Source organism: Engystomops pustulosus, chromosome 1, assembly GCF_040894005.1.
Source record: "Engystomops pustulosus chromosome 1, aEngPut4.maternal, whole genome shotgun sequence".
Classification (NCBI taxonomy): Eukaryota; Metazoa; Chordata; class Amphibia; order Anura; family Leptodactylidae; genus Engystomops; species Engystomops pustulosus.
In genome coordinates, this window is record NC_092411.1 from 100,116,064 (window position 1) to 100,188,152 (window position 72,089).

General features: G+C 40.8%; 1 protein-coding gene and 1 gene segment (V, D, J or C); both read right to left on the bottom strand.

The window, feature by feature from the left end:
- Positions 1-369: 369 nt before the first annotated feature.
- SALL2 (spalt like transcription factor 2) lies at positions 370-24,690 on the bottom strand. Of its 3 annotated transcripts, none has more exons than XM_072150097.1 (3): positions 24,220-24,690; positions 4,727-7,608; positions 370-4,122 (listed from the first exon to the last, which is right to left on the bottom strand). In XM_072150097.1, exons 1-3 carry the CDS (start codon positions 24,290-24,292, stop codon positions 3,763-3,765), a joined length of 3,315 nt encoding a protein of 1,104 aa, XP_072006198.1. In that variant the 5' UTR covers positions 24,293-24,690; the 3' UTR covers positions 370-3,762. The 3 variants fall into 3 exon arrangements, with proteins under 3 accessions (XP_072006198.1, XP_072006208.1, XP_072006216.1); XM_072150107.1 differs by having other exon boundaries at positions 5,063-7,608; positions 24,220-24,688; XM_072150115.1 differs by having other exon boundaries at positions 4,079-4,212; positions 5,063-7,608.
- A 45,705-nt stretch (positions 24,691-70,395) lies between these two features.
- Positions 70,396-72,089, bottom strand: part of LOC140117709 (T cell receptor delta constant-like) — a 5,356-nt gene continuing 3,662 nt past the window's right edge. Inside the window, 1 exon segment of the C gene segment in view lies at positions 70,396-70,511. Within this exon segment, the coding sequence occupies positions 70,396-70,511 (116 nt within the window).

Here is a 72,089-nt window from a genome sequence, read left to right on the forward strand (position 1 = left end):
CTGAATTTTTGTTAATAACAGTGAATTAGAGACTAACAGTATTTAGAGAATAACAGTGAATTATTTTGTTATCCTGAGTACATTTAAGAATCTTGTCTTTGTGGGAATACCCTTTTAAGGTTTGGGTCTGCTAATCCATATTCATAACCCAAATGTCTGTGCTATATTGAAATATATAATTGTGAAATAAAAATAAACAATCTTTATATTGAACAGATTATTTTTATTAAACACATTTAATATGGAAACTATGATAAAAAAAACTAGGTTCTCATCATTTGTCTTTTGTCCTAACAAAACCATCTTCCTACATATGCTAAAGTTTACAGTATGTGCCCAACTTTAAACACCATGAAATCTGGGTTCAAATGTCTGACGTCCAGTATCCTGTTCAAATACTGACTGGCTCCCTGTGTGCAGGTTTTTTTTTTTTGTAAGGGTATAGAAATTAGGCGAGGTCTCAGAATGCCAAAAGTTTTCATCAGTTGGTTTGGGCAGATGCAGAAAACTTCTAGCAGGAGCCAATTGATGGATGTGAACCCAACCTAAAAGTGTACAGATAGATTTATCTACATAAGCTATAAATACATTGCTGTACTTATCTTACGCTAGTCCTGGGATACAACCTTTTTAAATGTCCGTCCACAGCTCTATTTGTAATTCTTTTGGCTATTCAGGTGAAATATTCCTTCACTTGTGTATTGCAGCTTTTTGAGAATATAATATGCAGTATAAGGTTACACAAACATGGTTGGTCCATGAAACATGGATTGTGTAGTAGCCACATTTCAAGGACAGAACTGAGGACAACAGTCTAAGCATCATTATTGTATGTGATGTAATCCCCATGGGGCCACTGGGCCATACTAAAAACAAGATAACAATACCACATAGTGGTCCTGTGGGATTGTCGAAACTCCTAGCATCATGTACAACTATGATTCTTGAATTTTCGGCCCTGGAGTAATGTATGTACAATGTGGCCACTAAACAATTCATGTTTTACAGACCTAGCGTGTTCATATAAGCTGAGTCTCTCAGACTACCGGACATGAACATTACATTTACAGTTGCCTGATCACATTAGGAATTTACAAGTTTGAACTTTTTGGTCGAAAATAACTTAGACGCAATAGACAAACATCCATTCATGACTGATTTTTTTGGCTATTGTAGTCTGAGACTGCAAGTACAAGTACATGACTTAAATGTCCAAGAACATCTGATCCTTTTCCAGTTGTTATTTTTAGCCTCCTTGATCTTTCAGTTTAATCATGTTGATGGTCAGATTGTTCATACAAATGCTTGGCAATACTTATCAGCCACATTGCAGCTGATACTTATCTTATGGGTATGGCCTTTTAGGGCTGGGTTTCCATTGCATCATGTGGTTGCAAATTCACCCACCTGTACTGGACAAAATTTGCAAAAATTGTTCACTACTTCACAGTTTACTGCAAATTATGAAGTAAATGACTGCTGTGGTTGGGTTTCACCTGCCCTTGGTTATCCTACCATGAAACCCAAACTTGTTGTCAGTAAGCTCTATTAGCCAAAAAGACCTATAAATTCACCTCTGAACTGAAATACAGACTGTAACTCCAGACCAGTGATGTAGAACAATGTAGAACTAAACATATTTACATAGTCATTCAATGCTTACATAGCTTATTTTCATATATAAACTATAACATGGTGTCTAAATGTGAAGCAGATACAGTTCTTCATATACCGCTGGAAACTATGACTAAGTAAAAGGTTTTTCTGGTGTTATGTCACTGAATAATGAAGAATCTGCACATTCCTAATATTGCTATAAAGGGAACCTGTCAGCAGAAATTGACCTAATAAACCACTACCAGTATGTTGTCAAGCAGCTAAACACCTTCCATGTTTCTTTCATGATCCAGCGCGGTGGAATCATTGAGAAAATCTACTTTGAAGTGAGATGTAAATTGGTTGTATAAAGTCAAGGAGGCAGAGATTTCAACATTGAAGTCAAGCTCTTCCTCAGAAAGCCCTCTTCACTGTAATTGATGGTCTTGCTTCAAGAAACATCCCTAACCAGATCTCCTGAAGTCTGATGCATTATATCAATCCCATATGAGGAGGCGTTCAGAGCTCGCAACCATGACTTTAAGGTTAAACTCTCCTCCTCCTTGACTTCACACAACAAATTTACAGTTCACTTCAAAGATGATTTTCTGGATGATGCCATCACATTGGGACATGACGGAAACAATAACTAGAAGGTGTTACACTTGACAATATTTTGGCACTGGTTTATAAGGTCAATTGGTGATTAAAGGTCCCTTTAAGAAGTTCTAGATCACTACTTACTCTGAAGGCTCTACGACAAACTACTTCTGTGTCAGAGTCAGACCACCCTCTGGATACCAGCAAGCATGTTTCCATTCACTAACAGTAAGTATAAATATTAGAAAGATGTGTAACTATTCAATATACAACGATACAACTTATTTCCCAAAGAAAATTGTGGCTGAAAATCAGGATATGTAATAAATGCAGTTATGATTTTATGGATACAATAATGAGGAGCACAACAAAAGATTTCATATGTCTATATCACCTCTAACAAAATCATTTATGTAAGTTGTGTGAAATGAAGGAAAATGACGTGGTCTATATAATTTCCTCCAGTGGTTGAGGATGATTGGAAATGATCAATGGATCTAGAAGAGAATGTACATCTAAAATGCTAAAAATGGCAACAGTAGGTACTGAAAGCATATGTTCTGTTTATCAGCTAAGGCATTTCTTGAGACTTCTTGTGGTATCCAAATCTGGTGTATTCCCATTCCAGCAATGTTACCTGTATGGCTTGTTAGCTAGAGCTTATGACATATACAGGTCCACAGTCAGATCTGTCTTTTTCATAAATGGAATAAGCAGATCAGACATAATCTACAGTTTGCTCCTCTTTCATACATTGTATTAGATCCTTTTTCCAACAGTGGCCAAAACCTCCTCAGAAGTATTTTAGATAAATCTGCCTCAATGTTGGTGAAGATGTGCCGCCTTCTTGTTGTTGGTCTCTATGGCTACAATGTCTGATTTATAGCACTTGTTTCGTGATATGGGGTAACAAGGCCTTTTTTGCCTTCTCCGGCAGCCGGGCTCAGGTGGGACTTGTACTACTGCATTTTCTTTAGCTTTACCCCTGGAATTCATATTATTTGTACAATATTCATAGTTCTTTTTCTTATATAACTACATTTTTGTAAAAGGCACCTTTAATTTATTTAAGACTTAACAGAGTGGAGGTACCAGGATAGCAGTGGCTGCTTCTACTGTTCATCTGATAAATGGATGACTTTGCAGAGATCGTTTACTTTACTTGTCTTTGTAGACTAGTAGGCTTCTTCTATCCACATGGACAAGTTGTTTACCTCAAAGTTCACCAAATAGATTTCACCCTATGATAGTATCCTTGTTTTATGATGATTCTAGTTCAATTGATGATTCTCAATAAGTAAGCCAAGTGATTTTTAGGGAGTGTAAATGTTTTCTGAAAGCATTATGGTCTTCAATCATTTGCCACCTTTGTTTTCATATCGTCTTTGAAAAGTCATCTTTGTAGCTTCCTACCGATGAAGCTAATTGAGATCCCATCAACGATTTTAGTCAAACAGTGTCAGTACATTAACAGATCTCTAGTCTAAGTGACTCCTTACACTCACTGATTGCTGGTTGACCAAATCTCTACAACACTACATGACCATCTAATTTCAGACTGGCCTACTATTTCTCCTCTTTTCCTGAGCTTTCTCCTGGATTTTTTTCTTTTACTTCCATTACTCCTCCAGTAGGTATGTGTCCAATTTTAGCGGCTCGCAAACCAATCAAAGCTGGTGGTGCGATGACAGCAGTTGGAGAGGTAATGCTACCATTTGATGATGGAGGACCACTAGTAAGAAATGCAGTATATTGGTTCCAAAATGATAACGGGCTAACTCCAACCAGCTGTGTAGGAACATCTCTGGACAAGAAGTCTTGTAGCTTTACGGGGGTTCCTGAGAACAAAGGGCCAAGATTATCCAGAGAGAGACGCCTTCCTCTCCTGGATGTGCTGCTGTTCCATACATGTGTACTCATATGGACCTGAAGAAGAAGGGTGAATAATATTTAAAAATATTACAAATATAATGAATTTCATATAGAAACATTCATGGCGTTTATTTTGAAGCACATCTGAAATAAAAATGGAAATATAAAAGGTTACATATGCATATTACTCTTGCACAGCACATAGAGACATCTATTTGCATCATTATGTTTAGCTTTGTAACATTCTGTAACTTGGTGTCACTCAGGTTGAGAAGGTCAGAAAGGAGGTCTAGCACAAATGAACTCACGCTATGAACCTGCTTTAGGGCCAATGCCCTATATATATAAAAACATACATATCTATATATATTGTAGCTGGTAGAAGACTTCTAGAAAATGTATTATTAGCAACCCTCTAGACTTTCCTGTAGTACATACTAATATAAAAAATATTTGCTGTGCTTTATGGCTCATGTTTTACCAAATACAATGTAGATGTTACATTTAGGACGTTGCTGTTTGCTTCCATAAATATTATACATTATAACTCTAGCGTGTCACGTGTCATGTGCTGTATATTTTATTTCCGGTTTGTGTCATTCAGTGATTGTTACAAATTTGAATTTCACTGAATAGTTAATTTACATGGAGAGCCTACCTTTAGGTTCCCCCGTGTGGTGAACGCCCTTCCACACATATTGCAGGAAAAAGGCTTCTCTCCTGTATGTATCCTCTCATGTATCTGCAAAGCACTGGCCGAGGAGAAGGTCTTCTTACATACTATGCACAGATGCTGCTTAGGGCTGCGTCTCAAAGGAGGGGACAGGGAAGAGGGCACCGTCAGCCGTGGAAGCTGGACCAATGCCAATGTCTGGGTTGGGCTTAATACTTCACTCTTCACTGCGCTCACCAGAAATGTTTGGGCTGAAGTTGGTAAATCTGCACTTGGGTGTGTAGGGCTGCCGACTGGCTGAGGAGGGAAGTTTTGGCTCACCTGGTGTGCTTGGAGCATATGCTTCGTCAATATGGATGCCTCCAGGAAGCTCTGCTTGCAAACTAAGCAATGGAACAGCCCATCTTTGGTGTGGCAGTTCATATGGTCTTCCAGTGACTCCTTGCTTGACAGTTTTTCTGAACAAAGATTACATATGTTCATGTTGTTCTTTTTTGGACTTTCTTCTGACATATTGCTTGTAACTTCTAAATCTTGTTTTATTTCATCTGTGCTTCTATCAACTTCAGACTTTTCATTGGCATCTTCCACCATTTTCTCCACCTCAGGTTTCTCTTCTACATCATTTATCTGGTCACAACTTATGTTGTCCTTGGTTTCTTCAGAAGCTGACCCTGTGATTGTGCACTGTTCTGATTCTACAACCGTTTCAGAATTGTTGGGTGATGTGTCATTCTCCTCATTCTTCTTAACAACAGAGGCTGCAGCATCATCATCCATACTTGATATTTCAGACTCTACTAATGTTGCCTTTTCACTTTCTGATTCACTAGCATCCAAAGAGTCTTCATCGGTAGTCATTTCATCGGAAAACTCTGGTGTACTTTTGTCCTCGATTGATTCTGTTTTGTTTCCATCTCCATGGGCGATGTCTCCATTAGGAATCTGCCCGTCAAGATGCATCCTTATATGCTGTTGGAGAGTTACTGCATTAGTAAACTTTTTCTGGCAAATTGGACATGAATTTTGAAGTTTTGAAGATAAACTTGATTTATGCCCTACATAATGGGCTTTTAGATTTCCTTTAGTTGAGAAAGCTCGGCCACAGATTTTACATTTGAAAGGCCTCTCCCCTCCATGTTGATTATAATGAAGTCTAAGTGCCCTGGGGCAACTTAATACTCTTAAGCAGATGATGCACTGATTTGGGGCTGTTACCTGCTTATCGATTTTTTCTACCAATTGTTGCAATTTTGATGTCTCTGAATATCCTAATGGATTCACAGCATATGAAAATGGGAAGCTTCCAGACTTAAAATGACTAGCAAGCAATGCCCAACTAGGAAGGGAGGTGACCAACTTACTAATTTGCATTCTTCCTGTGGCATCGTTTCCTCCTGTAACTGTTCTTTCAGCTGGAGGTGTGTTTTCATCAGACTTTGCCTTTGGACAAACATTGGGACCTTTTAGAGCAGTAGAAACATCTCCAGATTTCATGAGTACTAATTTGTTAACTGAAGGCAGTCCTTGGGTTCCCGAGCTAGAATACAGATTTAAGCCCTCGGTGGCCATTATTGGAGGTATTACTGGCTTCTTTTCTATTGTTTCCTCTTCTGCTTTCTCTGGTGGTACTGACATGCCATATGGTAGTCCATTACTGGTCAAAACATAATCTAAATGCTCAGGAACTGGATGTGGGTTCATTTGTATATGAGGGTACTTTTCCTTATGCCTATGAAAGTGTACTTTCAGATTCCCTCTGGTAGTAAAGCGATTTCCACATATGTTGCATTTGTATGGTCTTTCACCGGTATGGGACCGCAAGTGAATTTGAAGTGCACTGTCACTGCCAAAAACTTTTGCGCAAAAACGACATTTATGTTTTCCTGATGCTCTTTCTTGTTGACTTTCACTTCGTAGCGATTCATTGTTCTTCTGTTTTAAGAGGCTTGGTGTATTGTCCAGCACTCTTGTCCCTAAATATAGTCCAGTTGGTAAATTGGGCAGACCTGCTGGAAATATTGTATGAGGTGCAATGAGATGGCTGGGCAGAGAGTTGGAAATAGTTGTCTGACCTGCAATACATTTGTCAGAGAACCCATCCATGAACTTGTCTTTTAAGTTTGCAATACTCCTGGCTCCAAACGACTGTCCTATGGGATTGTAGAGATGAAGAAAAGATTGTTTTGGTGTTTCATTGCTACAAAATGTTTTTGTTGAGTCAGGCACCGATTCAGATTGTTTTGTTGGACTGAAAATAGGTAAAGATTTTGTAGCAGTATTTTTTTCTGGTGGAGATGTTGGTGGATTGGATGGAGTCATAGAAAGAGATCCAAGCATCAGAACCTGTTGGCATATTTGCTCTGTTATTTGCATTTGATGTATTTGTCTCTGCTGTAAAACTCTCAATTCTTCCAAAATCATAGGAATGTTTATGGGAGCTGCAGCAGTTTGACCTCCAGGGACAGCTTCTTGGCTCAACGGTGCTAGACCAGCCTTTGGTCCAGAGAAACCTTCCATAATCAGTCCTCCATTGGGAATAAGAAATCGTTGGGATGGGCCAACACCTTTTTTGTCCATTTCTGGTTTCATAGAGTCCATCACTTGAGAACACACTTCCCTTTCATCTTGTTCAGCCACCATTGTTTGTTTGCTTGACCCAACACTTTCTGGAGAGCTAGGTCCAGAAAGAGGCTCCTCATTGATGCTGGTTTGTTGCTTTTTACTATTGGATTCCCCTTGATTCTCAACAATCACCACAACATGGTTGTTAAGTGTGCAGCATTCCCTGTGCCTGGCAAATTCTGAAGGTTCATCAAACTGGGCACAACATTTCCTGCATACTTGAACTTCTTCACCTGTGTCCCCTGTAAAAAAGATGACATGAAAAAATAAGTTTGGCTAAATCCAACAATTGATATACACTATATGGATTCTAAAATAATGTTTTTTTTTTTTAATTCCAAAAAGCAAATATACTTGGTATCCTTGTACACCTGTCTATTCAAAATCCACAACTGTTATCCAGATGTTGACTGGGGACTACAAAATGCTAACCTATATTAAGGATTTGAGTTTTAGACAATAAGATTAATAAAATAATGTCTAACCTAGAACATTAGTGGCCTTTATTTTTCATGAAGCCCCCATTTCATTTTTCCTCCGCCCCCACACAAACACACACACTCTCTCTTCATTTAACAGGGCTCTCTTTGTATCCCAGCTTTTGTCAAGCATTAATACTCTGGAGAGAAAAGCCAGCTTCACAGCTCCTGGTAATTGATTTGTATTCACACAAGAGCCAAGGGGACCGACTTCCAAGCATTGATATGGTAATCCTTTCATGGTAACTGTCCCTTGTTCTGGCTAATTTACTCCCGGGTTCTTTGAGCTTAATTAAACTTGTTGAATTGGCTGGGGGTACCGGGTCTTTGAGATATAGCTTGGGAAGAGAAAGTACACAGCACCAAGTAACTGCTTCTTGGAATGTGCTTTCATCTTTTATATGGATAAATTTAATGTACATTATAAAAGCTGTACCTATGTTTATGTGCTTATGTGTAAATAAGCCCGCCTCTTATTGCACATCTGGATTTTGGGAAGGCGTTCACTATGTAACTGTGCAACTCTCTCAATGTACTCATATGTGCACATGTTTTAATATTCTATATTATCCAATTTGCTCCAATTCATAAAATTTACCTGTATTAAACACGTTAGAACATTACCATTCAAACAAATGTTAATCTAACGTGTAAAAAAAAATTGGCAAAATGATTACGATCCAAAAGTCCTCCAGTATAACAGAAAAGTTAAGGGCACATACAACTTTTTTTTAAGAGCACTGTTTGATAACCCTTATACCATGTCAGAAAATAATGTTATTTACTGCCTCCACAATTCTGATTACATACAATTTATACATCAAGGATTTGCCACTGGATCATAGTTAATAATAATAGTTCTAACGTTTTAGTCCCAGAAAACCCATTTGGGCTCCGGACACATGCTGCATACACACAGTTGGTGGGTAACTGCCTGGGTAATCCTCAATAGTGTCTCCAGTGGCTAACTTGTTGCAATGTACAAAGGAAGCATGGCAGGTGAGAAAATGGCATAAAAAGACACCCAAAGAAAACTGCATATAAAAAATGTTTTTTCTATTATAGACTGTAATATAACATCAAAGAACAGCATTGTGGTCATAAACCAGCCTTAAAGGGGTGAGGATCATCTGGAGCATGAAAAACTTGGCTCCTTTCTTACAAAAACTGCTCCACACCTGACCATGGTTACTAAGCAGCATTCATTTCTATACTCATTGCTGAGTTGCAATACCAGTACAAGTTGTGGTCTGGTGCGGTGCTGTTTTTGGATGAAAGCAGCCATATTTTTTAACCATCTGACCACCCCTTTAATGCTATGTTTAAGGTTTTTAAAAAGTCTATGGAGAAAAAAGCTGCGAAAAAAGCAATTCCTAGGTCATGGTATGTTCTGCAACTGTGCCAATGACCTCAAACACTCCTAAATTAAGTCCCAAACTAAAACTCCACGCGTGAACTCATACTGACATGGGTGTATTGCAGTGGAAATACCATAATACATATGCTACACGCATGTCTGTGTGAATACCTGTGCAAGCAGAGTGCACTAAAAAGAATGTGCAAAGTCTGACCGAAAACTGGTGCACGTCCCTTAGTATATGTGCCCCATTGTGCAAGTGAGAGTACTATGCACAGATCAGCTAATTTGCATACATATTAAAACTGAATTGTCTCTAAAATGACAAATGGTAAACAAGAAATACATGTGCAAAAAGCTTATTACAATGCTGGTTTTACTTATGGGTGAGTTGGCTTGGCTAGACTTTCCTTAAAGGACATCTATCACCAGATCAAAGACTGTAAAACAAGCATACAGACATACTGATATGTGCCCCCTCTGGCAGGATCTGCTGTTCTTTTAGCTTCTTATGGCCTTGTTTTTAAGAAAGAAGGCCTTTAAAAATTATGCAAATGAACCTGAGGGGCTCCAGACTCCATTAACTCCTATGGAGCCTGGAGTCCCTCAAACTCATTTGCATAATTTTTAAAGCCTTTCTTTGGAAAAACACGGGCATAAGAAGCTAAAAGAAGAGCAGGTCCTGCCAGAGGGGGCACATATCAGTATGTCTGTATGTTTTTTTTTTACAATCCTTGATGTGGTGAAAGATGAAAAGAGGACATTTCATCCCCTCACACATGTGGAGATTAACATACCAAAATGGAGTTAGTGCCTGCTTCATAGATTAAGGGAATAAGGGTATGTTCGCACATTGCATTGACCTTCTGTTGATATTCAGTTAACCCCTTATCGCTCCTTGACTTACTATCACTGCATAGAGCGCTTACACTTAGCGCAGCAAGAGTATATCAAAGAGCTGATGACAATTCAGCTTATCAGCGGAGCTGAACCGGCATCAGTAAACAAAGGGTGTCAGCTGTAATTTACAACTGACATCCCTGTGTATCACCTGTGGTCGGAGCAACCTCCAACAGCTCTGGCACTCCTGGGTAGCATGCAGCTGGTTGCTATGCAAGACAAGTGTGCATGCGCTCCAGTTCCCGAAAGCTTGTGACTTCACCCTCTTTCGGGAAGGGTTATGGAAGTGCAGAACGAGATATCCTTATGCACACTGGAGGCGTGCATAGCTAGGGTAAAAGGGCAGAGACAGGTGCCCTGTGTAACGTTTCTTAGTTTAATTTGTCTTAGGTGGATTCTCCTGGTGTTGCACCTGTGCCTGTTTCTTCACATCACTGCCTGGTGCGGATGATGCAACTGTAAAAAAAAAAAAAGTCAAATTTTTTTGCTCAAAAAAGTCTCACAGCCAGCTGTCTAATAAATCTCCTCTTTTTTCATGTAATGCTTTTGGCTATATTGTCTGCATGTTGCAGCCGAAAGACAGTTCACTGGCATGTTGTTTTTTTGTTTAAAAATAAAAGTGTCTTTATAAAAAAAAAAGGTATTGCAATCAGACGTATTGTCTATTTGGCAACATTTGCAGCTTTTTAGATCCAAAATGATTTTTTTTAAAATACAGTTTTACATTGCTTTCTAAAATGAACTCTTTAGATTTTTCTTAACCTGAAATTTTTTTTAAGTTGGTCAAGTTAGGCCCCTTTCACACTTGCGTTTTTCACGCGCATTTTCTGCGCGTGCTTTTGACGCGCAGAATTTGCATTGCACTCTGACCCATTGTAACCAACGGGTCTTTTCAGACTTGCATTTTTTTTCACGCACACACGCACCTTTTTTTTAACGCGCGTTTAAATCTCGGCATGCTCTATTTTTGCAAGTCATGCGCGTGAAAAACGCACCATACAAGTCTATGGAGACGCAGCAAAAACGCATCGCACTCTGAGACACTTGCAAGTACAATGCAAGTGCAATGCGTTTTTCACGCATCAATTGCCATAGAAAAGATACAGCTCAGTCCTGAGTCCTCTCATGCACATTTTCTGCGCATGAAAAATGCATTGAAATTGCATTGAAAACGCGCGTGAAAAACTGAGACACTGAACAAACTCTGACTGAAAACTGATTGAACTCTGATGCAAAATGTGCGTTTTTCACTGACCAAACCCTGATCGCACCCCGATCAGACAGCAAACGCAGACAAAAGCGCCACGTGTGGCGCCGGCCTTAGACAGGTCACTGGATTTGCGACTTTTTAAAAAGTCGGCGGATAGATCTACCTTTGGTCTAAACAACTGGATTTGTTAGGCCCCTTCCACACTTGCGTTGCAGATCACGTCAGAGTCTGATCAGGGTGCGATCAGGGTTTGGTCAGTGAAAAACGCACGAGTGCAATCAGTTTTCAGTCAGAGTTTGTTCAGTGTCTCAGTTTTTCACGCGCGTTTTCAATACAATTTCAAAGCAATTTCAATGCGTTTTTCACGCGCAGATAATGTGCGTGAAATGGACTCAGGACTGGGCTCTATCTTTTCTATGGCAATTGATGCGAGAAAAAACGCATTGCACTTGCATTGGACTTGCATGTGTCTCAGAGTGCAATGCGTTTTTGATGCGTCTCCATAGACTTGTATGGTGCAATTTTCACGCAAGTGACTTGCTAAAGTAGAGCATGTGTGAAAAAAATGCAATTTTACAATGGGTCAGAGTGCAATGCAAGTTCTGCACGTCAAAAGCACGCGCAGAAAATGCGCGTGAAAAACGCAAGTGTGAAAGGGGCCTTAGATTTGCAATACAAGAAATTCCTTGAAAAACAGTGGATCACAAGTTGTGGGGGAGATGTGAAAACGTCACAAAAACTCTCAACTTTTTTGTTCTAACATTTAGGGTGATGCCACACATGGCGTTTTGAACACGTTTTTGGGTCGTTTTTGAGCAGTCCGTTAAAAAACGCATCCGTTTTTAAAAAATTTTTTTGAAAACACATGCGTTTTTGTCCATTTTTAATTGCGCAAATTCGGAAAACCGGACAAAACACATGCGTTTTCAAAAAACTGATGCGTTTTTTAACGGACTGCTCAAAAACGGCCCAAAAACGTGTTTAAAACGCCATGTGTGGCATCACCCTTAGAAGAAAGGTAGTGCTAAACTTCCCCCATTGTTTCCCTAAATATTAGGGAGATGTAAATACAAACATGATGTAAAAGCAAATGCAATGTTGGGGTGATGCCACACATGGCGTTTTGAACCCGTTTTTGGTCCGTTTTTAGGCAGTCCGTACAAAAACGCATGCTTTACAAAAATGAGTTTTTTTTAACACATGCGTTTTTTAATGTACTGCTTGAAAACGGACCAAAAACAGGTACAAAACGCCATGTGTGGCATGTGTGGCATCACCCTCTCTGAAAATAAAATATGAACACAAAGGTGATGAGAATGCAAACGCAATATGAACACAAACACTATGTTAATGCAAACACAATGTAAACATCATGTAAACACAATGTGAACGCAAATGCAATGTGATAGAAAGCACAATTCAAACACAAATGCAATTTAAAAGTGATGTGAACACAAACGTGATGCTACCATGATGTAAATGAATTAAAATTAAATGTTACCGCAAAATCTATGTAAAGGTAAAGGCTACGTAAAATTGCAATTGCAAAAATTTGTGCATACTTGATGTTTGCATGGCATTTGCGTTCACAACGCTTTTACATGCTGTTTGTGTTTAAATTACCTTTACATTGTGTTAACATAGTCTTAACTTTTGTTTGCATCGAATTTACGGTTACCCTGCTTTGGTGTTTACATAATGTTTGTTTTTACATTGCGTTTACATCATGGCTACATTATGTTTGTACTAACATCACGTTTACATTGCAGTTACACTTACATCACGTTTACAACAGGTTTGCATTTACATTCTGTTTACGTTTACCCTCGGTTTGCGTTTATATCATGTTTGTATTCACATTACGTTTACTCTGTCCTGCCATCACAGTTGCATTTACATCACTTCAACGGTAATATTGCATTTGTGTTTACATACTGTTTACATCTCACTTACCCTAACATTGCATTTACATTCACATCAAATTTGTGCTTCCATCATGCTTACATTGCACTTGCATTCACATTGCGTTTACATCACAATTACATTGCATTTGTAATAACATCACATTTACATTGCAGTTGCGTTTGCATGACTTCTGCCTTTACATCAAGTTTACAGTGCATTTACATTGGATTTGCATTTATATCACCTTTACGTTTACATCATGTGTTTGTTTACATCACGTTTGGTTTACATCCCACTTGCATTTACATCACCTTTGTATTTACATTGGTTTTAGGTTGATATTGGGTTTGCGTTTGAGCTAACACTGCGTCTGCATTGACATCACATTTGTGTTTACATCAAGGTTACATCACACGAGCGTTCACATTGCTATCCAGCCCATTGCGATTGAGAATATGTTAGATTCACACCACATTTACATTGCACTTGTGCTCATAATACATTCACATTGAAATTGCATTTACGTTGCATGTGCATTCACCTCACATTTACATTGTACTTGCGCTAACATTGCGTTTAAACTTTGCTTTTTCTTTTACATGGCTTTTGCATTCACATCACGCTGACATAACATTTGCATTTACATCACTTTACATATACATTGGGGGTCATTTATTAAGGGCCCGATTCGCGTTTTCCCGACGTGTTACCCGAATATTTCCGTTTTGCGCCGCTTGTACTTAAATTGCCCCGGGATTTTGGCGCACGCGATCGGATTGTGGCGCATCGGCGCTGGCATGCGCGCGACGGAAATCGGGGGGCGTGGCCGAACGAAAACCCGACGTATTCGGAAAAACCGCCGCATTTAAAAACCGAAAATGTGTCGCATAAGGACCGCTTACCTTCACCTGGTCCAGCTCGGTGCATTCCGGCGCGATGAGTTTACTTTCAGCGCAGCAGCGCCACCTGGTGGACGGCGGAAGAACTACCTTATTAAATCCCGGCCGGACCCGAATCCAGAGCGGAGAAGCCGCCGCTGGAACGCGAATGGACCGGGTAAGTAAATTTGCCCCATTATGTTTGAGTTTAACATCAGGTTTGGGTTAACATTATGTTTGCAGTTATAACGGGTTTGTGTTCACATTTCATGTGCATACCCTTTGCTTCACTGTTATGTAACATTGCATTTATGTCTAAATACAATGTTAACGGAATATCAGCGGAATGTAAACACAATGGGGGGAATTCATTAAGACTGGCGTTTTGAAACTGGTCTTAAAGGAAACCTACCACCAGGGACCTACCTATAAAGGTAGATCCGGTGGTAGGTGCCTCTAATGTATGTAAGGATAGCCCTTTTTAGTGCTAATCCTTTACTTCCCTTTATCTTTTTTAATCTTTAATTGTGATAATATGCAAATTTACCAAAGAGGCTACTGGGACGTGGAGTAGCTGGAACTGAGGCTACACGGCGCGGCTACTCCACGCCCCAGTAGCCTCCTTGATCTTCCTAAGCTGGAGCTACTGCGATTCTGCAGAATGCCGGCTTCGCAGACGAGGGTGCGCAGCTCCTCGTAGCTGCGCGCTAAAGATATCTGGGTAGGAGGATCAAGGAGGGGCGTGGAGTAGCTCAGCTCCAGCTACTGCACGCCCTAGTAGCCTCTTTGGTAAATTAGCATATTACCACAATTAAAGATTTAAAAAAATAAAAGGGGACTAAAGGATTAGCCCTTAAAAGTTTGATCCGTGGTGGTATGTTTCCTTTAAAATTCCCCTTGCCAGTGCTTCAGCACCCGTATCCACTAAGAGAGTTTTTTGCTATAGTCTCTACCAGTTTTACTTAAGCATCCATATTTTTATTACTTTCCATACTCTATGGGGGTCATTTATTTTTGGTCTTGGTGTCATTTTTGTGTTTTCCTGGTTACTAATATATAACCTACTTGTCCCTTGGCCAAATGCAAGTTATGGTGGCTTCTCTATGTGTTCGACCATTCCTTATTTTGACTTATTTGTTAAATTCATGAAACAACTAAGGTGCAAATTAACAAAATGTTTTTTGCTCCAAATATAAAGAATCAAATCTGAGCACAAGAAAGAAGGGAACGGGTCCATTTGCTTTATGTCACTCACCTTGTAATAAGTGGGATGTAGAGGAACACAGGTATAACAAGTATAATTTAACAAGGAAGAAAGAAAATTCAGCTCACCACTTTTCCTGCCCGTCTTGTGATTCCTGCCGATGCACGGACATTCTGTGCGGGGACCAGAGTAAGTAGAACCAGGAAAGGAGAGTTAGTCCGGCGTCCAGGCAGAGAAAAAATCTTTTAGTGAATCGTTAAAATTTCCACTTTATTTGAAGATAATTCGTTAAAAACAATAGAGGCGTCTCATAACAAAAAGAAATCTGACGCGTTTCGGACTATGTGTAGTCCTTAGTCGTAGCCTTGGACGACTAAGGACTACACATAGTCCGAAACGCGTCAGATTTCTTTTTGTTGTGAGACGTCTCTATTGTTTTTAACGAATTATCTTCAAATAAAGTGGAAATTTTAACGATTCACTAAAAGATTTTTTCTCTGCCTGGACGCCGGACTAACTCTCCTTTCCTGGTTCTAATAACAAGTATAATGTTTATGGACAGATCCTACTGTAACCTAAATGACCCATGCATGAGACTTATGCTGGACCAGTAGAAATAAGGACACTAAGGAAAGCTTCTCATCTAATCTTCCTTTTGATAAATTAGACATCTTATTAACATTCTGCCCAAAATCTTCTCTATGTGAACAAGACCTACAACAACTACATAACAAGCACATTGCAGCTTTTCTGCCAAGAAAATCCCCCCCCCCCCAGCATCATTCCACATTACGTTATTAAACCCCCTGTTCATTGTGATGACATCATATGCAATTTATTGTCTGCAAGCCATTTATCGCTGCTTGGCACACCACACAATTGTACAATGATTGACAGGAGAGCATTGAAGGAAAACTGTGTGAACCAAAAATCTCAGTGTGAACCAAAAGTCAGAAATTCCCAGCTGATGCCACCTGCGAATTACGGACTACAGCACCAGCTAATTAGAACAAATCTCTGATTTCACTGTAATGAGCAAAATATTGTGTACAATTTCACTTTTTTGACTATTTTGGATTTCAGCAGAATTCAGCAGAGAATTATAGTATTGTATTTTGCCTCTGGTCTTGTCACCTTTTTATTAATAACATTTGTTGAATATCTAAAAGAGGGGTTGGCAGGCTATGTCCTGGGGTAAATTTTGGCACATGTCCAAAGGTAGGCCCTCTTGTCCATCCCAACCCTTGGCATGACAAGTCCAAAACCAGTGCTCTGTTGACCACCTCATGTCCTCTGAGCCCTGGCATCTCTCTGGTCTGCTATAATTTAAAGTTTGCAGCTAAAGTTATAAATATATTTATAGTTATATAAATAAATAGTTATAGTTAAATATTTAAAGTTATAGAGCTATGTGTTTTACATGATTTTTAATAGTGATCACCTGATAGTGTCCTTTGTCCAATTTTAATATTTAGATTACTTATTTTAAGTAATATTAATAACCCCCATGTAAAGCTATTTTCTAATTCAGATCCTAAAATGTAATTGAAACTCCGCATTTAATATACTCCGGATATGATTAGGGGTATAGTCATTGACAATTACCACAGTATTTCATCAACTTATTACAGACTCATTGAGGCCGATGTCTTTTTTCCTGTTATTAGATGTGTTTAGCTTTAAGCATTACTGATGCCTTTTCTGCCCCAGAGCAACAGGAACAAGGCTGACCAGAGTGGGGATGAGTTGGCCAGACAAATTTACAAAATACTGGGCCAGAACTTTTGTATAGGCTATTGCCGAAACCTATGCCAGCCCTCTATATCTTATGCAGTTGATTATTAATACCAATGCACATAAATCTGTCCCATTGTATTTTAATTTTCAAAGTCATAAATAAGTAACAATGGGGGATGTATCATTGCATATGACCACATTTGAAACTTTTTGCCACTTCACTTCAATTTTTTTCAGATTCGTTACGTGAAGTCTGATGTGCAAAGTGTAACTTCTCAAAAACTTGAACGTTTAGGCACAAATGCACTCAAGTCCCCAAGTTTCACAGGGAAATTTTGTTCCCTACATTTTAGCCAAAAGGTCAAAAATCCACTACACCATGTCCCCCCCCAGAAAAAAAAAATCTGTTCTGCAAAACACATCCTAGGGGACATTTAAATGCCATTAATTGCAATTATTTTCTCTTTCACGCTACTTCCATGGCAAGAGGGCATGGAAGAGGCGCCGCCGCTGTGGAGTGGGCCGCTGTGGGCTGTTTCTGCTCCACATCTGTGCACTCGCTAAAGCCTGATAAAGTTCAGTGTTGAACTGATCTGATACATCTGATACATTAGGTGGTCTAAAGTTTCTGATGTATCAGACACGCTGGGGGACTGGGACTTCCACAAGCGCCTGTCTATACTATATTCCCCCCCCCCCCCCCCTTGGCTTGCTTCTAAGCAAGATACCTGCCTCATGATAAATCTACACCACAAAGCTTGTAAGAAATTAATAAAAAACTTAGAAATTTGCAGCTTTGTATGTGACTGTGGCCACAAAATGACCGCATCTCAACAGCATCATGACCAATCTGTGTAGGTGTACCTGTTGTGCATAGACTCAGATAACATCTGGCTGAAATGTTTTAGTCTTGTACAAAAATGCGGAGATGTGCGTCTGCCACCTGACCAAATGTGAAATCATAAGTGCCTATGGAATGTTTCACTATGGAAAAAGGCACACAAGAAAAAAATTTGCCTGTTAATCCTATGATCACAAATTTTGTGGTCCCCAATCTGTCCCTAAAGACGGTTTATGAATAAGAATGCCACAACCTTTTTTTTCTGACGTTCTTCTCCAAAAAACTGTAAACCTGACCATAATCAGGTTATGAGATATGATAACTCTATGGAAATATCACCTTTTACACAGTTATATTAGTCTGTCTACACATAGTTAAAGCTGTAATGGTAGATAATTTTTACTTTACTCATACAACACACATCTTCTCATACTTATTAAAAGCTAACCAGGTGAGGCAACCTACCCTTAAGATGAGCTGAGGCAGCCCTGCACTTATATGCTTGCTCTTGTTTCATTCATCCCCCTCTCCTGCTCTTCTCCCCCTCCTCTACTTACACTTTTTCTTCTATTCAGATCCTGGGAAAAAGATTTTGCAGCTGGCTGAACTAAGGTTGTGAGTCACAAAAGCCCCCTCTCATCACAGGGACAATGCAAAGAAAGTGTCCCAACCCAATGAGCTGAGAATGGAGCCAACCCCCCTGAATTCCCATCCCAGCTTTGCTGCTGACTCTACAAGCCAGAAAGGCTTTATCTCATCCACACTGTGTGTGGCCTTGCATTAATATTATGTATTTGTGAGATGCCAACATATTCCACGGTATCTTGTAAGAGGCAATTAACAATAGTGTTTTGGCCACTTTATAGAGCATTATGGAAATATGCCGAGCACATTCAAATCCATTTCTCTTCATGTTCTGTTATAAGTAATATTAATAGAATTGCCAAAAGTCAAGGGGAGTTTGAAGTTTGCACAGGTAGAGTTTGTCCGTTGTATCTATATATCTTTTTACAGCCAGATTAGTTTATCCCCATTGCTTAAGATCTCTGCCTGCTGTTGTTCAGAGTTATTCACTCCAAAGGGGATGTGTTAAAGTTATGCCCTATTCCAGTGGTTTGACCCCCATCGGAAGGTAACTTATTTCCTATCCAGTATCCTTTACAAACTATATACAACTTTAATAGTTCTATTTCTAAAGATTGAGAATCTCTCATGGTCTTGTGGTGACAAGTTCCCAGGTTGTTAGGAGAGATCTCTAATAATTGTCCTGTAGCAAGGCATACACCTGGGTAATCGGCACTCTGAACAGATTGTCAGACTTTGGATGGAAACAGAGATGGCCTCTATTGAGTGACAGCAAGCATAGATTTTGAAAAGTGATGAATTGATCTTTTCATTAAAGGGAATCTCTTACATACCAAACCACCACACAGCAAATAATTTCCTAAAAAATTCCAGATCGTCAAGCAAAACAACATGTATGTGTGGAAACCTGTGATAGTGCTTTAAACATCTAAACAGTTAGTAACATGGGGCTTAGGAGGTGATACCTCTTTTTGAGTGCTTTCACACGTGCAGTTTTTGAATAGGTATGTATTATAAAAGCAAAGAAAATATACAGAACACAAGTACTTTTCTTTTTTGAATTCACATCAGTATGACAATGGAAAAGAGACAGCACCCTTAAAGGGGTTTTCCAGAATCAGAAAAAGTTTATATGTGGCTGGTATTAAAAGAATAGACATAATTATACTTACTTCTCTCTGTATTATCATTTTCCCATTGGTGTCACTGTAGCCTGAATCCCCTGCTGTGGCAGTGCACACTGTGGATGTGACATCACCGGTGGTGTCCATATACGAACAGAAGCTGGCAGTAATGCCCTTCGCCACGGGAGAGCAGTGAGAGGTAAATATACAGTATTTATTATTTTAATATACCATCCAGCCATATACAAACTTTTTTTGGATGAAATTAGAATAAAAAGAGTATCAAAATCAAGCATAATAATCATAGATCCAGCACTGTGATTGTGGTAATCGTATATTTCTTTTCCATGGCCTCCTTCCTTCTTATATCAACTTCTACAATTATAATGAGCCAGAAGGGCTCTTGGAGGTTTCTCCAGAGCTCCTCTGTGCTGTAGCTTCACAGGCTGTTACAATGAAAAGAGTAGGTCTTCCCTCCCCCTGCTATTCCTGCTGCTGATAGATTACACAGGTAGTGGGAGGAGGGAGAGAGCAGGGGTTGGATGAGACACTTTCTGTTCATTGTAACAGCCTTTGAATCTGTAGAAACAGACCCACAGAAGAAGCATAGTAGCGAAACACGTGTTGGGCCTCCAGATTACGATTTTTGGTCTGCATGCATTTATCTTTTCTGCATTTATCCATCAGGTGGTGTGTATTCGCTGTGCCCTATATTATACCATATTGTGATACTGTCATATTTATGAGTGGCCTGTAAAAATACAATATGATTTATTTTGTATAGATGTGGGAGGTACAGTGGTTTTTAAAATTCCCCTGTAATGTTTTCTTTACTGAATTTGTCCTAATTATAGTATATAATAGTATAGTATAAAGTATATATTTTTGATTACTTTAGCAAGTTTATTGATTCATAATCTGGATGTACTTATTGTTGTACCTCTTCTTTTTTGGTACTGAGGGACTCTGGTTATGCTCCCAGAGCCCTTCAGGCTCATTAGCATAAATGTAAAAGTTGATTTTAGAAGGCTGAAGGCCATGGATAACAAATATAAGAAGATTACCACCGGCACAGTGTCTAGACACATGAAGAAGTTTATCATACTTGATTTTACTGGTATATTTTCTAAGGGCAGGTACACACACTGTTAGGTGGCTGAGAGTTAGACACAGCAGTCTCAGAAATTATTTGCTTCAGAGTAAGGCCTTATGGGCAAACTTTGCGTTGCATGGGTACATAATATATGACATGCATAGAGATGTTTTGCAACGTACCATCATCTGATCTATGGGAAAATATAGCTGCCATATTGTACCATGCAGATACACCAACCCTTACAGAGCAATATACAATTATAGATTCAGCTTCCAAACACTTTGAATTACTAAGGATTATATATTCTGAGTTCATATATATGGAATAAATATGATAGTTATATCTGCACCTGAATATTGCATCTTCGTTAGTTGTATCTATCTATCTATCTATCTATCTATCTATCTATCTATCTCACTTTTAAGCTGTATTTCAGAACTTATTAGAAAAATCACCTTTAAAAGATCTAATGTTGCGCAAAGCATTTACAGAAATTACGATTTGGATGGGCAGAGCTGGGTTATGATACCGGCAGTCCAAAATTACATTTAGAATTTTTTCATGCTTTTAAAGCGTGTGGGATAGTTGGTTTGCTTAGCCTGTTTAGCCAGATTTAAAATGAGACATTATCAAAAGATGTGAATTCTCACAATCTCACTCCAGTAAAGTGGTAGTTTCAAAAGTGGAGAAACATCTCAAAACAAACTTAAAAATGATTCAAAGTTTATAATTTTGGCGTATCTCTAGGGCTGTGCAGTTCCGAGCAAAACTATTTTCTAAAGATATCATAATAAATTCCCTCTATTGTCGCTGACTATATAATATAAAATGGTAAAGGTGCTGTGTGAAAGTTTAGTCTGGTAGCATAATTTTCTCCTATAACTCTCAAAATGTATAGTACCTTTACTCATCTTTAGAAAAAAAAATTAATTTACATTGAAACTCTGTGTGACATACATTGTGTTTGACCATTTCAATAGAATCCAGTAAACGGAAAATGGTGTCACTAATAGGGTCAAACATGATCCAGTTAATTTACAATTTGTATTGGGCACAGTCAGATGCATACATTTTTTGACTGTAATGTAAATATACAGAAAATTTAGAAAACATGAGAAATGAAAATATATTTATTCCAGCATAAATACTCCCTAAATAGATACTCAATAAATACTCTACTTTATATGCTATACTGGCAAGTGACTGCTGCGTCCAGTCTCCAGGTTGAGTCCATTATAGTGTGGGACTGGTACAGGAGCAGAAGTGAATTTAGATGATTTCTTTTAAGAGAATCTGTCAGAAGTTTTACCTATGTAATGCTACTGACGGAGATAGGTAGGTATTCTGGAGAGCTGTTTAATTCTACCAGGACTTTTTAAAACAAACCTTTAATCCTGATCCATAGCTCCTGAAAGTGCACTGAGGACAGACAGGACCTACCACTCTCTGCACTGAGCTGCTCCTTAGCCCCTCCCCTCTGTGCGACCATCCTCAGTGCACTTGTAGGACCTATTACTGTCATAGTCCTGCTGCTACTAGCAACAAAGTTGTATAGCACTGTCTGCAGATTTACATGGTCAAAGTCACTGACTCTTTTTTTAACTAATGGACATCTCATAAAATTTCCAGTAAACTGTATACAATGGGCTTATTTACTAAGGGTCCCGAGGCCTCATTTTCTTGGGTTTCCTGACTTTTCGGGGATCGCGCTGGAGATTGTGTCGCATGCGATCATATTGTGTTACAATCACACCGGCTTTCACGTGGGGGGGGAGGGGGCGGGCCGTCGGATGATCCGACGGATGTGGACTAAGCACGGGATTTAACATTTACATTTCTGTCGCAAGCTAGCACTTACATGCATCGGGAAGAGGAAGGTGAACTCCGGCGGACCTGAGTGGGGAGTGACACATCCAGGATATCGGGCGCAGGATCTACGTGGATCACGGCACAGTGCATCATTATCGGAGAGTCCGGATCGGGGATCGCGAAGTAAATGTGCCCCAATGTCTAATATAATCTATACAATTTATCGTACACATCTAAACTTAAATTCAATTGGAAAAAGTGAGCAGCATTTTAAGCTTGATGACTCCATGACTTAACTATAACACTATATCAGGTGAAATTGGCTGGTTTGTACATCTTTAGGTCTTTTATCTACATCATTGAAAACTTCAGGTCTAAAATAGAGATTCTGATACAAAAACTCCATGAGGCCTATACTATAGTATATATAGTACTATATATGCAGCTATTATGGTATATTACGTTTCATACCAATGGAGACAATTAATGAAAAGTATCAGTAGTGGGAAGAGTTTGCATTGATTTGCTGCTAGATGTGGGTTTTCTATCTTTCATAATAGTTTTCAGCAGTTTCCAATTGCTTTGATTAAATCATAACTTTTTTTCATAATAAAATTAATTCCTTTGTATTGAGCTGGTTGAAACAATAATTTAACTCCTTCTCCATCCATACAATGGGAATTTGGAAACTGTTCAGAAAGATTAAGATGGATGGATCTAAGAAACATTTTACAGTAATACTTTTTAAATATATATTCCTATTATTCTATAAAAATTGGCTCTTGAATGAATAATATCATTATATAACTTTTACCTTTATGTGAATATTCAGTATTTACCAAAGATAGTGAGACACAAATAAGTAAATAGATACTGTTTAAGGTGGTGTAAGACTATAAAATCCATAGGATGGATATTGTAGGTGATATATACAATAAATTGGTTTATACACAGAGATGGATAAATAATAATAAAGTAAATACTTTGATAGATGAATAGAAAAAATTATTTAGTTACAATTTGGACTAAATTTAGAGTAAAATGCTCATTTGCATTTTTCTGATAATATAAGCCAAAAAGTCCAGTAAGGGTTAGACTACCGTGCAAAGTCTACAGAAACAGAAACTATTTGGGTAACTGTTTAGTGTATAGTTTGCAGATAATTACTGGAAATACATAACACTAAAAACAGGTAAGATATATTGCACCAATATGTTAGTTATTTATCAGGCCAAGTCCACACTGTGGACCTTTTTACTTTGTCTTTTTTCACTGAAATGAGGAAAATATATATATTTTTTTATATAATGTTTCTTATTTCTATGTTTCCTCCCTTTGGGATCCACTGCTTATCTTGTAAAAAGAAACAAAGGAAGACATCAAAAACGACCAGACCGAAGAGTACATCAGAGCTGATACATAGGTAGATTTGTAATATATTGTACACAATATATCGGATTATATTTGGGCAGTTGTATAAAAACATGTCCACTATATCTGTATAAATGTCTGATCGATTAAGATGTAAAATAGGAAGAAAATTGATTATATTAAAAGCTAACCATAGTTTTAACCAAGAAGACTTAGAGGTACCTAGACTTAGACCTTAAAGAGTTGTTATCACCATTTTCAATATGAGTTGACAAACTTTTCCTATGAGACTTATAACAGTGGAAGTAAGACATGGAGGGAACTATTCCCTTCTTCCATCACATTCTCTGTCCTTACCATTCTCTGAAGACGTCGAGTTGTCACAGTCAGAGATGAGCTGTTGAGGTTTTCTCTGTTTCCTGCGTGACATTTCAGCCACACCACGTCGACAGAACAAGTGCAGAACCTGATCTGTGATCCTGCTCCTTCACAATAGTTGAACCTCCTTTGTTCCCTTTCCTTCTTAGTTTTGGATGGCTCTTGACATACGTTGTCTCTTTACTTCTAGCTATCCGTCTATCTAGCTGTATTTCTATCATAGATCTATCAGAAGTGTGCTCAGAACTTTCTTTGTCTGTCTCGCTGTAGCATATTTAATCTCATACTGTGTTTGCTTTATCTGAAGCCCCTGTCCCAAACTCTCAGGCACATCACAGTTGGTCAGGCACTAATCAGACACTCCTACTTTCTCCAACTCCCACTTATTGTGACAAATAAGGCAAGAATTCCATGAAATTGACTGATTGCCCCTCTGAAATGGGTGCTTAGTCCTCCCCCCAGAGTCACCTTCCTACTCCCAAAGGCTGTTGCTTTGTGGAGGTTTAACATGGCAAACTCACAGCCCTTAATGTAATTTCATGGTCACATTGTAGATAAGACAGCAATTGACAGAACTATATTATTGAATGCTAATGCTGCATTCTATATAGCTATGTGAAAAATGCTCATTCTTTAATTTGTATTGTTTCACCTTCTCTGTTCTTTTTGTATGGAAGAAGGGAAGGTATCTTAAGGGGATTGTCCAGGTAAGTATATTTTTCAGATAATATAAGATATAATTTTTACATTATGCCAATGTTGCTATTCCAATTATTCCCAACCTCCAGACTTAGGTAAATCAGTTAACAAATCCCTCCAGAATATGGAAACATAGAATGTTTTATCTTTTCCCTCCTTACAGGGAACTATTCCCTTCTTCCATCACTTTCTCTGTCCTTACCATTCTCTGAAAACGTCGAGTTGTCACAGTCAATTAAGGTAATTATGGGGTGCGGGTTGGGGTATCACTGATTAATCAATTGTTCATCATCAATCACATTTTATTATATCTATTTCCTATTGTTGGGGATGTCAACACATATTTTATAAGAGGTTATTGTAATACCATATAAATTATTTTATACACAACATTTTTATATTCCCAAACATTTTTCTCCATATGTTTGTACTTGTTGTTTCAGTTATTGTTTCTAGTGGATGTTTTGTAATAGAAAATCACCGTAGGTCTTTTGTCAGATACAAAAGTTGGGAAAAATTTGGGTTTTAAATGATCATTTTTCCTTTTTCCTTTTTTTGTAAAGATATGTTTATCCCTGCTTCCATATCTGTAAATGCCGGGAATAAATATTTTCTTATTTCAATCCCTATTTAAGAGTCAAAAGCATAAATTTTCTCCAAACCTATATTTTGGAACACAAAATTATAAGAACAGAATATTCTGTTATTTAATATTAGCTAAAAGAAGATAAGGGTAGGATAATACACAATTGTTACAATATGTTGTCTCTACACATATACTGAACCTTGAAAAAAGAGTAAATTATATAAAAAAATGCTTTTATCCTCCTAGATACACAATGAACAGAGCTTCATTAACCTGATTATAAAACCTGTACAACAAGTTTGGGATGTATCAGAAAGAGTTTTCTACTCTTTTTTGTCTCTTTGATCCCTCTCTCATTCAGCATATCATGAAGTTCTAGCAGTGAACAATATCTCTGCAGGGGAAATTGGAGCGGGGGAGAAAGGAGGGGAAAAAGGGACAGTGAGAGGAATCAGGGATTGAGAGGGCAATCAATGAAAGTGACTATGAAGCCACACAGCAGATGTCCTCTAGATGTATAATTTGGAAGTGTTGTCACATATGCAGCCTCAACAGGATGCTGAAGGATATGTGTTGAACCAATTTGTAGTGCCGCAGGAAATCCTGTGACCTTACTTTTTCGGTTTGGAGAGGCCAAAGTGTCCCATAGAAAAAGGAAGATTGCAGTCAACTGTCTTGAGCTGAGTTAAAGGTAGTCAAGTATGAAGAGAGCCAAAACAAAACCAGCGAACCAACAGGAAGCTTGCCATAGTGCCACAAAGAGATCTTGTAACATACAGGGAAAGGTTCTGTTGTGAATATACACACAGCTAGAAAATTGTTATTTATGAGTTTTTATTGGCGCAAAACTATATAACCCCCCTTATCTGGACAGCCTTTTGGAACAGCAATATTTGACAGCACATTGGTCCACATTTATCAAAACTAATCCAGTCTATACTACGTGCAGTTTGCCTGTGGAGTGTGCAGGGTGTGGCAAATAAATCAAAACTGGCTACGTTCTTCATTAATCTTGCGCCCGCCCATTTTTTTGGTGCACTTTGTTCATGCTACAGAATTGTGGCGCACGGCTGACTAAAACGTCCCTTTTAGGTGCATATTTTTTCTGTCTTGTCGGATACAATGCAGCCGCAACATAAAACTGGCACAAATACATGTGAGCCATTTTTGCTAAAACAAAAAAAGTTTCTTACATAATTAAAAAAAGTTAGGTATATTTGACTTTTGTGTGAAATTCATGGAAAATAAAAAAATGTCTTACTATTATGATGTTATGTTAAGTGGAAGAATACAATAGTCATTTCGTCATCTCAAACAATTTATTGAAAAACATTTGTGGGTATACTCCAACAAAAATGTCTCAATACCTTTCATCTGGCTTTGAGCATCGATTACAGCTTGATAATGGCATCTCATGCTGTTCATAAATTCTTTGCTGAGGCATGGCATCCCATAGGTTTTTATTAGAGTTTGGGACTGGAAAAAGTTTAGGCTATTACATTTTAGATACCCCAATATCCAGCAGCCATTCTCTAATTAAGTGACCTCAATGAGCTGACGCATTTTTGCCCATGAAGATGAAATCAGGCCTGTGTTGTTCATGCAGTATTTATGATGGATGATGTTATTCAAGTAATATAGACTGTCACTGCCACTGTAGCATTCAGTCATGACTAGACACACCTGCAAAGCCACCATCAAGCGGCTGATGCATAGCATTCTCATTGACTTCATCCATCATTTCTGCTCAGCATAAATTGACTTAAATTAATTCCTACAGGTCCCTCTTCAGTGTAGATATGACATGGTTCCTGCAACAATGGGGCACACCTACTTACCTGTCCTGACTCGTTCCCCGAAAGTGCATTATCCAACTGGAATGCACTCTGCCGCAATTACTACGATCGTGTGCCCGATATCCTACGTGTGTCGCTTCCCCGTTCAGGTCCGCCGGAGTTCACCATTTTCTTCCTGGTACATGTAAGTGCTTGATCTTGCGACACAATTTTAAAGTTAAATCCCACGCTCAGTCCGAATCCGTCGGATCGTTTGGACGGCACACGCCCCCGATTTCTGTCACTTGAAAGCCAGCGCAGCTGCGCCAAAATCCGGTCGTGTGTCACACAATCTCCAGTTAAATACCTGTAATAGCGGCGCAAATCCCGAAATTGTCAGGTAAATAAGCCCCAATGACTGTACCTGCAGTTATGGTCAGCATTAAAGTGGTTTTGAATGGTATCTAAAACTGTGGTCCCTCTCACCTCCCTTTAATGTGCCTGAAGTTGTGTGGCTTTCATCATCCAGTTCCACAGGGCATTTTCACAATGAAGCGGTCTTCAATTTAAGATGTAACCAAAGGATGTCTACTTCTATGCCTTTCTGTTAGTCCTCTAGTCTTTCTGTATCTCTGTTGCAACCTGCCGATGAGACTTTGTGACACTCTGAGCTAATTGACCAATTCTATCAGAAAATATCCAGCTTGAAGCCTCGCAATGTTCAGGCATTGTTGTTACCTATAAAAAAATCACCTCTCAAGGCATATTCTAATGCTGGAAAGAGTCAAATCACTTGATATGACACCCTTCCCTCACATATCCATAAAATCAATTTTGTTATCTTACCTGGCATACAACCAGATTCCAGCAGAGAGTCAAAGGGGGAATGTCCTGTTCATCCAGCAGCCTCTCCCATCCTCACTCATTTCTACATCTCCCCATGTCTTATGCCTCTTTCTCACCCTCCAGCACTTCATGTCATGTGGGCGGGGTGATGTCATCTATGGCCTTTTACCTACTAACATTTGCAAATTCTACCCCCTGTATTTATCTGATCATATGAAATCACAGAGTCATGGGGAAGAGTAGACGTCCATGGAGGCATGCTGTGATACATACAATTTCCGTCAGCTCCACAGAGATGAATGGCGCAGCCCAGCCATGTGCGACTGGCTGCTCCGCTCATCTCAAGGATCGACATGGGGTCCAATGGGGGTACATCAGACCCCCTGTTCTCATGATGTCATGATCTTTGGGGTCTCATCTCCTGTGAATAGGACCTAGCTTGTTTTGTGGGAAAACGCCTTTAAAGGAAATCTAACACCAGGATAAAGGATTGTAAACCAAGCACACTGGCATACTAATGTGTGAACTCTCTGGCAGGATCTGCCTTTTTTCTAAGCTTCTTATGTACTGGTTTTACAAAAAAGGCTTTTAAAATTATGCAAATGGGCTCCAGGCACCATTAACATCTATGGAATGTGGAGCCCCTCAGGCTCATTTGCATAATTTGTAAGGCCTTTTTTTCTTAAAAACAAAGGCATAGGAATCTTACAGAATAGCAGTTCCTTCCAGAGCGGGGCACACCAGTATGTCAATGTGCTTGGTTTACCATCCTTGAACATAGTGGTAGATGTCCTTTAATAACAGTGGAGTGAATTAATTAAGACTGGCATTTTGATTGCCAGGGGGAGATTTATAATGAATCTCTCCAAGTGTCTCTTCACACTCTGTAAGCATGGGTATGAAGAACCCACTTACTAACAACATAACTTAATATATTTCTCTTGAATGGGGCAGAGGGGGGCACCATTCCATAACGCGCCTCAGGCAGCAAAGAGTTTAGGTTCACCCCCAAATTCTTATTAGGGCACTTCTACCATCAGTAAAACTCATCGTAGATGTACTATAAGACCTCTCAAAGTCACTTGAAAGCTGAACAGTTGCCTCTAAATATAGGTTTTGGCAATTTTTCCAAAAAATGTGAAAGTGACATTTGGGAAATGTTAGTTATTTTTGAACGAAGTTATCTGCCTAAAAAGCTGCGATAAAGAAACTTTCCAAATTTTTGCCAAATTTCCAATTATTTCATAACTAAATGCAAAATATATAATCCAAACTATATTGAAGCACAATGAGCCACATTTATCAATTTTCCTGTGGAGTGTGAAGAGTGCGCCAGATTAATCAAAACTGGGGTACGATCTACATTGATCTGGTGCACCCTCAGCATTGGAAGTGTACACCAACATTTTTTTCACAGATTTACTTACCCGGTCCTGTTGCGATCCCCGGTCCTGTTCCTGACACGGCCCATTTTTTCAAATCTGCCCTGTGTCACTATAAAAGGTTATAACTTTGAAACGCTTTAACATATCCAAGTAATTTCAAAATTGTTTTCTCGTGGCACTTTGTACTTCATGTTAGTTGAAAAATTTGTTTTGCATTTATTTATGAGAAAATCAGATATTTGGTGAAAATTTGGAAAAATTCTCGATTTTTGAACTTCAAAATGTTCTACTTTTTCCACACATAGTCATAACCACAAAAATACTTAATAACTAACATTCACCAAATATCTACTTTATGTGGACATGGTTTTTTATGCATACTCTTATTTTTGTAGGATGTTATGGGGCTTTGAACGTTAGGTGCGATTTTCATAAAAACCGCAAAATCCTGCTATTGAGGGACCTGCTCAGGTTTCAAATCACTTTGAGAGATCTAAATAAAAGTAAAACCCCATAAATTACCCCATTATAGAAACTATACCCCTCAACGTACGTAAAACAACTTTTATGAAGTTTGTTAACCCTTTTTACAGGGGTTTACACAAAATCCGATGCAATTTTGAAATTAACATTTTTTTGGCTAAATGAATGTACAAATTCTCAGTGATTAAAATACCAAAACGCTCCACAAAATTTGATACCCAATCTCTCCCGCGTATAACAATACCCCATATGTGGTGGTAACCTGCTGTATTGGCACACGCCAGGGCATCGATGGGAAGCTGCGCCATTTAGAGCAGATTATGCATTGTCACTTTTAATTCGCTATACAATCTTTGTTTTTTTGGCAATTTGGACATATAAGGGCTTATTTTTTGGGACATGAGAAGCACTTTACAAATACTTCATTTTAGTGGGTCATTAGCTTATTAATGAGATTTTATTAACTCTTGAATGTATGGGTGAAAAGAAAATTGTCAATTTTGGTTTCCTTTCTTTTTTTATCTTTTGGGGGTTGTACACCGTACACAAAAAATACTATATTATTTTTATTCTACAGATCACTACGATTACGGTGATACCTCATTTATATAGTTTTTCATTTATTTTTACAATTTTACTGGAAAAAAACTAATATAGAGGAAATCTCATTTGTTTTTGCTTCACCATCTTTTCAGAGACGTAACTTTACTTTTAGGTTGACAGATCTGGTTTAGGGCTTATTTTTTATGTGTTGAGTTGTCCTTTTCAGTGGTACCATTTTGGCACACATAACTTTTTTTGATCACTTATGAAAAATGTACATTTTTGGCCCAATAATGTTTCTGACTTATTGGACAGATTGTTACGGATGCGGTGCAGTACTATTACGTCAAATGTTGGTAAGGGGTTCATAAATGTGGGCCACTGTGTCATGACAAAACAATCTCAATACCCCCTGCATATGTTAAGGTTTCCAAACCTATAACCACTTATAGTGACACTGGGCATATTTTAAAAAATCGGGCTGTGTCCCTGAGTCCTGAAGGTGTTAAATAATGCAAAAAAATATCAAAAACATTTGTTTCTAAGGTCTAAGCTGCTTTGCCGGTATCCATGGAACTCTTTACAGAAGAATGGTATTATATTGAAGCATTATAGAAAAGCAGAGGGTGACATATATGCTTATAATTAACCAGCTATATTACACTCAAAGAAAAATATGCAACTTTGCCAAGGCTAAGAAAATAGTAGAGTGTCCTAGGTGTCAAGAGGCAAATGTGGATAATGTACATGTCTTTTGGTGTTGTAGAGTAATAAGGGACAACTGGAATAAGGCCTTAGAGGTAATAAAGATGATATACAATCTGAAGTTATTTTTGGGCTTTGGAAAGGTAATAATGTTGGTGTTAACATGAAGAAAATTATTTAAAAAATGTTATTATACGCTAGAGTGGCGATAGTAAGTAAATGGATGGCAAAGGAACCACCAACTATTGTATTATAGAGAAGGATAACTAACCTTGCTATACTAAGTGAAACATATTATATAGATATGAATGCAGAAGAAAGTGTTTTTTTTTTTTTCCAAAATCTCTTTATTTCGTATCTTCAAATTTACATAAAAATAATTCTTTGGTAAAACAGTTTCACAACCAGTTTTTAAAGACATGTTATATAATAATTACATATACAATTATCAATATCTCGTCTAATTACACATGCTTAAATTCATCTTATATTACTAACAATGTCTGTTATAAAGCAACGTCTTTGCATTTCCTGTCTACAGTGATTTCTAACATTTATAGAACTTTAACCCCCGCCCCCCTCCCTCATCCCTCCACTGGGGACCAACAACAAAACAAAACACAAAAAAAAAAAAAAGAAAAAAAAAAAAAGAAAGTTAAATGAATAATATTGCCATATTCCCGCCAATTCTTACTCTGTTTGTTGCCATAGTCCCCAAGTTATAACCCATTTTTGCAAACTCTTAGTTCCTACCGTCCTGATCCTTTCAAATCTTCTTACACTTTTAACTAGATTTTGCCATTCATGCATCGAGGGTGCAGTTCTGTCTCCCCATTTTCGGGAAATACAGACGCAAGCTAGATGCATAATTTTGATAAGCAGGATGTCATATTTTGGGTCCAGATGTTGATCCTCCGTCAGCCCAAATATTGAAAGTAAAACAGAAGATCTCAGTCCTAGATTTAGTATTCTTGACGTTTCACCATACACACTTTCCCAAAATTCTGCTATCTTGGGGCATTCCCATATCATATGGAGATAGCCATCTGTCACTACACCACATTTTTTGCATCCAATGTTACCTCGAAATCCCATTTTTATAAGATCTACTGGAGTATAATAAAGTCTAAAAATAAAATTGTGTTGAATAACTCTATGGTTCCAATTAAAGGAACAATTTTAATGTTTTTATATACCCGCAGCCATGTGTGGTCCGATATTGTCCCAACCTCATTTTCCCATTTCATTCGTGACCCGTGTTTCCAGTTGGCCATATGTCCAGCCAACACAAACTTATACACTTTTGCTATTACTTTACCAGTGTTTGTGCAGTTGTGCAGAAACTCAATACATTCATGTGAACTTATTGAAAAATTATTCTTCTTTTTACTTATTTTGATCGCGTGTGAAAGTTGCAGGTATCTTAGAAAATCTCCCGCACTTAATCCAAATTTACTTTTCATTACATCAAAACTTAACATTTTACCTTCCTCTAAAACTTGTGACACGTACTCTATTTCCCGTAAGTAAAGGATCAAATCATCTACGTATAGGCATAGTGCGAAGAGCAATGGAGACAGCGGACAACCCTGCCTAGTCCCTCTAAAAAGATTGAAATGGGTAGATGCCCGGTTATTGACTATGACCCTTGCCTTAGGAGCGCTGTATAGGCATTGTACCCAATGTATAAACCGAGGACCAAAGCCAAATCTCCTCAATGTTCCCCAGAGGAACCTCCACTCCCCCGTGTCGAACGCCTTAACAGCATCCAATGACAGGATGGAGCGGAGCCCTCCTTCACCCATCTCTATTGCTGCGTACAAACGCTGCATACAATCACTTGCTTTCCTTCCTTGTAAAAAAACCATTTTGGTCCGTATGTATTATATCTAATATTACTCTTTGCAAGTGGTTAACTAATAATTTTGCCAAAATTTTAATATCGGTATTTAAAAGAGAGATGGGCCTATATGAACCCATATCCATTGGGTCATTGTCCTTTTTAATGATAAGGCTAATATTGGCCTCTGCCATAGAGTCAGATACTTTGCCTAACATAAAGATTTCATTGATTGTTTCATACATATAAGGAAGGATTGCCTCTAGATTCTCCCTATAAAAGGCAAATGGTAGGCCATCCGGGCCTGGGGAAGTATCTTTATTGCAGGCGAGTATCGTCTCTTTTAATTCTTCTATCAGGATGGGACTTTCAAGATACTCTATCTGGTCTATTTTAAGTTTAGGGAAGTGGATCTTTGAAAGATATTCCCACAGATCTGGATCTGACCCCTTCATTGAAGATCTATATAGTTCCTCATAGAAGGTTGCAAATTGTTGTTCCATCTGTACTTGTTCCTTTTTAACCTGTCCATCCTTGCCTCTAATTGCTGCAATATAACTATTCTTTTGTGGGTTCTGAATCTTATTGGCTAAATTTTTCCCCATCCTACCGCCTTCCACAAAAGAACGGTACCCCTGAAAAAAAGTCTTATGTTGTTTTTTTGTATCCAAGTACTCTCTATACTCTTTTTGTGCCTCTACTGCTAGCATCCTTTTTTCCTCAGTCAGATTACTACTTAGGCAACGTTCCGCCTCTGCTAATTTCTCCTTAAGATAATCTTGGCGTTGAAAATACTTAGATTTGGCATTTTGTATAGATTTGTACAATACTCCTCTAATGTGACCCTTCAGAGAATCCCAAACTACCAGAGGACTAGATGTGTTCTTATTCGCTAGCCAATAAGACTCAATTTCTTTTTTCATATTCAATGTTGGTTCAAGGATAGACAGCCAGTGTGGATTAAGCCTAAATGGTCTTTTAATCTTTTCTCTGACTCCTATAGTGACTACCACCGGTGCATGATCAGACAGAACTATCGGTTCGTAGGTCATTTTTAGGACTCTGGGTAACATAGCAAAGTTAGAAAAACATAAGTCTATCCTAGACAGGGATTTATATGTTCGACTCATACAAGAGTAAACCCTTCTATTTCCGTATTTCACTCTCCATACATCTAACCACTCCAGTTCCTTACTAAGTTCAGCCAATGTTGTCCTGCTAGTATTCCCATACTTCTTGCCTTCCAGACTCATTCTGTCCATCCCTGGCTCCATAGTACTGTTAAAATCTCCCATTACTGGAACAGGACAGTGATCTTTGTTTTTTAGAAAGGACAGTAATTGCCCAATAATAGCTGAAGAAAAGGGTGGCGGATTATATATAAATGCTAACACTACCAATTCCCCATCTAGTTTGCCAAACAGGAACACAAATCGGCCTTCCTGATCTACTTTATGGCTAAATGCGGAGTAGTTTATCGCTCTGTGTATCAAAACTGAAACTCCTCTGGAGTATAAACTCCCACAAGAGTGATACTCTTCTCCGACCCATCGTCTCTTAACTCTACCCATTATTAAATGGGTTTCTAACAAACAGATAATAGCTGGAAGATGTCTATTTATCAAGTTAAAGATAGCAGATCTTTTAACTTTATCACTTAAGCCCCGGATGTTCCAGGTAACAATTCTTGTTGTCATTCTCTAGCAGGGGCAAAAGACACACAAAAAAAAAAAAAAAAAAAATTCTGAATCCCCAGTGGAGGTTCCCCCCCCCTCGAATCTGGCCCACCCTTCTTTCCATGCGTGGGCCTCTTATTCTCTCAACGCCTTCCCCCTCGGCCTTTTCTCCTCTCCAGCTCAATTATATTATACATTACATTATACACTCACCGGCCACTTTATTAGGTACACCATGCGAGTAACGGGTTGGACCCCCTTTTGCCTTCAGAACTGCCTCAATTCTTCGTGGCATAGATTCAACAAGGTGCTGGAAGCATTCCTCAGAGATTTTGGTCCATATTGACATGATGGCATCACACAGTTGCCGCAGATTTGTCAGCTGCACATCCATGATGCAAATCTCCCGTTCCACCACATCCCAAAGATGTTGTATTGGATTGAGATCTGGTGACTGTGGAGGCCATTTGAGTACAGTGAACTCATTGTCATGTTCAAGAAACTAGTCTGAGATGATTCCAGCTTTATGACATGGTGCATTATCCTGCTGAAAGTAGCCATCAGATGTTGGGTACATTGTGGTCATAAAGGGATGGACATGGTCAGCAACAATACTCAGGTAGGCTGTGGCGTTGCAACGATGCTCAAATGGTACCAAGGGGCCCAAAGAGTGCCAAGAAAATATTCCCCACACCATGACACCACCACCACCAGCCTGAACCGTTGATACAAGGCAGGATGGATCCATGCTTTCATGTTGTTGACGCCAAATTCTGACCCTACCATCCGAATGTCGCAGCAGAAATCGAGACTCATCAGACCAGGCAACGTTTTTCCAATCTTCTACTGTCCAATTTCGATGAGCTTGTGCAAATTGTAGCCTCAGTTTCCTGTACTTAGCTGAAAGGAGTGGCACCTGGTGTGGTCTTCTGCTGCTGTAGCCCATCCGCCTCAAAGTTCGACGTACTGTGCGTTCAGAGATGCTCTTCTGCCTACCTTGGTTGTAACGGGTGGCGATTTGAGTCACTGTTGCCTTTCTATCAGCTCGAACCAGTCTGCCCATTCTCCTCTGACCTCTGGCATCAACAAGGCATTTCCGCCCACAGAACTGCCGCTCACTGGATGTTTTTTCTTTTTCGGACCATTCTCTGTAAATCCTAGAGATGGTGCGTGAAAATCCCAGTAGATCAGCAGTTTCTGAAATACTCAGACCAGCCCTTCTGGCACCAACAACCACGCCACGTTCAAAGGCACTCAAATCACCTTTCTTCCCCATACTGATGCTCGGTTTGAACTGCAGGAGATTGTCTTGACCATGTCTACATGCCTAAATGCACTGAGTTGCTGCCATGTGATTGGCTGATTAGAAATTAAGTGTTATCGAGCAGTTGGACAGGTGTACCTAATAAAGTGGCAGGTGAGTGTATGTTTCGCCCTGTAGGTCGTTCATAAGCCCCCCTATTTAATTCCCTTCCAGCCAGGCCGAGGCTTCTTCTTCTGTAAATAATCCTAAGCCTGGATGGAAAGAGCGTAGAATATGGGAGGTCCGCTTCTCTTAATCGCTTCTTTACTTCCTTAAAGCTTGCTCTTATTTTTTGCGTCTCTCTGGTAAAATCAGGGAATACAGATATTCGAGACCCATTATGCATAATAGGGGCTTTTTCTCTACAACTTCGCAATATTACGTCTCTATCCTGTGTGCAAAGTAGCTTTGCCAGTATGGCTCTTGGAGGTGCGCCTGGAGGGGGTTTTTTGAACGGTACCCTATGTGCCCTTTCTATCTTGTAAAAAGGGGAAAGCTTCTCCTTAACACATACCTCTATCAACCAATCCTGAACTTTACTGTCCCCAGCCTCGTCTCCTTCAGGAAAGCCTATAATCCTAATATTTGCTCTTCTTGAGCGGTTCTCCAAGTCATTTAGCTTATCCTTCAGTTGGGTATTATCTTTTTTAATTTCCCTTAGCTCACTTTTAATCTGTTTTACTTCTTTCTCCAGTATCCCGTGCTTTTTTTCTGCATCTTTATATCTATCGTTTAATTTACCCACTTCTTCTCTAATTGACGCTATATCTGAGCGGACCCCCTCCATTTGAGAGTTCAGTGAGTCCACTGTAGACTTAGTGTCCTGCACTGTCGCTAGTATTTCCACCAGCATTGTACGCTGTTCCTGCGTTATATCCTCTACCTGTAGGGCAGCATATCTAGACCCAGATTCAGATTGAGCTGTTTCAATATTCCACATAGACCAACTATTGTCCAAAAAATGGATAAGGAATAGAGATGAGCGAACATACTCGTCCGAGCTTGATGCTCGATCGAGCATTAGCGTACTCGTAACTGCTCGTTGCTCGGACGAGTATTTCGCCCGCTCGAGAAAATGGCAGCTCCCGCCGTTTTGCTTTTTGGCGGCCAGAAACAGAGCCAATCACAAGCCAGGAGACTCTGCACTACACCCAGCATGACGTGGTACCCTTACACGTCGATAGCAGTGGTTGGCTGGCCAGATCAGGTGACCCTGGGATAGACTAGCCGCTGCCCGCGCTGCTCGGATCATTCTCTGTCTGGATGCCGCTAGGGAGAGAGCTGCTGCTGGTCAGGGAAAGCGTTAGGGTGTTCTATTAGCTTACTGTTAGGCAGGAGTGATTCTACAACAACCCAACAGCCCTTCTTAGGGCTACAATAACGTTATACTTTTTTTTTTTATTTGCTTGTGGCTGGGCTTGCTGGCACTAGTAGTGCAGCTAGTACCATATTGTGAGGAATTAGCAGGGGGACTTGCTACCGTTGTGTTTAGCTCTTAGTGACACACATATCCACCTCAAACACCAAAGTGGGAAAATTTATTAGGGGTTTGATTTCAATTAGGCACAGTCTGCCAGTTTCTTTTTATTTTACGTTTATTTTTTTAATAACTCAGTGTCATCTCATCTGGCATAGTAGTGTGCTTTCATACTTGGCTAGAAAATAGCCATAGGAGAATCCAAACGGCTTACTTACGCCTACAGTAGCGTTATATATATTTGATTTCTGGTTGATCTGCTGGTGGCTGTAGTTGCTGCAGTGCATCTACTAGCAAATTGTGAGCAATTTGGAGTGAGACTTGCGACCACTGTGTTTTGCGCTTAGTGACGCACATATCCATCGCAAAGACCGAAGTGGGAAAATTTATTAGGGCCCGGGGTTGGATTTCAATTAGGCACAGTCTGCCATTTCCTTTTTTATTTTACGTTTATTTTTTTCATAACTCAGCGTCATCTCATCTGGCATAGTAGTGTGCTTTCATACTTGGCTAGAAAATAGCCATAGGAGAATCCAAACGGCTTACTTACGCCTACAGTAGCGTTATATATATTTGATTTCTGGTTGATCTGCTGGTGGCTGTAGTTGCTGCAGTGCATCTACTAGCAAATTGTGAGCAATTTGGAGTGAGACTTGCGACCACTGTGTTTTGCGCTTAGTGACGCACATATCCATCGCAAAGACCGAAGTGGGAAAATTTATTAGGGCCCGGGGTTGGATTTCAATTAGGCACAGTCTGCCATTTCCTTTTTTATTTTACGTTTATTTTTTTCATAACTCAGCGTCATCTCATCTGGCATAGTAGTGTGCTTTCATACTTGGCTAGAAAATAGCCATAGGAGAATCCAAACGGCTTACTTACGCCTACAGTAGCGTTATATATATTTGATTTCTGGTTGATCTGCTGGTGGCTGTAGTTGCTGCAGTGCATCTACTAGCAAATTGTGAGCAATTTGGAGTGAGACTTGCGACCACTGTGTTTTGCGCTTAGTGACGCACATATCCATCGCAAAGACCGAAGTGGGAAAATTTATTAGGGCCCGGGGTTGGATTTCAATTAGGCACAGTCTGCCATTTCCTTTTTTATTTTACGTTTATTTTTTTCATAACTCAGCGTCAGAATCTGGCATAGTAGTGTGCTTTCATACTTGGCTAGAAAATAGCCATAGGAGACTCCAAACGGCTTACTTACGCCTACAGTAGCGTTATATATATTTGATTTCTGGTTGATCTGCTGGTGGCTGTAGTTGCTGCAGTGCATCTACTAGCAAATTGTGAGCAATTTGGAGTGAGACTTGCGACCACTGTGTTTTGCGCTTAGTGACGCACATATCCATCGCAAAGACCGAAGTGGGAAAATTTATTAGGCCCCGGGGTTGGATTTCAATTAGGCACAGTCTGCCATTTCCTTTTTTATTTTACGTTTATTTTTTTAATAACTCAGTGTCATCTCATCTGGCATAGCAGTGTGCTTTCATACTTGGCTAGAAAATAGCCATAGCAATAGGATAGCATCGTTTGGTTTTAAAAACTAAAAAACACACAAAAAAAAAAAAAACACAAAAAAAAGTTAAAAATTAAAGTTATAACTCTCATTTTCAAAATGTTTAACCCGAGGGCTAGGGGTAGAGGACGAGGGCGGGGACGTGGGCGTCCAACTACTGCAGGGGTCAGAGGCCGTGGTCCTGGGCGGGGTGAGACACCACCTGCTTATGAGGGAGCAGGGGAACGCCGCAGAGCTACACTCCCTAGGTTCATGTCTGAAGTTACTGGGACTCGTGGTAGAGCACTGTTGAGGCCAGAACAGTGCGAACAGGTGATGTCGTGGATTGCCGACAATGCTTCGAGCAATTTGTCCACCAGTCAGTCTTCCACGCAGTCCACCCATGTCACCGAAATCGGCACTCCTCCAGCTCCTGCACCTCAGCCTCCTCCCCCCCAGTCTGCCCCCTCCCAGCAAAATTTGCCATTTGAACCGGCATACTCTGAGGAACTGTTTTCTGGACCCTTCCCACAGTCACAAACCACTTGTCCGGTTGCTGATGAGCAGTTTTCCGATGCCCAGGTTTTCCACCAGTCGCAGTCTGTGGGTGATGATGACCTTGTTGACGTACTGGAAGAAGTGTGTAAAGAGGTGTCCGACGATGAGGAGACACGGTTGTCAGACAGTGGGGAAGTTGTTGTCAGGGCAGGAAGTCCGAGGGGGGAGCAGACTGAGGGATCGGAGGATGATGAGGTGACAGACCCAAGCTGGGTTGAGAGGCCGGGTGAACACAGTGCTTCTGAGACAGAGGAGAGTCCTCGACCAGAACAGGTTGGAAGAGGCAGTGGTGGGGCCAGACGGAGAGGCAGGGCCAGAGCTGGTGCATCAGCGCCAAATGTGTCAACTAGTGAAGCTCCCGTGGCGAGGGCTCCTGCGGCGAGGGCTAGATTTTCAGAAGTCTGGAGGTTCTTTAAGGAAACACCGGATGACCGACGGACTGTGGTGTGCCACATTTGCCAAACCAGGATCAGCAGGGGTTCCACCACTAATAGCTTAACTACCACCAGTATGCGCAGGCATATGAATGCTAAACACCCCACTCAGTGGCAACAAGCGCGTTCACCTCCGGCCGTGCACACCACTGCTCCTTCCCCTGTGTCAGCTGATAGTCAGCCCCCTGCCCAGGACCCTGCCACAAAAACCCCATCGTCGCCTCCACGATCCTCCACAGCATCCACCAGCGTTCAGCTCTCCATACCCCAGACGCTGGAGCGGAGACGCAAATATAGTGCAACCCACCCGCACGCCCAAGCCCTTAATGTGCACATCTCCAGATTGCTAAGCCTGGAGATGCTGCCCTATAGGCTAGTAGAGACCGAGGCCTTTCGCAGCCTCATGGCGGCGGCCGCCCCTCGGTATTCGGTCCCCAGCCGCCACTACTTTTCCCGATGTGCCGTCCCAGCCCTGCACCAGCACGTGTCAGACAACATAATCCGTGCCCTGACCAACGCCGTTTCTGACAAGGTCCACCTGACCACGGACACGTGGACGAGTGCTGCCGGGCAGGGCCACTATATATCGCTGACGGCACATTGGGTTAACTTGGTGGAGGCTGGGACCGAGTCTGACCCTGCGTCTGGTCATATACTGCCGACGCCGAGGATTGCGGGGCCTACCTCGGTCCAGGTCTTTCAGGCCTACTATGCCTCCTCCTCCTCCCACCCCTCCTCCACCTCCTCCGAACGACCATCCGTGGGCATGGCGCCATCAGTCGGTAGCTCTAGGCACAGCAGCAGTGCCGTCGCTAAGCGACAGCAGGCGGTGCTCAAACGCCCAAAAGGCACACCGCCCAAGAACTATTACAGGGCATCACGGCGCAGACTGATCTGTGGCTGGCACCGCTGAACCTGAAGCCAGGCATGGTTGTGTGTGACAACGGCCGTAACCTGGTGGCGGCTCTGCAACTCGGCAGACTGACACATGTGCCATGCCTGGCCCATGTGTTAAATCTGATAGTTCAGCGTTTCCTCAAGACATACCCCAATCTGTCTGATTTGCTCACGAAGGTGCGCCGCATCTGTGCGCATTTCAGGAAGTCCAGCACAGATGCTGCCACTCTCAGGGCAGCGCAGCGCCGCCTCCAACTACCCGCTCACCGACTGTTGTGCGACGTGCCCACGAGGTGGAATTCAACACTGACCATGTTATCCAGAGTTTACCAGCAGCGCCGAGCGATTGTAGACTGCCAGATGTCAACTTCCACCAGAACTGGTAGTCAGGTCAGTCAGCTTCCTCAAGTCTACAATGAGGAGTGAACGTGGATGTCTGATCTCTGTCAGGTGCTGAGTAACTTTGAGGAGTCAACACAGATGGTCAGTGGCGATGCCGCCATCATCAGCCTCACCATCCCGCTGCTTGGCCTGTTGAAAAACTCTCTGGTCAGCATGAAGTCAGAAGCTTTGCGCTCCTCACAAGAGACGGGGGAAGAAGATTCCCTTGTTGATAGCCAAAGCACCCTTAGGTCTGTTTCTCGGAGGAGGTGGAGGTGGAGGAGGATGAGGAGGAAGAGGAGGAGAATGTTGGCGAGACACAAGAGGGGACCATTGTTGAGTCCTTCACTGTTGAGCGTGTATGGGCAGAAGAAGAGGAGTTGGAGGAGTTGGAGGAGGAGGAAATGGACAGTCAGGCCAGTGAGGGGAGTGAATTCTTACGCGTTGGTACTCTGGCGCATATGGCAGATTTCATGCTAGGCTGCCTATCCCGTGACCCTCGCGTTCAAAGAATTTATTCCAGCACCGATTACTGGGTGTTCACTCTCCTGGACCCACGGTACAAGCAAAATCTTTCCACTCTCATCCCTGGAGAGGAAAGGAGTGTGAGAATGCATGAATACCAGCAGGCCCTGGTGCACAAGCTGAAACAGTATTTCCCTTCTGACAGCGCTAGCGGCAGAGTGCGTAGTTCTGCGGGACAAGTAGCGAGGGAGAGTAGGCGAGCAGGCAGCTTGTCCAGCACTGGCAAGGGTACGCTTTACAAGGCTTTTGCCAGCTTTATGTCACCCCAGCAAGACACTGTCACCTGTCCCCAGTCTCGGCAGAGTAGGGCTGATCTTTACAGAAAGATGGTGAGGGAGTACGTAGCTGACCATACCATCGTCCTAAATGATCACACAGCTCCCTACAACTACTGGGTTTCAAAGCTGGACATGTGGCACGAACTGGCGCTGTACGCCTTGGAGGTTCTTGCCTGCCCTGCCGCTAGCGTCTTGTCCGAGCGGGTTTTCAGTGCAGCTGGTGGCATCATCACCGATAAGCGTACACGCCTGTCGACTGACAGCGCTGACAGGCTGACGCTTATCAAGATGAATAAAGCCTGGATTTCTCCTAATTTCCAATCTCCACCAGGTGAAGGAAGCTCAACCTGAATAATTTATCCACTCCTCCTCCTCCTCATTTTCCTCCTTCTCCTCCTCTTTGTACAGTAAAGCAGAGGAAACTGGCTATTTTTTGACAGGGCCCACTGGCTCTAGCGATAGTACTTTATGCATTTAATTTTTATGGAGGGCCACCGACCCGGTCCTCTGTTTTAAACAATTTTTGGGAGTGCCACATACAGGCACTCAATCTATTCAATTTTTCTGGAGGGCCACCTACCTGCTCCTCTGGTTTGAAAACTTTTTTGGACTGCCACATACAGGCACTCAATCTATTCCATTTTTCTGGAGGGCCACCTACCTGCTCCTCTGGTTTGAAAACATTTTTGGACTGCCACATACAGGCACTCAATCTATTCCATTTTTCTGGAGGGCCACCTACCTGCTCCTCTGGTTTGAAAACTTTTTTGGACTGCCACATACAGGCACTCAATCTATTCCATTTTTCTGGAGGGCCACCTACCTGCTCCTCTGGTTTGAAAACTTTTTTGGACTGCCACATACAGGCACTCAATCTATTCCATTTTTCTGGAGGGCCACCTACCTGCTCCTCTGGTTTGAAAACTTTTTTGGACTGCCACATACAGGCACTATCCAAATTGAATTGTCTCCATAGCAGCCTCCACACGTTGTCTCCATTACTACCTCCAAAAGTCGTCCATATAGCTGCCTCCATACATCGTCCCTTTATCAAACGAGGTGTGTCAGGCCGAAATTTGGGTTGTTTTCATGGATTCCACATCAAAGTTGTTAACTTTGTCGCCACCCTGCTGTGTTATCCACAAAATACACTGGCAAACTTTTACCATTTACGGATATTATTTCAGCGCTTCTTGCGCATCTGTTTACATTCCCCTCACCCGCCATATCCTAAACTTATAAGAACGCTACTACACTTGATCTTATACAAAAGGTTCTTAGAAGTGCTGTTTGGGGAGTAGCCTAGAGACAGGGGCTTGGATTGGCGAAAGCTCGCCTGGCAGCGGAGCGCCAGCTCCATGCCAAGAACCAACTAACATAGTTTTAACTGCAGCACCTTTAATCTACTACTAGTTCACTGCCTCCATACATGGCCGCCTTATCAAACGTGCTGTGTCAGGCAGAATTTTGGGTTGTTTTCATGGCTTCCACAACAAACTTGTTAACTTTGTCGCCACCCTGCTGTGTAATCCTCAAAATATACTGGCAAACTTTTACCATTTACGGATATTATTTCAGCGCTTCTTGCGCATCTGTTTACATTCCCCTCACCCGCCATATCCTAAACTTATAAGAACGCTACTACACTTGATCTTATACAAAAGGTTCTTAGAAGTGCTGTTTGGGGAGTAGCCTAGAGACAGGGGCTTGGATTGGCGAAAGGTCGCCTGGCAGCGGAGCGCCAGCTCCATGCCAAGAACCAACTAACATAGTTTTAACTGCAGCACCTTTAATCTACTACTAGTTCACTGCCTCCATACATGGCCGCCTTATCAAACGTGCTGTGTCAGGCAGAATTTTGGGTTGTTTTCATGGCTTCCACAACAAACTTGTTAACTTTGTCGCCACCCTGCTGTGTAATCCTCAAAATATACTGGCAAACTTTTACCATTTACGGATATTATTTCAGCGCTTCTTGCGCATCTGTTTACATTCCCCTCACCCGCCATATTCCAAACTTATAAGAACGCTACTACACTTAACTTGGTGCAGGCTGGGACCGAGTCTGACCCTGGGGCTGGTCATATACTGCGGACGCAGAGGATTGCGGGGCCTACCTCGGTCCAGGTGTTTCAGGCCTACTATGCCTCCTCCTCCTCCCACCCCTCCTCCACCTCCTCCTCCTCCGAATTACCATCCGTGGGCATGGCGCCATCAGTCGGTAGCTCTAGGCACAGCAGCAGTGCCGTCGCTAAGCGACAGCAGGCGGTGCTCAAACTGCTGAGCCTAGGTGATAAAAGGCACACCGCCCAAGAGCTATTACAGGGCATTCCACATCAAACTTGTTAACTTTGTCGCCACCGTGCTGTGTAAGCCACAAAATATACTGGAAAACTTTTTTCATTTACGGATATTATTTCAGCGCTTCTTGCGCAGATGTTTACATTCCCCTCACCCGCCATATCCCAAACTTATAAGAACGCTACTACACTTGATCTTATACAAAAGGTTCTTAGAAGTGCTGTTTGGGGAGTAGCCTAGAGACAGGGGCTTGGATTGGCGAAAGCTCGCCTGGCAGCGGAGCGCCAGCTCCATGCCAAGATCCAACTAACATAGTTTTAACTGCAGCACCTTTAATCTACTACTAGTTCACTGCCTCCATACATGGTCCCCTTATCAAACGAGCTGTGTCAGGCAGAATTTTGGATTGTTTTCATGGCTTCCATGTTAACTTTGTCGCCACCCTGCTGTGTAATCCACAAAATATACTGGCAAACTTTTATCATGTACCGATATTATTTGAGCGCTTCTTGCTCACCTCCTTTGGTTCCTCTCTGCCACCCATTGGTTTGAAGCCTGAGTCCATTTAGGGTATGTTGCCATGACACTCTCTAGCCTGCCGCTGCTGCCGCTGCCGCTGCCTCTGCATGCCGTCCCCTATAGTGTCAGGGTCAATTATTGGATGTTTTAGATGCTATCTAGCCTCATTCGGTCACTCTGTCATGGCCATGCTGTTGCCCATAATTTTGGCATAATGGTGCGATTAAGCAGCCTCAGAGGCATCCATGCATGCTGCCCCTGCTGTTTCCTGTCCATTTCCGTGGTGTTTCCATCCTTTTCTGAGGTTCCCAGGTGTTTGGCCAAGCTTCCCTGTGCAGAGCCTTGGTCCCCTTGAAAAATGCTCGAGTCTCCCATTGACTTCAATGGGGCTCGTTACTCGAAACGAGCACTCGAGCATCGGGAAAAGTTCGTCTCGAATAACGAGTACCCGAGCATTTTAGTGCTCGCTCATCTTTAATAAGGAACCAACAATAGCAAAAAGTTGCAAGCAACAGCAAGGATAGACACAGCAGCATAACGGCATTAAGCAGCAAGTAAAAAAGAAAAAAAGAAAAAAATGGAAATAAAGCAGCTGGCTGTCCCATAGTATGTGGGTTAACTGCTCCCTACCCTCTTCATATATGTCCACCAGTGTTCAAGTTTCAGCTCTACACCACTTTTGCCACTCTACTTAGGCTGGCACTGTAGCAGGGTTCACCGACTGCCACTCGGCGTCTCCTCTCCACATGGACGGCTCAAATCTCTGCCTGCCTTCAGTGCCATAAACAAACGGTAGATTATAGGTGTAGGTTAAGTAAAGAGTACTGGACGGCTGAAAATGGCATCATCAGTAACGGTGGGCAATAGGAAAATCAATGTTCCACATGTACCAACTATTAAGCCATAAATAGGTAGGGAGACAGCAGTAAAAGGGGTTGCCAGAGGTAGCAGAGGTAGCCAAAGCACAGTTCTTGTGTTAGTCAGTTATAATAAAACACAGTACTTGTATTAGTCAGCTGTAGTCATATAGAGTAGCGGTGAAATATAGCAGCATAACGACATTAAGCAGCAAGAAAAAAAGGAAAAAAGAAAAAAATGGAAATAAAGCAGCTGGCTGTCCCATAGTATGTGGGTTAACTGCTTCTCACCCACTTCATATATGTCCACCAGTGTTCAAGTTTCAGATCCACACCACTTTTACCACTCTACTTGGGCTGGCACTGTAGCGGGGTTCACCGACTGCCACTCGGCGTCTCCTCTCCACATGGACGGCTCAAATCTCTGCCTTGGCATCATCAGTAACGGTGGGCAATAGGAAAATCAATGTTCCACATGTACCAACTATTAACCCATAAATAGCTAAGGAGCCAGCAGTAAAAGGGGTTGCCAGCGGTAGCAGAGGTAGCCAAAGCACAGTTCTTGTGTTAGTCAGTTATAATCCTATCAGTTAGTCAGTTATAATCAAGGCAGGATAGCAGTAGCAGCGTAGCAACAATATGCAGCAGTATGGAGAAAATTATGGGAATGAAGCAACTGGCTGTCACACAGTATGCAGATTGACTGCTTCTCACCCAATCCATGTATGGCTGCTGATGTTCCAGACTCGGTTCCACACCGCTTTGTCGCTCGTTTATCCTGGGCTGTCAATGCAGCGGGATCCGCTGACTGCCACCCGGCGTCTCCCTTCCACGTGGGCAGCTCCGGTTTCCGCCCGTCTCCAGCGCTGCCGACAAGAGCAGCGCGCCGTCCACAGTGGCTACCTCCACGCGCCTCCGGCCTCCTACTATGGCCACCGCTGAAAGTGCCGACCGCTGCCTTCAGCAGCGAGTCAAAGGGCCTCACCGCTACCTGAGTGAGCCATCTTCGGACGCCAGCTCTCCAGAGACGGCGTTCGAGCGCCGAGATATGCCGCGGGAGAGGAGATCCCGCGCGAGGGGGAGCGGCCTGTGACGTGCGCCTCATGTCATGCCGTTGCGCGCCAGAAAGTGTTAATTTTAAGAAAATATTTAAATGTTGGGAACCCTGGATGGAAAGATGTATGAAAAAAGAACAATTATATATTATGAATTGATGGTTTGGGAATTTTCTACATGGGGTGAGAGGGAAGAGGAAGGAATTTATCAATTTTTTTGGGGGATTGGGTGGTGGAATACGATGGGGGTGAGAAAAAGAAATATTGCAGCCAAAGACTCATGGATAAGGCAAGAAAATCTATATTGTTGTTAAAATGAATATCTAATATCATAGAGATGTATTTGGAAGTATACATATTTAATATTTTTACTAATGATCTTTACTTGTTATGTATTTTGTGATAATAAAGATAATTTCATAAAAAATAGAAGAGCATAATGGAAAGAAAATATCTTTGTTCACTTTACGGTAGTCTTATATTATGGGCAGAAATGGTTTCAGGATGTAGTATGTTACATACATGGAATATGTTAGGAGTCTTTTAAAGGTAATCTAAAGGGTTTGGGGGTACAGCATCCCCCACTGGGGCCTGACCTAAAGGCTTGGGTACAACTGGATTCCCCTGGTACTGGCGTGGCTGATATCTGCAGGCCGTGTCCTGTAGCAAGGACTCTTTCTGTGCAAGCACACTCAGAAAGAACTGGACTTAATCTGGAACTTTGCAGCCACATACTAAGAAATTAACATATAATTAAAGGCAATCACTAAGAGTGTAGGATTCAGTCGGCCCTACTTCACTTACATCTTAGAGACACTTGAAGTGTAAAAGGCTCGAAACGACCCATCCGGCTGAGCGGTACAAATAGAAGAATGCAAATCAAATTCTGAGCACTGAGATTCTGAAACTGTCAGTATTCAGCTGATTCATGCTCTAATGCTTCCAAAAAAAATCTTTTGAAATTTCGAAAATATGCAAATAAGGAGGGCTCTGCTGTGGACATTTCTTTAAAGGGGATCTGTTGTGGACATTTCTTTAAAGGGGGGCTCTTCTGTGGACATTTCATTAAACGGGGCTCTGCTGTGGACATTTCTTTAAAGGGGATCTGCTGTGGACATTTCTTTAAAGGGGGGCTCTTCTGTGGACATTTCATTAAAGGGGGCTCTGCTGTGGACATTTCATTAAAGGAAGGCTTTGCTATGGATATTTCATTAATGAGGTGCAGCTGCTGTTAGTCATTATGGACATTATTATATAAGCCTTGGCTTATAAGCGAGTATTAACTGTATGGATTTTTTTTCCTCATAGTGAAAAGGCCATAGAGGGGTATTATAGTGTCCCCTTTTCTGTAGCCCCCTTTTTATATAGACAGACAAGAAAAAAGCAGCACTATCACGAGGGTCTACAGAAAAGTGGGCAGTTGCAGGAAAGGAGGCATTTTAGACCTGGGTCTGCTGGAAATGGCACATGATCAGTGGCGTAACTAGAAGAGGCAGGGCCCCATAGCAGATTTTTGCATGGGGCCCCCCTTAAAAATATTCATACACACACGTTTATACAACATAACATTCTACACTCACTTTTATATACTCGTCCACACATACATACATATACACTCATATGCACACATTTATGTACTCATATATACATCTATACACTAAAGTTACACGCATTCTGTTTATATACTGTAAGGGATTAGCTCCGGGGATCGTCGTCTCCTAAGCAGACGACCAGCACACACAGGGAATTCACACAATGTGAGTAAGGTTAAAACTGGCCTCAGCCAGCTTTATTTGGCAGTACACAAACTCAAAACATAAAAATAATACCTAAGCCTCTCCGGCACTAACTAAACATCGAGGTTCCCTACCTCACCAGGTGCTGGCCTACTGCCAGCCACCCCAAAAACACAGTAACAGTTCACTGCCACCGCTCCACAGGCCTTTGCCGTAGCCTGTCTCTTCCCCAGGGTGGAGCCCAGTGTGAAGTCTGCCCCATCTATTAGTGCAGCCCCTCCAGCTGAAAACTAATCAACTTAATTAGACAGACCCAACTTTTCCAGGTCTGTCTTCTACTCAGCTTTTCATAAGGCAAAATGCACCTTTTATGCCCAAAAGCTTCTCTAGTGGCAGCCACCCTGCCACAATACATACATATAGCATACATAAATCATATACATAAACATACAGTATATAGACATCATATGCACACATATTGAATCTATATACAGTATATACACACAAAAAGTATATGCATACAGCAAACACACATAAATACAGCATATAATCAAACATACAGTATATAGGGTGTTTACACACATACATCAGTATATACAGCATATACACACATACATACAGTGTATGCAGCATATACACACATACATACAGCGTATGCAGCATATACACACATACATACAGTATATGCAGCATAAACACACATACATACAGTGTTTACAGCATATACATACATACATACATATAGTGTTTACAGCATATACACACATACATACAGTATATGCAGCATAAACACACATACATACAGTGTTTACAGCATATACATACATACATACATACAGTGTTTACAGCATATACACACATACATACAGTATATGCAGCATATACAAACATACATACAGTATATGCAGCATATACACACATACATACAGTGTTAACAGCATATACACACATACATACAGTATATGCAGCATATACACACATACATACAGTATATACAGCATATACACTCATACTGCAAATGCACACATACATACAGTATATACTGTAAGCAAATACACACATATAGCATACATTCATTAACTATACATACATATATAGGGACTTACATATCTTGCAGTGGGGTGGGTCGGTTAGGAGGCATCCTGCAGGGCTATGAAGTAACATGGTGGGCAACATGGTGTGCAGGGAGGCCGCGGGTCCGGGGAGCCTGCATTGTGGCCGCGGGACCGGGGAGCCTGCAGGAAGGCCGTGGGTCCGGAGAGCCTGCATTGTGGCCGCGGGACCGGGGAGCCTGCAGGGTGGCCGCGGGACCGGGGAGCCTGCAGGGTGGCCGCGGGACCGGGGAGCCTGCAGGGAGGCCGCGGGTCCGGGGAGCCTGCAGGGAGGCCGCGGGACCGGGGAGCCTGCAGGGAGGCCGCGGGACCGGGGAGCCTGCAGGGAGGCCGCGGGTCCGGGGAGCCTGCATTGTGGCCGCGGGTCCGGGGAGCCTGCATTGTGGCCGCGGGTCCGGGGAGCCTGCATTGTGGCCGCGGGTCCGGGGAGCCTGCATTGTGGCCGCGGGACCGGGGAGCCTGCAGGAAGGCCGTGGGTCCGGAGAGCCTGCATTGTGGCCGCGGGACCGGGGAGCCTGCAGGGTGGCCGCGGGACCGGGGAGCCTGCAGGGTGGCCGCGGGACCGGGGAGCCTGCAGGGTGGCCGCGGGACCGGGGAGCCTGCAGGGAGGCCGCGGGTCCGGGGAGCCTGCATTGTGGCCGCGGGTCCGGGGAGCCTGCATTGTGGCCGCGGGTCCGGGGAGCCTGCAGGGAGGCCGCGGGTCCGGGGAGCCTGCATTGTGGCCGCGGGACCGGGGAGCCTGCAGGAAGGCCGTGGGCCCGGGGAGCCTGCAGGGTAGCCGCGGGAGTGGGGAGCCTGCAGGGTGGCCGCGGGACCGGGGAGCCTGCAGGAAGGCCGTGGGCCCGGGGAGCCTGCATTGTGGCCGCGGGACCGGGGAGCCTGCAGGTAGGTCGCGGGGCCTGCAGGGTAGCCGCGGGAGCGGGGAGCCTGCAGGGTGGCCGCGGACCCTGCCAGGCAGCTGCGGGAGCAGAGTTTAGGGCGACCGGGGTAACGGCTGGGCAGCCGCAGGAGCAGCATGTCTGCCGGGCACCAGCAGGAACAGCGCTGAGGACGGGCGGGCAGCTGCGGGACCAAGGTACCGGCCGTAAGAGCATCATGCTGGCCGGGCAGCTGCAGTAGAAGTGCGGCGGGTGGACGGGCAGCTGTGGGACCAGTATGCCAGCCGCGGGAGCAACGTGCTGGCCAGGCGGTCTGTGCGCTGGGGACAGGACGGAAACACTGGGGTGGGCTTGACAAAGAGGGGGACAGGCCATGATATCAACCTTAATGCTCGTATAGCAGGGCCCGTGAGGCGGTCGGACCGGGTACGAAAATACAGCGCAGTCTCCAGACATTGTGATTGTGCCGCTTCCAGGGCCCCTGACACTCACGGGCCCCGTAGCAACCGCTACGGCTGCTACGGCGGTAGTTACGCCACTGCACATGATATATATATTTAGGGTATCTGTGGGGCAACCAATTTTTTTTTTCCAAAGGACCATGGTAAGGGGGTAACATGACATGGTCCCTGTAAAAAAAAAAATCAGTATGGGCTGTGGTGGTGTCTTCAGGTGGAGGGTATTAGGCCTCAGGGCACAATTCTGGGGCGGAGTTTAGCTGCAGGGCGAACAGAGGCTGGGCCAACCAGGTGCACCCGTCCAACAGTAGTCGGGGTGGACGGTTTCATGCAGATAGGGAATGTGATTGGCTTTCCTAGATAGATGGGCTATAAGAGCAGGTTTGAAGTTCATCATTAAATTACATTTATGAACAGTACAAGATTAAGGATATAGAGTAGTACTTAAGTCCTAACATCCGAGCACCTGTTGGTTTGGACGCTGGTGTGCCCTGATTGTCCAGCCCGGGGTCCATGGAACACTTAGGCCCCTTTCACACTTGCGTTTTTAACGCGCGTTTTCTGCCCATGCTTTTGACGCGCAGTACTTACATTGCACTCTGACCCATTGTAAACAATGGGTCTTTTCAGACTTGCATTTTTTTTCACGCACACGCACGGTTTTTTAACGCACATTAAAATCTCGACATGCTCTACTTTTGCAAGTCACACACATGAAAAACGCACCATACAAGTCTATGGAGATGCATCAAAAACGCATTGCACTCTGAGACACTTGCAAGTGCAATGCGTTTTTCATGCATCAATTGCCATAGAAAAGATAGAGCTCAGTCCTGAGTCCCAACGCATTGAAATTGCATTGAAATTGCATTGAAAACGCGAGTGAAAAACTGAGACACTGAACAAATTCTGACTGAAAACTGACTGCACTCTGATGCAAAATGTGCGTTTTTCACTGACCAAACCCTGATCGCACCCTGATCAAACTCTGACATGATCTGTAACGCAAGTGTGGAAGGGGCCTTAATCCGCCACTGGTTCCAAGCTCATGAAGTACCATGTCCGAAGTCACTTCGTTGTTCTGTTGTGCAGCTACACTGAGTAGCAGCTGGCTACACAATGAAGATCAGACCGTGTATGCACAGGATTGGAGGAGGAGGGAGGTGGTCCCAGGGTTTGTTTTAGGCAGCGAACCCAGAGCCTAGAGCAGTGGTGGCGAACCTATGGCACGGGTGCCGGAGGTGGCACTCGGAGCCCTTTCTGTGGGCACCCAGGCCATCATCAGAGATTACTCCAGGTATCTTCCTACAGTCCCAGACAGTCCAGGACTTGCTGTGCACAGAGCTATTTTAAAGTGACAGCACTACCTGGGACTACTGGAGGAGTGGGAAGGTATTGTGACTGAGCAGGGAATATAAATCACAAATAAAATTTCTGTGTTGGCACTTTGCGATAAACAAGTGGTTCTTGGTTGTAGTTTGGGCACTCGGTCTCTAAAAGGTTCGCCATCACTGGCCTAGAGGTTCCCTTATAACGACCCCAGAGGACTTTAGCCTCCTTTACATATTTTTAAAAGATTTTTTTGGAAATAAGCTGTACAGCTTATATAGGCAGTTACAGAATCTTGATGCCCCGATCTAAAACAAGTTCATTTTGCATAATATAATTCAGCAGACAGCAGGGAGTAAGTGATAAAATAAAAAACCTCCCTCCAGTTGATGACAAGCAGCTAGACAAAATATTTTTAAGTGCATTGTAAAGGCACTGTCCAAAGTAGTTCCTGGCAAGGCCGCTTCTGCCAGGCAACAGATGATAGACCCTTGAGGGGGTAAGAAGATTACCGAAGTACAGACATGCCAAATGCTGGCAAGTCCATTCTATTGGTAAAATAAATTGCATCTGCGTCTTTAAGGCACATATGCAACTGATGTGCAGAGCAGAGTAGCTCAGACACATCTGTCACTCTGTATGACAACAGGCTGCCTTACGGGAACCCAGAGGTGAATTTTACTTTTTATTTTTTCACTGGCCACATGTTTTTATTTCAGTATCAAACTGGCCACATGTTTTATAGAAATTTAAAAAAGGAACTGAATATAATTTAACTATGGGGGCTACATATACTAAAAATATTAGGGGGATGAATAATAATACTAAGAAGGGCTGTATATCAATAAACTATGGGGAACTGATTCATAATTAAAACCCATTCTTGTGGAAAGACCAAGTGTCATAGAAAACCACACTTACAATCATTTACATATCTGATTATGTTAAAAGTATGCAATGAATTTATTTACATTGCACACAAAAATGTAACTGTAGATTGTGAAGCGTTACATTTATATAGAGCCTACAGCGCCATCTTGTGAACATTCTTTATTTTACAGTGTTATAGGACATTAGGTGGTTTAATTCATAGGGAAAGATGGGAATTGCTGGAGACCATGTTGGTTGACTCACAGATTAAGCAGGATTGTATGAAACAGGGGTTACTGAGCCTGAATAGGGAGACAGCGGCCATCTTAGAAGTAGTCTATCTCTACATCGAGAAATCGCTACATCTTTGTGACCTTTTATAATGTCTCACTCATTGTATGGACAGACAGAAATAATGCTCAGCTATCTCCAACACTCCCATTCACGGGGATCATGTATCATTGTTTTTTTTTCTGTTTTGTGTTCTTTTGGGGCAAATTGACGCCAGTACCACCCTGGTCAATTTGCCTTCTCAGCATTCTGCTTACATCTTCTCCCCTTTGTTGTACAAGTCATAGTCATAGTACTTTTTGTTACAAAGACCTCAGCCAAAGGGCAAATCTGGGTTTGGCTCACCCCTTTACACCAGTAACACCCATAATTAGTGCTGGCACCAATCACGAATTGCTGCTTTTTAAAGGGTTGACACCCTTGATCGGGATCAGCATTTTCTAGTTCGGAATGTGCCTGAACATGTACTTAATCAGGTTCGCTCATCACTAAACTTGAAATTTCTGTACACTTAATTTTATTAGCCATTTCAGCAGTATCCTGTCAGTATGGCAAACATCTTTTTTGTGTGAAACTCGTTTAACAAATGATACATTGTCAGGATCAGAGGTAGTGGATCCTCTGGACCACTGCGGATGATGACTTGTTGCGGTATGGTACCACCAGGTCATTCCACAGGTGCGACTTTGTCCACGGTGGCAGCCAAGGTGTTGTACAGATTCGTCAGGCAAACTCGTGGTCAGGAACAGACAGGAGGTCGAGAAAGGCAGCATAGGATCGGAATCGGGGACATAGCAGTAGGTCTGGACAGGCAGCACGGAATTGGAGTCGTGGATGTAGCAGAAGGCCAGGATGGGCAGCACAGGAGCGAGGTCTGGAATGGAATTGAGGTCACTACAGGAAATCACTTTAATCGCACAGGGCATCAGGAAAGCTTTCTCTAAGGCTATGAGGCACAAAGATCTGTCAGGGAACACAGGAAGGGGCAGGAATTTATCTTGGCAGGCAGCCTGCCAGCGCCAATTATCAGCACACTGGCCCTTTAAATCTTAAAGAGCCGACGCTTGCCCTAGGAGACGGGAACGTGCACGGCGGACCACGGGGAGCAAGGAGGCCGACGCTGGAGCCAGGAGAGGCAAGTTAGCAGGCAGGCGCCGGGGGCAGAGTAAGGCAGACGGGTGCATATAATATATTTCGGTTACTTACATATCATTCAAAGCCTGACCTGGGTCCAGTCTAGAAATTAACTCCTCATAGGAGCTATACACATTAGTTTCACAGCATCTGTATTGAGCCTCCTGCTGTGGTTTAATTAATTAGATTTTAAGTTTGATTTCTCATTGTTACTGTGAAGTGATCATTGGGGAAAGTTTACATGTTACACCAGGAGACACCCGTTTTCATTAACTGTTTAGAGACCTGGAGATGAGGTTACCCGTATTTAAAACCGTTTGGGTCAAACAATGTCAACTCCCCAAGAATAAAAATAGTTCACTGAGGTACACCACACCTGGGATGCCAGCCATACATAAACAGGCTGACTATTGTCAGCTCCCTGTGAAGGTGGACAGAGTTAAAGGTGAAACTGTTTTCGTTATCAAAGTTCAAGCCAAGCACTTGTCTGTGCACACCTTATAATGTCATCAGGTGGCGCCACTGTCCCATCATACAGTGTGTGGGCAAAGCGTACAGACATGTCTCTGCCCATGCACTTTGGTAATTAATTGTATACACACAAAATTGATTATCGTCTGTCTTCCTGCCTCCTCCATCCCCCGTTGCAATTGTTACACCCCTGGGTATGTATTGTATTTATAAGTGTTCAGAAGTCTAAATATTTATGTCCAAACATTCAGACTTTCCAACATACCTCCCAACATTTGTGAAAACGAAAGAGGGACAAAATGGCGGCACGCGTAGCCACACCCCCAATCACTCCCTGGCCACGCCCCAAATTTTTGTCATATTAAAATAATAAAAATCATCTCAATAAAAAAAAAAAAAAATATCCTCATTGGGATTTGAACCCAGAACCTGCAGTGTCCATGTGCAATAATAACACAGCGCCTCAACCCACTGAGCTATAGCCTCTGTGATTAACAAGGTGGAGAATTTTGGTAACTAAGAACTATATACTGCTTTGGTATATAGGGAGGGATCTTCTCAGATTATTGTAATTATTGAGACTATTATTATTATTATGGAGATTATTATTATTATTATTGAGATGATTATTATTATTTTTACCATTATTAATAATCATCTCCATAATAATAAAAATAATAAAATTTATAATAATAATAATAATAATAATAATAATAATAATAGTCTCAATAATGACAATAATAATCTCTGAGAAGATCCCTCTCTATATATCAGTGCATTAGTCTGTGTCACAGTGTAAATGGCAGATAACACTTCTTAGTTACCAGCTCTGTATCACTGGGCTTATAGCTCAGTTAGTTAAGCTCCTGTCTCTGGTACTGAGGGTCCCAGGTTCGAATCTCAGCCTGGGCAAAACTTTATGTAATTTAATTATATAAAGAGCTTGTGTCTGGGGAAGCCCTGGAGACCATATATGGACAGATGCTGATCTGAGCTGATGACGTGGTCCCTGCTCTCTCTGCTAAGCCGACACTTCTCTGAAAAGGATTCCCTGCCCGATGTCTGCTCTGGGGAACCCTAGGAGATGCAGAGACCATATATGGACAGATGCTGATCTGAGCTGATGACGTGGTCTCTGCTCTCTCCGCTAAGCCCGACACTTCTCTGAAAAGGATTCCCTCCCGATGTCTGTAGAAGCCATTCTGTACTGTGAGTTCAGACATTCAAAGTATTTACTATGGGGACACAGCGGGTCCTGGGGGGAGAATCCGTGACAATATCATAGCTGCCCGTGACGCGGGGCAGAGGTACGAAAAACGGGAAAGTCCCGTCAAAATCGGGACGGTTGGGAGCTATGTTTCCAATACTTGGGACCTCCCTCACTCTACAAATGTAAAATCTACATTTATAGTGCTTTGCATTGAGAGCAAAAGGGGCAGATTTTTTTTTTAAATGAATCCATTTACTAAACCACACTATATACATGCCTAACACTATATTTAGAGGCTGTTTTATTCACATTTGAGACTTAAAGGGGTATTCCCATCTGGGCATTTACATTTAATTTAATTCATTTGACATATGTAAACATTTCTTCAATTGGATGTTATTAAGAAAAATGTTCATATGTGAAGATAATTTCTCATAAATGTCGTCATGTTGTCCTTTAGAAACGAGATAGCTTCCTCGGATACGACCACGTCACTCTCTGGCAGCGGTGGCCAGACATGTGCTATTGAGCCCTGCCTGACCTCCTGGATTCAGCAATCATTACCACAGGACGGCTGTGGGACCTGCAGTAACTCCCGGACATTTCATATACAAAAACCTTTTGCTTCTTTGTGCAATCCCTCCAGCAGAGGTGGCCGTATCCAGTGACACAGTCTTGTTTCTAAGGGACCTTATGACTACATTTATGAGAAATTATCTTCACACGGGAACATTTTTTTAAAAATAATATCTAATTGAAGAAATGTTTATACATGGCAGATTAATGAATCAGAATGGCCAGACGAGAATACCCCTTTAAGATAATGCCCAGGGCTCACCAATTTAACACATTCTTGTGGCCCACCACTTTACTGCTGCATGTACAATTTGGTACATAATCTATCAATAGAATTATATGAATAGTATAGTCGAGATGCTATATGAAAAATAATATGAAATAAAGTGCGGGTAGCCTGACCAGCACTACTATGGTGTGGTTAGGCATGTATCAAGAGAGCTCAGCAGACACCTGCCTTTAAAGGGGTTGTCCACTTTCATCAAATCATTGATACTGTTTGTGTAAGGAAAAGTTATACAATTTTCTAATATACTTTCGGTATCAATTCCTCACGGTTTTCTAGATCTCTGATTTCTGTTCTTTTATAGCTATGAGAATGTAGGTGCACCAGCTGTTATTATCACAGAGAGTAATCAGAGCTGTGTGATAATAACAGCTTGTGCACCTTTGTGACATCTCATGACCATGGACAGATTTCTATCTAATGGAAGTAAACACAGAAACTTTCTATAGCAGGACAGCAAGCAGAGATCTAGAAAACCATGAGGAATTGTGTAACTTTTCATTATACAAACAATATCAATTATTTGTTTAAAGTGGACAACCCCTTTAACTTCTGCAATAGTACCTGGCACAGTTCACAGCAGTTAAACTCAAAGGGGCACTTGTATCATAGTTTTGTTTCTCTGAGGTGCATTTTTGTGCCTTTTGTATGATCCTGTCTTTTTACTTGTGTTACATGTTTAGATTTCCCTATCCTTGCAGGCGCAAATTTTTTCCCTTCTTGTTGAAAATATCTCAAATCCACATTGACTTAATTTTGGATTTGAGGCTGTGTGTGTCCTGCATTTTTAAACACTCTATTCACACCCCATGGAGATGATGACATGTGAGGCTGCGGTCACATGTTGTGTTTCGATTGCGTTTTGAAACCTATTACAACAGCTGTGAAGAGGTGTTTTACTAATTATATTACTGTTAACATTTGCATTTAAAAAACGCATAGTAAACGCAATGTAAACACACGCTTTAACATTACGTTTATATTGCGTTTTGGAAATGAAAATGTTAACAGTAATGTAATTAGCTAAACACCTCTTCACAGCTGTTGTAATTAAAGCACAATTTAAACGCTACATGTGACCTCACCCTTAGAAGTAACCAATCAATTTTAAAAAATGTAAATGCTAAAATTTCTGAATTTTTTTAAAAAAGGGTTACTGTGCAAAATTTAAAACATTTCAGGCCTGTGAAATAATTCCAATTTACTTGTTAAAATCGGGTCCATGTAAAAAATCCTTCCTTTCCACCTGCCCTGGACCAGGTGCAGATTTACGCCTAAAAAGTCACAAAAATAAGCCAAAAAAGTGATACATAAGTGAAAAGTTGCACAGAACATCTGGGAAACAAAGATACATAAGGCATACTGCACAAGGTGCAGACTAAGGTGTACTTGAAAAACGACAGAGTAAAAAGTCACAAAAATACGTCAAAAGTCGCAAAAATAAGACAATTTGCCTAGCAGAAATAATGATACATGCCCCCTACAGAGTCTCAACTCCTGCATAGCCACACAGATATGATATTAAAAGTGTTGTATAGTTAGTCATCTTAATGGCATATTATAACAGCTCACAGGTTGTGTTGACTCTGTATACTCTGTAGTCTGCCCACAAAATAATGTTCAAGGGCTTTGTGGTTTGTCATATTTCTGTGAAATGTAAAACCCTTAAATAACCAGTTACCCACAATTTGCTGTAGAAAAGTAATTCCTGTATTCTCACAGCATTGCTCAACCGCAGCTCAGTAATGAAATATTAACTGCGGAAACCATGTAATAACGTCTCTTGTTTGTGAAAAGTCTCCTCTGATGTTTCCTACTTCTTTGCAAACATCTGGTTTCTTTCACTACGCCTCACTTATTCTTTCACACATACTTTCATATACAGTGTATATATATATATATATATATATATATATATATATATATTATGGGTCTGTATATTGCCTTTAGAAGTCACCTGATTAGTAATTAGAGTACATCTGTATGTAATGTATTCTCAGTAATATTTCAGATTTTTTGTGAAGGTTTGCTAGAGAATAAGGGATAAGATTTTGGCAAAGTGTATGGGATAGTTAGGTGTTAAAAAATAGCACAAGCTATTTATCATAGAAACTAAAAATGCGAGTACAACAATGGTGTTGTTAATGGAAACTGTGTATACAGTGGGGATAGAAGCAAAGGTGGAAGCGGAATGATGGTGGACAAGAATGAATGTGCTGAGTACATGGCTTCCTTAGTGCACAGTGGGGCAGCTTCACCACCAGGAGGGCATTATTTTTAGTCTGTCACACGTTATTCTCATATACTTTATAGGTGAATCATGCTTTGACTACGGGAAGATTATCATTTCATTTTATTATTATTTGTCATATGTATAAATCACTTGATTTGGAGCATTATTTCTCCTCCACCATTGCTTTTATTCTCTCAGAGTTGTGATAAATAGCCCCATTTTTGTACTTGCATATACTTTTTGCTTTTTTGATATACAATCTTTACAATTTTTGGATATTCGCTCCATTTCTTTTTTTGTTACCATATTTTTCGGATTATAAGATGCTTCTTACTATAAGACGCACCCCAGGGTTAGGCTTCCAAAAAAGGAAAAATATATTTTACAACAATTAAAATATCCCTGATGGTCGCACTAAAAGCACAGCACACACAGTTACACACACAGCTCTGCAACATCCATACAGTTACACACACAGCTCTGCATCATCCATACAGTTACACACACAGCTCTGCATCATCCATACAGTTACACGCACAGCTCTGCATCATCCATACAGTTACACGCACAGCTCTGCATCATCCATACAGTTACACACACAACTCAGCCCAGCATGTCTCTCAGTGTCAATTTCTGTGGTGATGTAAGAAGCATGTGATCAGTCACATGATTCTGACATCACCGCAGGTCCTGTAGGACACCCGGGAGAGCAGTACGGAGGCTCCTCTCTGGGAGATCGGGTGAAGCTCTATATCAGGGCATCACCCGATCTCCCTTACAGTGGTGAGAAGGGTCTGGCAAGATTTTTTTCTTTCTAAAAAGTGCGTCTTATAGTCCAAAAAAATAGGTACATTTTTTTCCATTTCTTTTTTTATGTTAAAAATCTCTCATACTAATTATGTCATGTCCTGCAATCAAAGACAAGGACAGTGAGCCCTAAGGCTAAACACCCTTTCAAGCTGTTCTTACCTAATTGACAACCCTATGTGGTAGGTTACAACTAGTAGACGTTTCCTTTCTGCGCCAAAGTACAAACACGGAGACAAAGACTGGACAATGCAAACATAGAAGTGTGGTCAACAGATACAGATCAGAACCGAGAGAACAAGAAAGTACAGGATCAACAGGCAAAAATGGATGGGCAGAAAACATGCTAAGGTTCAAGAAATCTAAAATACAGAAGTCATGTTAAACACCAGCAAGATGTTCATGATCATCATGATCAGATGACAGATGACATTCGTTTAACATCATGCAGAATCACTAGAAGTGGCTTCTTCTCACCATACATTAGGATTTATCTCCTGTTTCAAAATAGCCAAACCATATACTGTGCGCCTCACATTCAGCTCAAATAATATCGTATTCAGTTTTGATTTAAAAGAAATTTACCATCAAAATCCATCATGGTAAACCAAGGACACTTACTCATAGATCCAGACATTGTGACTGTGGTAATATTCTTATATTTGTTATCCATGGCCTCCTTCCTTCTAGAATAAAATTGTAAAATTATGTTCATGAGCTAGAAGCCCCTTTATGCTGTAGCTTCACAGGCTGTTACATTGTGCAGGGGTACATGGTACATGTACAAGGTCTCACTATTCCCTGCTCCCACTGCACCTCCTATCTCTACACCTCCTCCCTCACAGCAGCAGGGAAAGTTTCAACACAGAGTGGTGGAAGTTGTCCTGCACAGTGTGACTGTCTGTGAAGCTCCAGCACTGAGAGGGCTCTTGTAACAGATTACCACAATCATATAAACAATATCTGAATTTATTTATCCATTGCCTGGATCTATGATTTTTGATCTAGATAGAAAAGACATGAAGCTGTTTTTATTCTTTCAAGTATTTGATCCAAAGAAAAGGAGTGCTGTAAAGGTAATATAGAATACTTGGTAATATTGAATCATTGTTCTTTATTATTATTATTTTTTTGCTGAAGTATTACACTATATAATGATAAGAAAATATGGTATATAATGAATAGATTAAATGCAGTCTTTACAGTTTTTTTCTTAAAAGGAGAAAGAAGCAGTGTATGTTAAAAGCAAAATATATCTTCTAGTATATACTCATCAAGCCTGATGATATTTTGGAAATCGTGCTAAATGATTCTACAGGAATAAAAAAAAACATTTCTGTGTTCTGTCAGAATAAGGCTTTATTCACACATGTTATGGCCGGGCGAGCATATAGCCGTGCACTGCGGAGTAGGAGGGGTGAGCACCCCGTCCCTCTACGTAGTGAGTCATGGCACCGGGCCTTATTATATCAGCTATTCTATTCCCCATTCCAGAAAATATCCATGTCATACTGTATATTCAAGTATATAGCAAGTTTCTGTACCCACTCTATAGCTAAATGTTATTACTTAAAGGGGTTTTACATGATTTGAAGGCTCATGCTTTAAGGATATCTAATATTTTAACAAACTATGTAGAAATTGGTCCTCAAGTCTTTAAACTTGAGGGGTAACATTGTGTCTGGTCATTATGTGATCCTTAACCTTGGTTGAGATTTCATTGCTGTATAACTCACTGCTCTCCATCCATCCTCCCCATTTTTGTAATCTGATTTAAATTTTTTGTGAACCCCGATAAAGATTTAAATAAAATGCTTCAAAGGTGTTTTGTATATTCATAAAAGTATATAGGTAGGCACTAATAGGGATCGGCTCCAGATTTCTTATTAAAGTGATTTTAATCTAGACAATACAAACATACAGATAAATACATATATATAAAAATCAGACCCACAGACGTCTGTAATGAAAAAATTTGTCTTGATAACAAACAACAACTAGTTTGAAATTAAAAGATTCTAACGTTCTAAAGACGCATCAAAGGTTTATCTTGAACTTAATACATCAAATTTTAAGCTGATAATATACAATATTAAAGGATTCTATTAAAAAATTGTATGAATAAAAAGTTCATATGAGTTAAAAAAGGTTCATACGAATGAAAAAAGGGGGGATAGGTATCCAGGAGGTGTCTTTGGTAACTGGCAAGATATAGGGCCCTATATCTGCAGTGTGTAGTTAAAAAATAGGATCGGCCCAATATAGAAGATAGATAACGTTATATGGTTATAGTCATACACGGTTCGTTGGCTTCTTCTTCACAGTCTGGCTTCTTCTCAAATTAGTCAATTTTCTTCATAGCGGAGAAGAGATGGAGGATTGTGTAGATGATGTACACTTTGGATCGAGACCCATCCAATAATCATCACTCACGGAGATATTCCTTGTCACAATCCTATTACCTGGGATGGACGCAACAATAACAATACCACTTACCCAGTGCAAAAGGAACTATTGGATCTGCGAAGGGAGGAGACGAGACAACCAGAAACCTTGCCGGTCTGTCGCAGAAACTGCGCCACAATAACTGTCTTGGAAACCTTGCCGTTTGACGCAGGAACCGCGCCACACCAGCTGTCTAGGAACGCCATCATACAACACACGTGGCGGTAAAGACGCCAAAGTGTACATCATCTACACAATCCTCCATCTCTTCTCCGCTATGAAGAAAATTGACTAATTTGAGAAGAAGCCAGAACCAACGAACCGTGAGTGTATGACTATAACCATATAACGTTATCTATCTTCTATATTGGGCCGATCCTATTTTTTAACTACACACTGCAGATATAGGGCCCTATATCTTGCCAGTTACCAAAGACACCTCCTGGATACCTATCCCCCCTTTTTTCATTCGTATGAACCTTTTTTAACTCATATGAACTTTTTATTCATACGATTTTTTAATAGAATCCTTTAATATTGTATATTATCAGCTTAAAATTTGATGTATTAAGTTCAAGATAAACCTTTGATGCGTCTTTAGAACGTTAGAATCTTTTAATTTCAAACTAGTTGTTGTTTGTTATCAAGACAAATTTTTTCATTACAGACGTCTGTGGGTCTGATTTTTATATATATGTATTTATCTGTATGTTTGTATTGTCTAGATTAAAATCACTTTAATAAGAAATCTGGAGCCGATCCCTATTAGTGCCTACCTATATACTTTTATGAATCACTTCGTTTTTTTCCCTTTTGGTGTTTGAGGGTTAAGGTAGTAGCACATAAGGACGGCCAGATAAGTCTGATAAGTGCCACTAAAAAGTGTTTTGTATATTGACTGATTTTTGGCAATATGTCTTCCTGTGTACCAGTTTACCCGATATATCTGTATTGTCCCTTGTACAGTACAGGCAGTCCCCGGGTTACACACAAGATAGGGTCCAGAGGTTTGTTCTTAAGTTGAATTTGTAAGTAAGTCGAAACTGTATATTTTATTATTGGAGATCCAGACAAAAAAATTTTTGGCCCCAGTGACAATTGAAGTTTAAACATTTTTTGCTGTAATGGGACCAAGGATTATCAATAAAGCTTCATTACAGACACCTTACAGCTGATTATTGCAGTCTAGGACTATAGTAAAGCATTCAGAAAGCTTCACCAGAGGTCAGAGGGGTCTGTCTGTAACTCGGGTGTCTGTAAGTCGGGTGTCCTTAAGTAGGGGACCGCCTGTATATGGATTATGGTTTGATGTCTTACTTGATCTCACCTTCAACCTTAGGTTGAAGGCCAGAGTTTTGGCAATGCCCTTATACCCATTACAGTTAAGGAGAGCAGGTTGATCTGCTCAATGCTATGACCTGGAAGATACTAGAGTTGTAATTGCATATTGAAGCAAATTCATTAAGTTGATAAAAATAAAGGGATAATCCAGAATATTTATTAAATACCAATTAGAATGTTAATACAATAGTAAGATTAGTCATATTCCCTTTACTGATTCAATATAACTTCCTTCTGTGCATCCCCATCCTTTACAGGTACCTTCTACTTTAGCAATGACAGTGACCACTGCAGTAAATTACTGGCTATAGTAATAATATATTCTCACCTCAAGGGTCACTACGGGGGTCTGCAAAGAACGGAATCAGGAGCAGTGAGGGATCAATATTAAGTATTACGTTTTTAAAATAGCTTTTTTTTTTAACATTCTTAGTGTTTTTTTTAAATTAGTATAAATTATTTTAATTACAGTATAAATGTTCAGATGACTGTTTTACAAACAATTTTACAAACTGTTACACAACTGAGCCGTTACAGCTATATAGGTAGATCCGTGGTGGTAGGTGTCCTTTAATAGGTTTGATGACTGGTGTTATTGTCCTAAGACACAACTATTATTAGCCATATTATTAGCTCCTATATTATAGGTATAACCCAGATACAGTTTGTACTGTTAATATATTGCAGATTAAAAAGAACATTATTTACAAGAAGTATCTGTTTGCTCACACATTTGGCCTGTCTCCTCATCAGGTGGATTATACATATCTGCATGGATAGGAAACAAATAATAGATATTCTGTTCCAGTGACTACTGTAGTGTCATTTGTGACAGCACATTACACATTTACTGTATATACAGTTTAGAATATTACATACATTAATACTAATATTATAATAATAATAATAATACTAATAATAATACTACATTATTCTTGGACATAGAAAAAAAAACAATATCTATCAATAATTACAATTACGTTATAGAACATGTTAAATAAAGAGATTAAAGCCATTTTTACCTTTTGCCTTTAACCCCTTAAGGACCAGGCCCTTTTTCGTTTTTGCGTTTTTATTTTTCACTTCCCACATTCAAAAATCTATAACTTTTTTTATTTTTCCATGTAAAGAGCTGTGTGACAGCTTATTTACTGTGTAACAAATAGCACTTCGTAGTGGTAGTATTCAATATTCCATGCCATGTACTGGGAACCGGGAAAAAAATTCTAAATGCAGTAAAAATGATGAAAAAACACATTTGCGCCATTTCTTGTGGGCTTGGTTTTTACACCTTTCACTATACGCCCCAAATGACAGGTCTATTTCATTCATTGGGTCAGTACAATCACGGGGATACCAAATTTGTATAGGTTTTAAAATGTTTTCATACATTTACAAAAATTAAAACCTCCTGTTCAGAAAAAAAATTCTTCATTTTGCCATCTTCTTGCGCTAATAACTTTTTCATACTTTGGTGTACGGAGCTGTGGGTGGTATCATTTTTTGAGACTTTTGATGACATTTTCAATGCTTTTATTGTTAGGACTGTACAACCTTTTGATCACTTTTTATAGAATTTTTTCTATTTTTCAAAATGGCAAAAAAATGCCATTTGCGACTTTGTGCGCGTTTTTCCGTTACGAGGTTAAACTCATTGAAAAACGGTTATTATATTTTGATATATCGGGCATTTTCGGACGCGGTGATACCTAATGTGTGAATGATTTTTACTGTTTATTTATATTTATATCAGTTCTAGGGAAAGGGGGGGGGTATTTGAATTTTTATGTTTTTTTAATATAATTTTTTTTTAAACTTTTTTTCATTTATTTTTTTTACTATTTTTCAGACTCCCTAGGGTACTGATTGATACTATCATATACTGCCATACTACAGTATGGCAGTGTATGGGGATTTTGCACACCATCTATTACAATGTGCAAATCAAACAGATAGATAGCCTAGATCTAGATCATGATAGCCTCGGATCTTTGTGTGATCCGAGGCTGTCATGGCAACGGATCGCCGCTCCCTGATGAAGTCACGGGGAACGACGATCGGAGCCAAGATGGCGGCGCCCACATGCCGCCGGCGATCAAAGGGATAAAGCCCGCGGTCGGTGCAAGCACCGATCGCGGGTGCTAGCGATGGGCATTTGCTTCATTATGAAGCAAATGCCCGGTGAGTATGAAGAGGGCTCAGCCCCTGAGCCCTCTTCATACTCTCCTATGCGCAGCAAGACGTAAGATTACGTCTTATTGCGCTATGGGGTTAAAGTTGTATTGCTGCCAATTTTTGAGGCTGGATCACTTTACAGGTAACACCATCTGGCATCTCCTTCTGAACACTGACCGCACGGTACAAACCTGCTTTGGACAAGACTGTAGTAACATGTTCTTTGATATTTTTGATGTAAATTTCAATATCCTTGGGGTAGAAATCTTTTGCCAGGCAGGTGATGGAAGAGACTTTTCCTTTGAGGAGCTGTGGTAGGCTTCTCAATTAGAAATATCAAAGTTTAGACTATGGTGGTTTAAGTAACATAAAGAACGATTTGGACATGGCCAGTATGAACACCTATTGCGTCTTGTCTTCTTCCTTATGGTCAATAAGAACCAAACTTTTTAAATTCCATTTAATCTTAAAATATAATATCGAGCACTAAATTAATAAGAACAGTGAAGAACAGTGTTTACAGTGAAGAATAACACATTACACAAGTTTACAGATGTTTTCCTTGTAAGAACACATTGAAAGAACACTATTCTTTACTTTGCGAACATCTGGAATGTGAAGAATATTGTTCTTTCAATGTGTTCTGCACTTAAATGGTCCTGTGTTCACTGTTTTCACTATTTTTATTCTATTCTTCACTTTGCAGATGTGCGCGCACATCTCCTAACTTATCAGAAGACACACGTGAACACCTGTAAAGCGAAGAATAGTGTTATTTCAATGTGTTCTTACAAGGAAAACATCTGTAAACATCTGTGATGTGTTATTCTGCACTGTTCTTTTAATGTGTTCTTTCAGTGAAAAAATGCTCGGGTCTCCCATTGACTTTAATGGGGTTCGTTATTCAATCTGAGCACTCGAGCATCAGGAAAAGTTCGTATCGAATAACGAGCACTTGAGCATTTTAGTGCTTGCTCATCTCTAGTAGACAGCCTTTGGTGAGCATTAACCTGTTGATTTTAGATACTACTGGTAGATGTCTGCACAGCTTTGTTCACTCTGATACCCTGTTGTCTTACTAATATCATGTAATGATGTGAACTACATTTGTTGATGAATCCTGGCTCTGAGAATCTTAGACTACTACCACGTTGAACTGACTACATGGATATTGTATTGATGTTCCTTGGATTTTTCCACTATTATGTATTTATGCATATATGTACCTTATATACAACCGTATTTTTCAAGTCAATATTGATGTTGTATATATGTTCGATTTACAGTGTTTGAGAAAGGCCCTTGTGGCCGAAACATCACACAAGTACCACTGCTGTAATCTACACTTTGAAGACATTAAATGCATGTGTGCGTGGTCCCAATTTTACTTGCAAATATTGACTTGCTGCATTAACTCATTCTAACTGTCAATAAAAGCTTTTGTTACTCATAATATGATTGCACTTGTATTTCTGTATGTGATAAAAACATCTGACAAACACACATAAAAACCAGAGGGAAACAGATCATGTGAAAATATAATATTTGTGTCATTCTCAAAATTTATGGCCATGACTGTACTGTATGTCTTCATCTGTCTGTATCTATGGTTCTGTAGCTCACAGAACCAAAAGCCTGAAGTAATGTTTCTAGAGAACAAAAGATAGGGGCTTCTGAGGTGACACTGCCACTGTTATAGTTATAGTCTCAGTCTTTGTATGATTGTTGTCTAATGCCTTTTAGTCTTGCATTACAATGCATTTATGTTTTAGGTTATCCTGTATGACTGGTTCACCTACCTTGGGGCTCATGTTAAGCCATTAATTCTGCCACGCATAGTTTTAATTTATTGTTGTTTGTCCAGTGATTGCCTTTATTGTGTATATATACTGCATATCCTTAATAAAGTATTACCTTGCTGCACATATATTTCTTTTGAGTTATATCACTTATGTTCAAGTTGTTGGTATATAATTTATTAAACAAGAGAAACTGAAATATCACTTTGTCATCATTTTTCAGGCCCTTTGCTCAGTATTGAGTAGAAGCAGGTTTTGGGCTAGTTCAGCAGTGAGTTTTCTTGGGAATGATGCAACACGTTTTTCACACCTGGATTTGGGGATCCTCTGCAATTCTTCCGTGCATATCCTCTGTAGTTCCCTCAGGTTAGATGGTTTGTGGACAGCCATTTTCAAAGCTCTCTGAGAGTTTTTTTTTACAAACTATATATGGGCTTCCATATGTCACTGAGGAGAGGCTTCCTTCGACATACTCTGCCATAAATCCCCGACTGGTGGAGGGCTGCAGTTATAGTTGACTTTGTGGAACACTCTCATATCTCCCTACTGCATCTCTGATGTTCAGCTATAGTGATTTTGGGGCTCTTCTTTACCTCTCTCACCAAGGCTCTTCTCCCACGATTGCTTAGTATGGCTGGACTGCCAGGTAAAGGAAAGGTTGTGATTGTCCTAAATTTCTTCCATTTCATAATTATAGAAGTCACTGTGGTCTTAGTAATCTTGAGTACTGCAGAAATTTTTCTGTAACTTTCATCAGATTTGTGCCTTGCCACACTTCTCTTTGGGATCCTTGGGCAGTTCCTTATATTTCATGATTGTCATGTGCTCTGACATACACTGTGAGCGGTGAGGTCTTGTATAGAGAAGTATTTTCCTTTCCTAATCAAGTCCAAGCAGTTTGATTAAACACCGGACTCCAATGAAACAGTAGAACCATCTCATGGAGGATCAGAAGGAAATGGACAGCATTCTAGTTCCGTCACCATACACAATGCGCAGGCGCACTACTACACAGAGCGTCTTCTTACTGACACCATACAGAGTTTAGTGTGTTTGATAAAGGCCCTATAACACTGCTTGTCAAAATAAACTAAAAAAATTGCATGATAAATCAAGAGTGGTGCACAGCTTTTTTTGTCTTCTAAGTATTCCGGTGTAGGATCCCCAGCTTACTGCACATATCCTTATTTAACTTATGAACTGCTTTATAGAATCTAAATTTACCATTTCCCAGTTATCTGTCATTGTATCTTTATAGTGTACAAATTAGCTTCTTGGTGTATTAGGGGCATGGCCTTACCGGCTGGTGCACCTGTTTTCTTCACCTGTATGTCTTAAATTCAGTTATTAATGAAAATTATCTGTATATAGAAATGAATGTATGAAGTTTTGTAACAAGGCAACAGACCTAATTTATCAATGCTATTTATTATTAAAGCTCTCAAACACTGTAACACTTTCAGTTACTGTTCTATGTCACACTTTCAATATAAAGAAACTAAAGGTTGAAAGGTTACTTTATTTTAGACTATAAAAAAATCTATTTCTGAGAGATTAAGTTTATTGTAAAGCTCTGATAAATCGCTATCAATTGCACAATCATAATATGGTCTATGTTTGACTATAAGCAAATTCTGTTTCATATTTATATAGCTATAATATATAGGAGAAACTGCTGTAAATATTCAGGGGGGCCATGAGAAGCTCAGAAAGTTAAATGTGTAAGGCCAGGTAAAGAAATCTTCATTTGGCAACACACTAGTGCCTGCAAGAAAAAAGAATCATCACTGATAAACTCAGCAATTACACTCTTAAAACTCCTAATGTAAAACATTACAGTATATACAGGCAGTCCCCGGGTTACATACAAGATAGGGTCTGGAGGTTTGTTCTTAAGTTGAATTTGTATGTAAGTAGAAACTGTATATTTTATAATTGTAGATCCAGACAAAAAAAATTTGTGCCCCAGTGACAATCTGAGTTTCAAAATTTTTTGCTCTAATGGGACCAAGGATTATCAATAAAGCTTTAATACAGACACCTTACAGCTGATCATTGCAGTCTGGGACTCTAGGAAAGTATCCAGAGAGGTCACCAGAGGTCACAGTGGGCGGAGGGGTCCGTTTTTAACTAGGGGTCATCTGTACGTCAGGTGTCGGTTGTAGGTACCTAAATAAAACTGGAACAATGTCACTAAAAAATCTATAATAATACCAACTATAATAACTAGTCCAAAAATACTAAATACTATGAAATGCTTAATCAAAGATATTGCTTTCTTAAGCAGATAAAGGGGATTTTGTAGAGGTTTTCTGACTTTCTGGCAATGAACAGCAGTCTGTTTAGAGAGATGTATGCTTTGCTGAATTTGTCTCACCTTACATCTTGAAGATCTTTGCACTCAGGAGCAGGTTGAAGATCAGAGTTTTTATAAACAATGTCCTCATTCCCATTACAGTTAAGGAGAATGTATGGATTTGTTCAATGCTTTGAACTGAAAGACAGAAAATTGTTTAGTAAATATAAGAACAATTTAGCACACACCACTTGAAAAATAATATGGAGAATAAACAAAAGCAGCTACACTTATGTAGATCTGTTGTACATGTTTGGTAAATGCCAGGAGTTTACACATGGTACTAAATAAATGAAATATATAAAAATACCCTGATATACACCAATGGCACCTATAATCCATAAAAGCTCTCCTTGTTAAAGGAAACCTTCACATTCAAAGGATATCTACCATTGTGGTAATCTTATATGTATTATCCTTGGCCTTCTTCCCTCTAAAATCAATTTTTAAAATTTTACTAAAGAGCCAGAAGAGCTCTGGAGGGGCATTACCAGAGCCCCTCCGTTCTGTAGCTTCACAGGCTGTTGCAATGAGCAGAACATGTCTAACCAAATGCCTAGTTCTCTTCCCATCCCTCTGTCTGTTTAGGAAACCCAGGGGGAGAGGGGAGACGTGTTCTACTCATTGCTACAGTCTGTGAAGCTACTGCACTGAGGAGCTCTGGAAGTGCCCACCAGAGCCCTTCAGGATTATTAACATACTTTTACTAGTTGATTTTAGAGGAAAGGAGGCCATGGATAACAAATATAAGAAGCTTACCACAGTCGCGGTGCCTGGATCTATGGATAAATGTCCCTGGTTTATCATGCTTGATTTTGACAGTAGATTTCTTTGAACACAAAACAAATTATATAAGTTTGTATCACTGTAATAATGTAAACATGCAAAGTTTAGTACACATTGGGCCTGATGTATCATGTTTTGGACTTCCGTTTTCTGGTGCAAAACACGCAGAGTTGCAATTTCTTGAAAAAAAGGGGACAAAGCGGGGCAACGATTAAGGTGAGCTAAGGTGGCCTTAGCCAGCCAAGTACACTATAACAATCACCAGAAAGCTCTTATGGAGGGGACAAAAAACTAAAATAGAAAATGGAAAACAGTCCAATTCATCTCCACTACACACTTACGGCCACCTACAGGAATCAATTCAGTTTTTAGTTGCACCATTTTAGCCTAGATTTTAAAACTTTAACTTTAGAATGATCATCATGTCATATATATAGACATTGACATATTACTGCTACAAACTCATTTATCTCACTTAATATTTCTCTTATGAATCTACTATTGTTTTGTTACTGAGTTGCTTAGGCTGAAAATAGACACAAGTCTGTAATGTTTAACTGGTAACTGTTTGAGATAATTTTAATATTGTGGTGTGTATTGTGGGCATTTTTCTAGTATTCTTCATAATGAAATCCTGCTTACTTTATAGAACAATAACACACTAACTATCTATTGAAAAGGAAATTCTGTATTCAGGCCTCTATAGTGTATGTCTGGACAGACTAAATATTAGCGCTCCTCTCCCCGTATTTATTTAAAGGAAACCTACCACTTCTGAAGGTAGGTATGAGATGCAAACACCGGGCACCAGCTCAGGGTGAGCTGGTGCCGGTGCTTAGTCTCGTTAGTGTTAAAACCGCGGTATTGCGGTTTTAACACTTTTTAAACTTTATAGCAGAAACTGCTTCGGCGCTGCGTGCGCACGATCGT

Coding starts and splice junctions, on each gene's coding strand:
- SALL2 (XM_072150097.1), bottom strand. CDS start 24,292: ATGTCACGCAGGAAACAGAGAAAACCTCAACAGCTCATCTCTGACTGT. Junction 7,609..24,219: donor CTCGACGTCTTCAGAGAATG/GTAAGGACAGAG, acceptor TCTTTTTTACAG/GGGACACAGGTGAAGAAGTT. Junction 4,123..4,726: donor CCACACGGGGGAACCTAAAG/GTAGGCTCTCCA, acceptor CTTCTTCTTCAG/GTCCATATGAGTACACATGT.